The sequence below is a fragment of the Lygodium microphyllum genome, chromosome 28, assembly GCF_053477565.2.
Source record: "Lygodium microphyllum isolate KBCC chromosome 28, Lygodium_microphyllum_v1.1.10, whole genome shotgun sequence".
In the NCBI taxonomy this organism is placed as follows: Eukaryota; Viridiplantae; Streptophyta; class Polypodiopsida; order Schizaeales; family Lygodiaceae; genus Lygodium; species Lygodium microphyllum.
The window spans coordinates 51,274,168-51,346,256 of record NC_141162.1 but is presented as its reverse complement, the minus strand read 5'-3'; the positions used below and the strand labels follow the sequence as shown (position 1 = coordinate 51,346,256).

General features: G+C 38.6%; 1 protein-coding gene across 3 annotated transcripts; it reads left to right on the top strand.

The window, feature by feature from the left end:
* Nucleotides 1-16,215: 16,215 nt before the first annotated feature.
* LOC148011432 (zinc finger (MYND type) family protein / programmed cell death 2 C-terminal domain-containing protein) lies at nt 16,216-48,408 on the top strand. Of its 3 annotated transcripts, XM_087669908.1 has the most exons (10): nt 16,216-16,546; nt 18,754-18,837; nt 21,398-21,531; nt 21,607-21,704; nt 22,341-22,429; nt 45,667-45,909; nt 46,003-46,073; nt 46,198-46,312; nt 47,626-47,697; nt 47,825-48,408. In XM_087669908.1, exons 1-9 carry the CDS (start codon nt 16,337-16,339, stop codon nt 47,695-47,697), a joined length of 1,116 nt encoding a protein of 371 aa, XP_087526034.1. In that variant the 5' UTR covers nt 16,216-16,336; the 3' UTR covers nt 47,825-48,408. The 3 variants fall into 3 exon arrangements, with proteins under 3 accessions (XP_087526034.1, XP_087526033.1, XP_087526032.1); XM_087669907.1 differs by lacking the exon at nt 47,626-47,697 and having other exon boundaries at nt 16,217-16,546; nt 47,825-48,406; XM_087669906.1 differs by lacking the exons at nt 47,626-47,697; nt 47,825-48,408 and adding an exon at nt 47,025-47,615 and having other exon boundaries at nt 16,217-16,546.
* Nucleotides 48,409-72,089: the final 23,681 nt, after the last annotated feature.

Sequence of the window (72,089 nt, the reverse complement as noted above, 5' to 3'; positions counted from 1 at the left end):
TACCATCCAATGTCAATCCAAATCCTAAGCCTATTCCACAAGCAAATCCAAATGTACCTAGACTTCCAGCCATTGCAAATAATGTAACCAAAGCCAAGCCAATAGTATGCTATAAATGCCACCAGCCGGGACATCTCGCAGCAAATTGTCATTCAAAGAAGCCACCAGCTCATATCAACTATCTTGGAGCCATGGACGAAGACGAGCATGAGGATATGCTTGATTTCACTGAAGATGAGGATGACACTACTACTACTTCCGACACTTTACTAGGTATGCCTACTCCACATTCATTATTGACTATGAAATGTTTGGTGCATGGAAAGGAAAAGACTATCTTGCATGATGATGGTAGTACTCATGACTTTATTTCAGCAAAATTGGTAAAGGAATTGAAATTACAGACCGTACCTACGCATTATCGCATAAAAGCTGCATTTTTTGGCACTAGGTATAATGGTACACAAGAAGTACAAGATTTAGAGATTCAAATAGGTTCATACACTGAAAGAAGAAATTTCTTAGTTGTTCCATTACAGTCAAGTGACATTATTTTAGGAATGCCTTGGCGACACCAGCATAACCCAGATATAGATTATTCCACACACACTATGAATATTAATTTTCAAGGAAAATCTATTACATTATATGGTATGCATGCATCTAATATTTTTCCACTGCTTTCGCATACTTAAGCAAAACGTGCGCTACACAAGAGTAGTAAATCATATCTCATTTGGGTGAATGAATTGCAAGTAAAGGAAAATCATATGCACCCTAGGCATAAGGAATTTCTTGCATATTTTAAGGACTGTTTTGCAGAAAACCTACCACCAGGTTTACCACCTTCACGTCCAGAAGACCATAAGATTGATTTAATCCCTGGCACACAACCACCTTGCAAAGCACCATATAGGCACAATCAGATAGAGCAAAAAGAAATCTAGAGTCAAGTTGAAGAATTACTAAATAGAGGTTTAATTCGACCTAGCAGTTCTCCATTCGGTGCACCTGTACTCTTAGTCAAGAAAAAGAATAATACCTATCGTATGTGTATTGACTACCGAGCTTTAAATAAGATCATTGTAAAGAATAGGTATCCTATACCTAGAGTTGATGACCTTATGGACAAACTGCAAGGATCTTCTATATTTAGTAAAATTCACCTTAAGTCTGGATATCATCAGGTGAGGCTAGATAAATCTAACATATTTAAGACTGCATTCAGAACATAGTTTGGCCATTACGAATTCTTAGTCATGCCATTCGGATTGACTAATTCACCTGCCACCTTCAGTAGAATGATGAACCGTATCTTTTTGAAATATCAGTACTGTGTGATTGTTTTCTTTGATGATATTTTGGTGTTTAGTCAAAATGAGAAAGAGCATTATGAGCATTTGTCATTAGTTTTTCAATTATTGAAAGAAAATCAATTGTTTGCAAATCCTGAAAAGAGTGAATTCTTTAAGACAGAAATTGAATATTTAGGTCATATTGTATCATCTGAAGGAATTAAAGTTGATCCTAAGAAACTTGATGCAATATTGAATTGGCCTGTTCCTAAAAACGTGCATGAGTTACGCTCATTCCTTGGTCTTGCTAGTTTCTATAGGAAGTTTGTACGTAATTTTTCATTACTTGCTTTACCATTAACCAAACTTCTCAAGAAAGGAATTGTTTATCAATGGACCGAAAATCAACAGAAATCCTTTGACTTACTGAAACATACATTAACCAATGCCCCTGTTCTACAGTTGCCTGACTTTAATAGACCATTCTTTCTAGTTGTGACCGATGCTAGCGGATTAGGAATAGGAGCCGTACTAATGCAAGACAATCATCCAATAGCATATTCTAGTTGTAAGCTGAAACCCTCTGAGCTGAAATATTCCACTTATGACAAAGAACTATTAGCAGTTGTACAAGCATTAAGACAGTGGAAACACTACTTAATGGGTTCAAAATTTATGATAAAGACCGACCAGCAAAGCATTAGACATTTACTTAGCCAACCCCAAATTTCTGACCGTCATATCAAATGGGCTTCCTTTATTCAAAGTTTTCATCCTATCATTCAATACCAACCTGGAAAAGAAAATGTAGTTGCTGATGCATTGAGTAGAAGACCTACAATTCATAATATTTCTGTCATATCTTTTGATTCCTTGATTGCTATGAAATATACATATCACCAGGATATTACTTTTCATTCTGATTGGAATAAATTAGTTCAAAATAATTTCATGCCTGTTGATTCATTGTCATATAATGATGGATTTATGTTTTATGAAAAGAGACTGTGTGTTACTATTCCATTCCGATCTTTTGTTTTGACTGAAATTCATTGTCCCCCATATCAAGGTCATAGAGGTATCATATCTACATTACGTATGTTAACTGAAGATTTTTATTGGCTGCATATGGATGCAAATGTATCTAATTTCGTTTCTGAATGTTTGATTTGTCAAAGAGTAAAGAGACATCATGGTAAACAGTATGGATTACTAATGCCTTTGTCTATTCCATCTAAACCTTGGGAACAAATTTCTATGGATTTCATTACTGGTTTACCAAATACTAAATCTAACCATGATATGATTTGGACAGTTGTAGACAGATTTAGTAAGCAAGCATATTTCATTCCATGTAAGAAAACTTTAACAGCATCACAAGCAGCACAGTTATTTTTGAAAACTATTTTTACTAACCATGGATTGCCCAAAGTTATCATTTCAGATCGTGATTCTAGATTTTGTAACAATTTTTGGATTACCCTGTTTGCTAATCTAGGCACAAAGATTGATTTCTCATCTGCATTTCATCCAGAAACTAATGGACAAACAGAAGCCACAAACAGCACCATTCTAGATCTTTTACGTGCATATACTATCTCTAAACCTCAGACATGGAACACTCATTTGCATTTATTACAGTTTGCATATAACAATACACCGCACACATCTATAAAGAAAGCACCTTTTGAAGTCATTTATAGATATAGATTATCTACACCTGTTGCATCTTTGTCTAATAGAATTCAGAGTGCTGATGATATTGCTAGTATGCATAACAGTATTTTTGATGAGGTTAAGGATATGATTGCTAAAGCCCAACAATCATATACCAAACAAGCCAACAAGAAAAGACAAGCAATGAATTTCAAAGTTGATGATTATGTTTGGCTGAGAATAGAAAAACGTAGACTGCAAAGTGTAGATAGACATCCAGTTGTCAAATTAGCCCCTAGATTCTATGGACCATTTAGGACCATTCATAAAATTAATGACAATGCATTCAAGTTAGAATTACCACCTCATTGGAAAATTCACAACACATTTCACATTAGTTTATTAAGACCATTTAGAGGCCAATTACCTGTCCACCCTGTTTATGAAAACCCACCTTTATTAGAGGAAGAGACTGAAATACTTGAACCAGAAGCCATCATAGACACTGACTTTATGACCACTAGAACTGGCCAAAGGTATTCTAGATATCTAGTTAAATTTAAGAACCATCCTGTAGAGGAAGCACAATGGATGCACGCTAGAGACTTAAATGCTTTCCCCACTCTGTTAGCTCCACATTGAGCTAATAGCAATTGAGGTCAATTGCTATCCCACCCCGGGGGTATGATGCCAGGAGGCATATTCCACGGTGGATTCCGTGAGGTTTTATGGTGGATTCTGTAAACTTAGATGACCGGGGCTCATACACAAAGTGGATTCTTTGTGCGAGAAGTTGATGGGGACGCCTGTCCTTTTCGGGCGTTTCATTAATTTAGTGTATACATGGGTGATTCCATAGCGGGTGATTCCGCAAAATGCATATTAAATTAATAAACGTTTATGAGTTTAGAGTGCGCACTCCTAATAAATTAAGGTTAGGATTTATTTCTAACCAGTTGATTTATTTATGTAGCTGAAGACTGCTAGGTATTCACTTTCGTCGGTTTAATTGTATTATTTTACTAACGATTGTGAATGCTTCAGTTGATGTGTAGAGATAGCAGCAGTGGCGGAGGAAAGCATTGGAGTCTAGCGAGTATTCGACCTATGGATTATATTTTGATAGGCGCCACGCCTATATTTTGTCATGTCTATCGAGGCATTGATTATTGATTATTATTTTGTATGCGCCTATGCGCACGGATATGTTATTTCTATTTGGGACATTGTGTTGGGTGTGCCAGACTCTATGGGCACCGTCCATTAGCTTTATTTCCTATTTTTGTAAAAGGCAAACTCAAAAGCTAAAAGCTTGTCATATTTTTGTAAATTGGGCTATTATTGAGCATGAAGATGGAAATATACATAAAATACATGCTTTGTGAAGCGCTCACACAAGGCATGGGGGGAGATTGAACCCAATTGGTCTCTTGCTTCTTGTCGTTCATGCTTTTACATTGTTTTTTGTGCAAAAAAAGTAGAGTTCATTGTTCTTGGGGACCTTCCGGGATTCACTACGTGAGCATACAGCGACCGATCTGCGCACCACCTTTGTTAGAAGAAGAAACTGAAATCCTTGAACCTGAAACTATTCTAGATACAAACTTTATGACCATCAGAACTGGCCGTAGATCCTCTGGATATTTGGTTAAGATTAAAAATCATCCTGTTGAAGAGGCCCAATAGATACACGCCCGCGACCTAAGTGATTACCCCTCACTACTCGCTCCACATTGAGCTAATAGCAATTGAGGACAATTGCTATCCCACCACGGGGGGTATGATGCCAAGAAGCATATTCCATGATGGATTCCATGAGACCACAGTGGATTTCATGAGGTTTTTATTCCTCGGTGGATTTCGTGAGGTTTTGCAGTGGATTCGATGAGGTTTTGCAGTGGATTCTGTGAGGTTTTGCGATGGATTCCGTAAAACTTTATTTATTTGTCGAGGCTCGTACACAAGGTGGATTCATTGTGCAAGAAGTTGACAGGATGCCTATCCTTTTTGGATATCAAATTAATTTAATGTGCACGTGGGTGATTTTGCAAAATACATATTTAAATTAATGGACGTTTGAGTTTAGAGTGCACTCGTATTAAATTAAGGTTAAGATAGAGTTCCAACCTATTTATTTATTTTGTAGCTGAAGACTGCTAGATATTCACTTTTGTCAGTTTTATTATATTATTTTCTAACAATTGTGAATGCTTCAGTTGATGTGTAGAGCAAGCAGCAGTGGCGTTGGGAAGCACTGGCGGGCGATGGCGTGTATTCAAATTACCTAGAAGGAATTATTATTTTTTATGGGCGTGTACCTTATCATTAAAGGTGTGGCGCTAATATTTATTTAGGCACGCTTATTTATTGAAGTGCTTGACAAACATTTATTATTCTATATGCGCATATGCGCTCGATTTAAATATTTCATTATTAGACATTGTATTTGGGCACAACCCAAAATTTGGAGTGCCTAACCGCTTTATTCTTTATTTGGACAAAAGCAAACACAAAAGCCAAAGCATGCTAATTGTAAAATTGGGCTATTTTTTAGCTTGGAGATTAATAAATTTATAAATACATGCCTTGTGGAGCGCTCACACAAGACATAGGGGGAGATTGTATCCAATTTGTCTTTTTGCCTCATGTCGTGCAAACTCTCTTCTTGCTTTTATGAGTTTTAGTAGAGTTATTTGTTCTTGAGAACCTTCCGACGCTCACTACGCACACATCTAGCATTCGATTTGCACACAGTGGTATTAGAGCGAAGCTGAGATTAAGGGCTTCCAATCACTTATCATCTCACACGAAGGCAAATCTCCTGGAATGAATGGGCTCTACAGGCAGTCTCGCAACAAACCATCAATACCAACGTATTCCAGGCGATGAAGTACCCCCTATTGTGCTGTGAGATCGTGAAGGACCACTTTCCAAGCTCCTTTATCAAGACATTTTTCTTAGAGAAGCAGAGAAGCAAATTTTCATTAGTTTGGAGGTTATAAGCTTTATAAGCTCAAAAAGAAGCTAAAGCATCCAAATTTCAGTGTCTGCGAGACGGCGGTAGCATGAACTGAACGGCACCGAATCTGACTTCGACGTCCTCTTGTCCTAGTTGATTAGTCAAAACTTGATTAATATTTTATAAAGCTTAAAGCTAAAGCTTACTAAAGCTTTAAGATTCCAATTTTTCAACCTTTTCCGTAGTGGGAGTTCATACACAACCAATCTCGAACTTGTTTCCAACTTTCGGTAAGTCTCTGTTCACACCTCTGCTATGACAAAATTGATTTCCATCAAGCAAATTGTCATACACAAACTATACAGAAATCGTATACGCTTGGAAGAAGACTGACATCAATTACCGTATCCGCAAAAGAAGCAAGATCACAAAAAGTCATGTGTGTGTGTGTGTGTGTTAAAGCAAGCCTTGTAAACCCAAACTTGAGCTACGCTCATCCCTCTAACAATATTTCGAGTGTGTGAGATTGTTTGAGATTTTGCATGATGTCCAATCAAACCATGGAAGATTTTATGGCCAAAGGTGATTTAGCACAACCGACAATGGAGCAAAAATTGGACCTAATTATGATGCAACTTCAAGAGGAATAAAAAGCACGTCAAACTTTGCAAGCATAACTGGCAACACTTCAATGATCCACTATCGATCAAGATGGACCGTAACCCGAAGATATTATTCGACATACGATCAATGCGACACTCGAAGCACTATCTCTCAGGAAAGAAGCCAAGATAAGTAAAAGAAATTTCAAATTCTATACTTTTAATGAGTAACGTGACGGAAAAACAGTTCTCACTTTTATCAATCAGTTTGATGATTATTTCCATAAAGAGTAGTATGTCGAAAAAGATAAACTCAAATATGTTACTAACCATTTAGTGGACAGAGCATCGTTATGGTGGATTGTTGTCCACAAGAGTATTGATTGTCCTACTACTTGGGAGGCCTTTCAAAAGAAATTTTTGCAGAATTTTCTTCCACCTCAATCCCATGAAAAAGCAATCAAGTAGTGGAATCTTCTACAACAAAGAGATTGTGAATCTATACCGCAATACACTAAGCATTTCTGAAGTGCCTTACTACAACTTCGAATGCTTGAAGATGTTCCTGAGGTGATCCACAAGCCCAAGTATATGTTTGGTTTACTTGGTCACTTCTATGCGGAAGTGAACATGTTCAAGCCAAAGACTTTGGAAGATGTAATTTCTTTGGTCCATGATGCTAAAGACAAAATTTGTGGACGAGAAAAGCAACCGCAACAATTTCCAACTAACGGTAGCTTTGGTACAAAGCAATTCAATTCTAACTTTCGAAGATTCAATTAAAATCGCTTTGTTCCTTCTTCTTTCCGTAAATCCTAGATTAGACCCCCTACTTTAGCATCAAACACAAATTCAAACCCTAAGTCATCTCTTCAACCAAATCCCAACATATCCAAATTTCCAGCCATTACCAATAACATTTCCAAAGCAAAGTCTGTAGTTTGTTATAAGTGCCATCAACCTGGACACTTAGCGGTGAACTGTCAATCCAAGAAGCCAACTGTTCAAATCAATTACTTGGGAGCGACTGAAGATAAAGACTATCAAGAAATGCCAAATTTCACGGAAGATGATGAAGATATTGGTGATGCTTCAGATATTTTACTAGGTATGCCAAATCCTCATTCATTGTTAACAATGAAATGTCTTGTGTATGTTCACGAAAAGATTATTTTGCATGATGATAGGAGCACACATGATTTTATTTCTGCAAAGTTGGTAAAAGAATCGAACTTACATACTGTTCCAACTCATTATCGCATAAAAGCTGCATTCTTAGGCACTAGATACAATGGTACACAAGAAGTTCATGATTTAGAAATTAAAATTGGTGATTATGTTGAGCACATAAATTTATTGGTTATGCCTTTGCAATCTAGTAACATTATTTTAGGAATGTCTTGGCGTCATAAATATAATCCTAACATAGATTATTCCATACATTCAATGAAAATTCATTCTAATAGAAGACAAATCACATTACATGGAACGTACACCTTTGATAATTTTCCATTGCTTAGTCACACACAGGCTAAACGTGCATTGAGAAAAGGTAGCAAATCATACTTAGTGGGTGAATGAAATTGAAGCTAAGAAAAATCATATGCATCCTAGGCACGCACAATTTCTTTCACAATTTAAAGATTGTTTTGCTGTTGATTTACCCCCTGTTTACCACCTACACATCCTGAAGATCATAAAATAGATTTAATTACAGATTCTCAACCACCATGTAAAGCACCTTATAGACACAATAAAATTGAACAGAAAGAAATCCAAGCCCAAGTTGAAGAATTGTTAACCCAAGGACTTATTAGGCCAAGTAGTTCTCATTTTGTTGGTGCACCTGTCCTGTTAGTCAAGAAGAAAAATAATACCTACAGGATGTGTATTGACTATCATGCCCTAAACAAGATAATTGTTAAGAATAGATATCCAATCCGTAGGGTAGACGACCTCATGGATAAACTACAAGGAGCCACTATTTTTAGCAAAATAGATCTCAAATTTGGATATCATCCAAGTACAATTGGATACACAACCAGACATTTTCAAAACTGCATTTAGAACTCAATTTGGCCATTATGAATTCCTTGGTATGCCTTATAGTTTGACTAATGCACCAGCCACATTCAGTCGTAGGATGAATCGATTATTTTTGAAGTATCGACATTGTGTAATTGTTTTCTTTGATGACATATTGGTTTTCAGTAAAAATGAGAATGAGCATTATGAACATTTATATTTGGTTTTCAAATTATTGAAAGAGAATCAATTGTATGCTAACCCTGAAAAGAGTGAAATTTTCCAAACACAAATTAAATACTTAGGTCATATTGTTTCTTTTGATGGTATTCAAGTTGATCCTAAAAAGATAGAATCAATTTTGAATTGGCCAATCCCTAAAAATGTGCATGAGTTACGTTCTTTCTTAGGTCTTGCTAGCTTTTACAGAAAATTTGTGAGAAATTTTTCATTGCTTGCATTGCCTTTAACAAAATTATTAAAGAAATGTGTTGTATATCATTGGTCTAATAATCAACAAAAGTCTTTTGATTTACTGAAACATGCTTTAACACATGTACCTGTTTTGAAATTACTTGATTTTAATCGACCATTCTTTCTAGGAGTCACACTAATGCTAGCAGATCAAGAATAGGAGCTGTCCTTATGTGAGATTCACATCCTATAGCCTTTTCTAGTTGCAAACTTAAGCCTTCTGAGCTAAAGTATTCTACCTATGATAAGGAATTGTTAGCTGTAGTAAAAGCCTTACGTCAATGGAAACACTATCTAATGGGATTTGAATTCATGATCAAAACTAACCAACAAAGTATCAAACATCTCCTTAGTCAGCCACAAATCTCTAACCGTCATATTAAATGGGCTGCTTTTATTCAAAGTTTTCATCCACTTATCCAATATCAACCTGAAAAAGAGAATATTGTTGTCGATGCCTTAAGTAGAAGACCAAGTATCCATAATATTTCTGTTATATCTTTTGATTCCCTTATCCCTATGAAAGATACCTATGACCAAGACCTCAGTTTTCAAGCTGATTGGAATAAATTAGTTGCTAATAACTGGATTCCAATTGATTCTTTCTCTTATTTTGATGGATTTATGTTTTATGAGAAAAGATTATGTGTCATTGTTCCCTTTAGATCATTTGTGTTGCAAAAATTCATTGTCCCCCATATCAAGGCCATAGAGGTATTATTTCTACTTTAAGAACAATGATTGAAGATTTTTATTGGCCACAAATGCAATATGATGTTTCTAACTTTGTTTCTGAATGTTTAATTTGTCAACGAGTCAAGCGACACCATGGTAAGCAATATGGTTTGTTAATGCGTTGACCAATTTTTGAATGACCATGGGAACATATTTCAATGGATTTTATAACTAGTTTTCCTAACACACAAGCTAATCATGATATGATTTGGACTATCGTAGATCGATTTAGCAAACAAGCATATTTCCTTCCATGCAAGAAAACATTAACTACATCTCAAGCTGCACAATTGTTATTGAAGACTGTTTTCACTAACCATGGTTTGCCAAAAGTTATTTTTTTAAATCGTGATTCTAGATTTTGCAATAATTTTTGGACTATTTTGTTTGCTAATTTAGGTACTAAGTTTGATTTCTCATCTGCATTCCATCCTGAAACCAATGGGCAAATAGAAGCTACTAACAGTACAATTCTAGATCTTTTGCGTGCATACACAATTTCAAAACCACAAACATGGGATACACACTTGCATCTACTTTAATTTGCACGCAATAATATACCACATATAGCTACAAAAAAAGCACATTTTGAAATCATTTATGGACATAGATTGCCTACACTTGTTACATCATTGTCAAACAGAGTTAAAGCTGCTGATGATATTGCCAATACGCATGCTACTATTTTTACTGAAGTTAAAGATATGATTGCAAAAGGCCAGCAATCATACACTAAACAAGCTAATAAAAAAAGAAAAGCCATGAGTTTCAAAGTTGATGATTATATTTGGTTACATATTGAAAAGCGAAGATTGCAAAGTGTTAAGAAACACCCTGTTGCTAAATTAGCACCTAGATTTTATGGACCTTTCAAAATCATTCACAAAATCAATGACAATGCATTCAAATTAGAACTACCCTAACACTGGAAAATTCATAATACTTTTCATATCAGTTTGTTACGACCTTTTAGAGGCCAATTACCTGTCCACCCTATCTATGCAAGCCCTCCTTTGTTAGAAGAAGAAATTGAAATCCTTGAACCTGAAACTATTCTAGATACAGACTTTATAACCACCAGAACTGGTCGTAGATACTTTAGATATTTAGTTTAAGTTTAAAAATCATCATGTTGAAGAAGCCCAATGGGTGCACGCCCACGACCTAAGTGCTTACCCCTCACTACTCACTCCACATTGAGCTAATAGCAATTGAGGGCAATTGCTATCCCACCTCAGGGGTATGATGCCAGGAAGCATATTCCACAATGGATTCCAAGAGACCACAGTGGATTTCATGAGGTTTTTATTCCACAGTGGATTTTGTGAGGTTTTGCGATCGATTCTCTGAGGTTTTGCAGTGGATTCCGTGAGGTTTTGCGATGGATTCCGTAAAACTATATTTATTTGTCGGGGCTTGTACACAAGGCGGATTCCTTGTGCGAGAAGTTGACAAGACGCATGTCCTTTTTGGGTGTCAAATTAATTTAATGTGCACGTGGGTGATTCCACAACGGGTGATTTCGTAAAATACATATTTAAATTAATGGACGTTTATGAGTTTAGAGTGCACTCGTATTAAATTAAGGTTAAGACAGAGTTTCAACCTATTTATTTATTTTGTAGCCAAAGATTGCTAGATATTCACTTTTGTTGGTTTTATTTTATTATTTTCTAACAATTGTGAATGCTTCAGTTGATGTTTAAAGTAGGCAACGGTGGCATTGGGAAGCATTGGCGGCGGGCAATGGCGTGTATTCAAATTACCTAGAAGAAATTATTGTTTTTAATGGGCGTGCGCCTTATCATAAAAGGCATGTCGCTAATATTTATTTAGGCACGCTTATTTATTGAAGTGCTTGACAAACATTTATTATTATGTATGCACATGGACGCTCGGTTGAAATATTTCATTATTAGACATTGTATTTGGGCACAACGCGACTTTTGGGGCGTCCAACCACTTTATTCTTTATTTGAACAAAAGCAAACACAAAAGCAAAATCATGCTAATTGTAAAATTGGGCTATTTTTTGGCTTGGAGATTAATAAATTTTTAAATATATGCCTTGTGGAGCGCTCACACAAGGCATGGGGGGAGATTGTACCCAATTTGTATTTTTACCTCATGTCGTGCAAATTCTCTTCTTGCTTTTATGAGTTTTGGTAGAGTTCTTTGTTCTTGGGGACCTTCCGGCACTTACTACGCATGCATCTAGCATCCGATTTGCTCTCTAGTGACCCTCCCCCACTATTAAAGATCTCGAAGGGGTGTAACAAACCGACCTAGGGGGAACTTTGCCCACCTCCCAATGATTCAAAGCCCGTGTAGGGAGCTTCTCTTGCCATTTTATCCCTTACATAGGTATAACGAGTGGAGAATTGAATATTGAAGCACTCTCAAAGACTCGAGTACCTTGAAGATCAAAACAAGGTTAAAGATGGGATTTCACAAGACACTGCAAGGTATATACAAGTTATTACAAGTACCAACTTCATTACTGAAGTACAAATGCATATACTACAGGTTTCTCATAGGTCCTATCCAACTCCCCATAATAGGGTTTGGAAGCCATTAATAACTACCATTTTGCTTGCACGGGTGGAAACTGGGTACTTATAGGTTAAAATAGGATGCATGCCTAGATAGTTTAGTCTCAAAGATTGAATTGCATAATTTTCTATCCTATGCCTATTATGACAAGCTATAGCTCATCTTGAAGAGATCATTATGACTTTGTTTTAAATCAAAAATTTTGAAAATCAGATTTTTCTAGCTCAAGTTATAACCAATTTTTTAATAGGGGTACTGTAGGACTGCACTACTATGGCAAGTCATAAGGGAAATAGTAAGGCGCAACATGAACATGCTCATCAAATCAAAGATTCTATGTTGGAAAAATACACCTCAAGAGAGCCCTGAAGAGCCTCAAATGCAAGGGAAAATTAGTGCACTTAATAATGCCATGCGTGAGCATGAGAGTAGGCATGCTCAAAGGCATATGGAGCTATCATCTAGAGTTGAACAAATGGTATTGTCTACTAATCAAACGAAGTTTTCCATTGAGAAGTTGGTGGATTCCACTACCCAAATGAAGGCTTCGATTAACAAATTAGTAGAATTTAATACTCAAATAATGGCTCAATTCTCCCAATGGATGCAAATGCAAATGGAAACCAAGGAATCTAGGGAGAAAGCTCATTCAAACAGTGATCCCTCGGTTCCACTTCAGCCACCTAACCAAAATGGCCAAGGTCATGGAATCATTGGAAAAAGGGATATTCCCAATAGTCAATATGAAGTAGATGAGACTTCACAAAGGCACGATGACTCTTTGGGTAGTATGAATGGTGCTAATTTCCAAGCTTATGGACTAAATCCCCAAACCATAATGTTGAATCAAGTTTAATATCCCAATCCTTCCTGTAGTCTTCTGGTAATGGCGGATCTCACAAAGAGCCACTCTGCTTGGCTTCCATCGATGCTTGCGATGCTTGCGTGGTGGTGGAATTGGGGGAGGTAGTCTCTGCATAGGATTTCTAGGGGGTGTCTCCGGGCCGCTTGCTTGGTGCATGCCATGTCTTTTATGCCTGATAGTCAGTTCTCTAATCACTTGATTCAAAAAATGCTTTCCTCAATCACTAATTAGCTCAATAGGAAGAGCAAATTTGGACATAATATTAGAGTATAAAAACTTGGCCACACTTGCTGCTTTATTATCCTTTAATGCCTGAGCTTGCACCCACTTTGTAGCATAGTCAGTGCAAACCAAAATGTATCTATTACATGTCCATTTAGATGTTGGTTTGATGGGCCCAACAAAGTTAATTCCCCATTTTTGAAATGGTTCAAGTGGTAATATAGGATGATCAAGCATCCTATCCCTATCAAGTGGTTGACCTTCCTTCAGACACTGCAAACACTCTTTGGCATATTGATGAGCATCTTTCAACACACTAGGCCACCAAAGACCTACCTGCAAAACTTTGTAAAGTGAATCTTAGGAAAGCACAAGATCAAATGAAAATCTATGTTGATGTAAAGAGGTAGCTTATGGAGTTTCAAGAAGGAGAGTTTGTATTTCTAAAGGTGTCAAGTAAAGGTATTCTACTCTTAAAGATGGCTCTAACAACAAACTTGCATATATGTGTTATGGGCCATATAAGATCATCAAGCATATAGGTGATTTCCCTTTCTCCACACAGATTCATAATGTTTTTCATGGAGTCTACTGAAACTTTTTATTGAATCTCAACTGAACTATTTGGAAGAGCTACCACCTATGGATGAAGAGGGCATGATTCAATACATTTGAGAGAAAATCATAATATAGCATGAGCAAAAGCTTAGATATTGATCAATTTGGGAATATTTAGAAAGCTAGTGAGGTCTATCTCTTGAAGAAGCTTCTTGGAGACCAACAACTATTTTGAGTTTTCTTACATCAATGATGCTATTTTGGTTGAGGAATAACCAAACTTAGCCCTTGTTCTACTTGAACTATTGCTATTGACAACTCACTATTTTAAATTAGTTTGCATCCTTGAGTAATGATAGCAAGGCAAAACTTATATGGGCTGAAAGTGCATGGAATAAGCTTTCTTTTGACATATGATACGCTTGATTTAGATCAATTCGTAGAAAGTTCTTATAGATTTATTACAACACGATTTGTAGTAGACAACATGTGGTCTATCATTTGTAGGAGTCTATTTATGGAGGTTTTGTATATATGTTTACAGCTTTATGCTCCCAAATGGATGTATATATGGTCATTGACTTTGAATCCAATCCATCTCTTTCAAATTCCCCAAGATTTTTAACTTCTTGTAATGTTGAAATAGAGTAGTACTTTATCATCTTCACTGTTTGGAGCCATTTGTAATGAGTCACTTCTTTTGTTTTTTAGGACAAAAATCTTTGGGTTAGAACAAATAGTAAAGAAGGGGAAAAATGATATTACTTTTGGGGAAAATAAGTGATATACACTAGCCACATTGGCATGGGTATATACATATATTCCATTGTCTACTTCTAGTCTTCTCTCTCTTCTATAGTCTACTCTCTCCTCTCCAATCTCCCCCTTGATAACTATGGATGAAAACAATAAAGATGATAATCTTTCTTATTAATAAGAGAGGGATTTGTTATTTCTTTGTGGTTTTGATATTAATGGCTCAATCATACACATAGATTTGTGTGCTTTTTCTTGGTTTCACGTTCGTTTCCTATTGCAAGAGGGCTACTAAAACCTTCTCAAGAGCATGGTGTGCCTTCACGAGATATCTCTTAACCTCCCACACCATTGGGTCTTGATGATTTTTCTTCTCAATTTCTTGTTTTTGCTCCCTAGTTGGCACATCATCATTGACTTAGGTCTTTTTGGGCATGCCCACGTAGAGTGACCACTTTCTTTGCATAAGAAACAAGTGTTTGGGGAGGCCAATAAATGAATCTCCACACATAGCTCAAAGCCATGTGAGTAATAGTTCTAGAACCTCACATGGTTCCTTTTGATAATCCACAATATAAATGTGCTCCTCTCATGCTTGAGATTATTGAGTGGTGTTGTAAGGAAAGGCATGCAAAGCACCTTACTTCTTGCAACCAGGTTATGCACTTCTTCATGAAGTTATAATGTCAAATCAAAAAATGAAATCCACATAGGATATCCTTACTATAGTATTCCTTTGGGCGAAAATGATGAAGACTAGGGAAGCACATGAACCAAGTTCCCTTTGTAGCCAATAGTTGAGTTGAGAATCCAATCTCTTTCTCCATTCAATACCACATAGAATCCTTTGTTGATGAACTTGTATTGCATCAATGTAGCCCTTATCAGGTAGGTTACCTCGAACCACCTATGGAACTCCTCTTCCATAGGAGGACACCCTAGAAAGTAGAAGAATAGAACCACATTAAGAAAATCAACATAGTGCTAAGCCACCTTAGATAGTGAGATAGATATGAGTTCTCTGAAAATCTTATTCTTGGCTGTGACACTCCTTTGAGCCTGATTGCACTTTACCTAGTCAACCTCAAGACATTGCTCTACTTTAGCCATGTCAAGTTGTGGGTCCTTTGCAGCTCGAAGAAAGTCCATTGCCACGGGGGCCCCACTTTGATGTTACTTCTTTGCATTGCCATGGTTCTCCACCCATGGTGTCTTCCCAATTGCATGCATGCAAGAGGGGAGAGGCCACATGATGGCAATGGCTTTAATGTCCTTTAATGATCATTAATGGCATGGTCCCCTCACCGCCACATTTTTGTCCCCCTTGAGTCAAGGTTTGGCTCTAGCAAGGACCTCATGTGTGCGACCTATCATCGGTTTGCTGTCATTAGGCAGCATCCGTCCTTAGGAAGGGGATTGAAATTCTAAAGCCAACAATAATCTAATCTAAATAGCAGTAACAACGAACTTTAAATGAATAAAACCAAATGAAAGAAAGATGAAAGATTTGAACCTGGGCCCTTGGGGTGCATTGGGGATTCGTGTGTGGAGAAACGTCTGAATTACTTGTACGGCGGCGCGCGAGCTACTCAATTAAACGAATACGTATTGGCCTGTGTGCGAGGCTGCCATCGCCATGGCGGCGGAAGGGGGCGACGACATCGCAGATAGCATATCGCAGCTCGAGCTTTCTGTTACTGCTGCTTCGTCCTCAGTTGATGTGGACTCAGACGATGACGAGGAGGAGGGAGATGGGCCCCCCGTGGTCATTGGCTTCGTTCAGAAACCGTCGCGACCCTGGTCTCTTTCAAGACAGCTCTTCCCCAGTAAAGCGGGAGGTACCCCGGTATGTATCTTATCAAGCCGCGCTCTTGTCTTCTCTAGAAAATGACGCTGCTTAGATATGAAGTGCACGCGAATCCATTCCGCCCCTCAGACGGTCTGGCATTATAGCCCACCAGAATGGTTGTTCACACAACCCTTGTATTTGCAGGGGGGTTTTCTTCGAGGTGTTATCAATAGAATTTTCATAAATGCATAAAAACGAGTTGAACTTTCAGGAGGCCGCATTAGTGTTTTCAAATCATGTCCATGTCGATGCATCACAGGAAAAGACACTCATGTTTGGGACGGTTGAAGAAATAGGCACCCGCCTCTATTAGCTTTTACAAGCTGAACTACTCCATATAATTTAGCCACACTTTTAAAGCATATCTGCAAGTGTCTTACCTGTCATTACTCAAGACAGTTTGTAGTTGTCATACCCCTTAAGATGCACGAGGAGAAAGAAATGCAGCTATCGGCAAGTGTAGGATGATGACCCATAGCTTCTTATCCATGAAGAGAGTGATGAGATGAGGATCAAGGTGGAGCTTTGCTTGGCCACCCATATCAAGAGAAAAAGGGCATGCTTAGTTGAGTTCCAAGGTTGAGAAATACACGATGACCAAAACTAACAATCAACTTTGTAACCCATATTGGTAAAGCTCTAAAGGTCAAGTCACGGCTTTGAATGAATGTTAAGTGGTAAACTTTGCATGCATGCACGACTAACTACAATTTAAGTGCCTAGTGACTTATTGGGACCTCAAAATATAACCTTACACACTCTTAACTTGAGTATCAAGAAAAACATGGGTTGAAATAAGAAAAAGGTCATTTTTCATCTTAACTCTGTGACTTATTCATTTGAGTTAAACTATTGTATGTTATCATTTATGAGAATTTTGAAAGCTGATCTTGGCCCACAAGTTGACTAATTAAAAATTGATTTGAAAAAGAGGTTGGCCAGACAAGGCTGCATATCATTGGAGTAGCTTGAGGACAAGATAGTGGTGCACCCTTGATATACCTATCTTTCAGTGGCCAGGGTTGAGGTGCAGAAAGCATGAGGGGATGTCCAACATAGTAGCATTAGGAAGCAGAGGAGTACTTGTTTGCAGATAGATGGGAGGTGCGTAGTGCATGGGTGGCATTCCCGACAGCGGAGTACGAGGGTGCAAAGTGGTGTTAACCTCTGTATAAGAAGAAAAAGCCAAAGATATCTTGACATCTACAAGCCTGTCTAAGCTAGCCCAAGGGAAAGAAAAGGAACCTAGAGAAGTTGATGCAAAGGTAGGATCTTATTCTAAATTGTTGAGAGAAGGAGAGGGAGGGAAGGGCAGGATTTGAGAATGAAAAGCACCAAAATCTTACTCCTTGTGAGAATGTGCAGATGAATGCAAGTGAGAAAACAGAAAGCATAATTACTAACACAATGAATAGTGAAAGATGAACACAAAAACTTGTAATAAAACCATGAATGGGCCATGGAATCCATAGCTCAAAGCATGAGAATGGTTAGTACAAACCAGATGATTACTAGCAACAGTGATGACCAGAAGTTCCTCCAGTCTTCCTCTCTCGAGGTGATGTGATTTGGTACAATTGAGTACCTTTAACAACTCCATGACAGCCATGAACAAGGAAAAAATCAGTTCATAGAAAGACTTGTTCAGTTCTGTTGTAATGCCACCTATATTGGACATTGAAGTGTTCAACATACTTTAATGGATTACTTGGCTCACTTGAAGGGTTGTTTAGAGAATTGTGATGAAGTGGAGGGTTGTCAATTGCCTTGACAAGGTGGTTTACACCATGTATTAATGATCCTCAATTATAAGTGGAAATGCAGTCAAAAGTTTCTTTTATCAAATTACTGTGCATTGCACATGGTTAGGGTGCTATTTGGGTGGTCATCGATTGCCTCATTGGATTGGTACATCTTATTTGTAGGATAAGCCTAATATCAATCTGTCTTTTGTAGCATTCCAATTGTACAAGTGTACACAATGATTGGGTGCAGGTGACAGTTCATCTTCATACTGTTTGTCTACATTGTGGTGACAAAGCATGTTCATCCTCTTATTGGTGATGTCAGAATTGAACACTAGAAACAAGTTTCAGTCATGAATAGGCCATCTTTTTTCCTAGATGCTATTAAGCAATCCACAAGCCAGAAGAAAATATCTCAAAAATCATGGTCTTTTTTTTTTTTTGGTTTTCTTTGTGTAGGCTTGGCTAGATCCAGTCCATCTTCCTACAGGTTTGGATTTTTGTTGTGGCATTTGCAAGGCACCGTTGCAGTTCTTGATGCAGGTATCAATGAATCCAAGGTTGTGTAAACATTAGTCATGTATGAAATTGGTCAAATGTCAACATTCCTTTTGATGAATGCAAAAGTCAGTGGTAATAAACTATTCTCATGAAAGTTTAAATGTGCAGCACAATGGTTCACTCTTCTGTGAATTATTGCAACAAGTATATGGTTTTTCAATGTAGGAAAGATGCTGTCTAATTTTAGAGCTCTTATACAATTACATCTTGTACACATTGTTGGCATCTTTTGATCAAATTTGAAGAATCTGACTTAATGGTTGAAAATGAGAGCACGTTAGAAATGTGTGACAGAGAGAATTTGTGTTGATGCAACATGTAGGAAATTGGAATGGTAATATCATCCTTGAGTAAAGGAAAGATGTGTATGTGGAGTTGATATCCATGAATGGGTGGAACCTGCACTAATTTGGACGGGGTATAATTGCTTGCACTGTAAAAAAACAAAGGTGGCCACCCTGTGTAAGGGGCAAAATGGAGTGCACATATGAGGTGTTGCTAACATGTCAACACCTCTGTTTTAGCTTCATTTTGGACAGTGATCTGAACTTCTTAAAGTATATGTCTAATGAAACGGAAGGGGGAGGAATATGCAGAATGATGTGTAAACTGTTAGCAAGGAAGTACAATTATGATTAGTTGGTGAAGAAAGAGGCTCTGCTGCAGAGTGATAGTATTTCTTGGCATAAAATGGAGAATGGGAGATAGACATGTCAGAAGTTGGAAGGTACGTAATAGTTGATTTCTATTAGAATCTAGTAGATAGTCTTGGATGGAATCTGAACAAGGTAGTAAGGTGTAGGTGGCAATGCTCCTCTAGACCACAGAAATGCATCAGAAGCAGGAAATATCTGCAACAGTGGAATGACTGAAGTTAGAGATGTGTATAATCCCAGCACAAGGACTAGCAGTAGTGCTAGATTTAGTAGTAGAAGCAAAGTGCGAGTACATTCTGCAGAAGGAGAACATGACAAAGAGTTGAAGTGCATACATGTCCACCATGAATTGGTAGAAATTTGTTAGTGCCCTCACATAGATCAGATCTAGTTGTGCAAGTATCTCAACAAGATTGTGAATACAAAGTGGTTCAAAAAGAGCAGCAATAGAAGGTGCTTAAAATTTGTTGCTGCTTCAATGGAGTTGAGCATTACGAAAATAATAATTTTCTCTTGCTGTTTTCCTGCTGAGGAGAGAGAAAAATATGCTGAAAATAATAAATGTTCTGAAATAAAATATTACATGAACAAGGCAGCAATCAGCAATATGCTGACATCAGAGATTAATGGCTGAAATATGCCGATAATGTGGACAGCAGCAAAATCTGAGAGGATTCGCCCAGTAAATGTGCTCAAAATAATAGAATTGGGCATCAACATTGGGAAAATACAGGACCGGCAGCCAAATAATACGATTTTTGAGCACGTTGAGCCCAAAAAAAGTTATTTAAGGCAAAAGCCCCAAATTTCACCTGAAAATTGAAGAGAAATTGAAGAAATTGGATGAGATTATAACACAATTGATGTCAAATGGCATGCTTGAAGCAAGATGAAGCCTCGATTTTGATGAAATTTGATGAATTTCAAAGAATCCCCAAATTTTCCTAAGAAATTTGAGTGAAATTAAGCTTGAATGGCAAAAGCCCCAAATTTTGAGAAATTTAAGTAAAGTTTGAAGAGAATTTTAAAACTTTTACCTAGATGATGTCTAGTGTCATGTTTGTTGATGAATTGGGCCTCAATTTTGATGAAGGACACCAAATTTTGGGGCCTCAGATTTGGTGGCAAAATTGGAGTGAAATTGAAGATATGTGACGAAAAGCCCCAAACGATAATGATTGACGACAAATTTTTTCGATTTGATGATGAACTTGGGATAATTGATGGAAATCCCTAAATTTTTTTGAAGATTGGGAACAAATTGAGTGAAACATGAGAAAAGCCCCAAACTTGTGTTTGGGAAGGGGCTTGTGTGTGAATTGAGACCATAAATAAGGCCTACTTTAAGTCTCTCTGAACTTCCCAGTGAGTACAAGGGGGACAAATAAAGTTATAAACTCCTTGCTGGCTTGATGTGACATCTGGCCTAGCTTAGGTGCATCAAAGATCTTCTACCCATGTCTATTCTGTTTGGACATGTGAGAGACCTCTGGCACTTCTAACATGTTGAGAAATGTCCAACATCAGAAAATCATCCTTCACATACAAAACAGTGTCTGTCTGCATGCTTTGTATCTAGAAGTTTTGCCTCACTCTTCATGGTAATTTGAGGAGCCTCTGGCCAATCGCTTGCAAGTGGAGGAAACACGATATCGCCTTTCAAAAAGCAGGAACAAGTAGTCTTTTTATGTTTTTTGTGTTCATGGATGCTTGTAATATGCGAGGCTATATGCAATGTACCTTGTTTGCAGAACTTGAAAATAACAAGAACCTGTATCAATTCTCATCATGTTATAAAGTCAGGTTTCAAAGCAAACAGGCTGATCAGCAGTCTCCTTTATCACCTTTTGCATTTGCATTCTCCTTATTTGTTCAAACTGAATCAGGTATATGCACCGATTGATGGGAACCAGGAGGCATTTCATCGGACCTTGTTTGTTTTTATGTGCCCTAGCATGGCATGCCTTCGACAAGATCAAAGAAATCAAATTTCAGGTTCTGGGGAACACTCTTTCTGCAGGTAGTAGTTACAAGTTGCTTATGTAGATGGTGTACCTGCAGGTTATTGTCTGCTCCTGACATGATTTTTGAAAAGTGTGAAGGTTTTTCGCTGTCAATTATATCGTGATAATGAGTACTACTCCGAAGACCCACCAAAACATGATGGCAGTGATGTTCCCACTGTAAAAGGAGGTACATTCAATTGCCCGTTCTTCCACTAAAAGCTAACTATCATCAACTTTGACTAAACAGCAAGTAATGACGTGGTCATTGGCTATTTTCGATTGTTTTGGCATTTTTTTGGTGTTGGTAGATGGTCCTAAGGCATGTTTCCTTGCTGTAATTACCTGTGCCAAAACAATATTGGTAGTTAATGTCTAATGAATGTATGTGGTGCTTTATGTCACATGCTAGCAACCAATGAGGTGCGAGGACACACATCATACTGCTTGTTGCCAGTTCTTACTTGGCACATATTTATCATGCATAAATACAACCTCGGGAGGGAGAATAGAAATTTCACTTGTTGATGATCCAATGAAGATTTGTATTTGTTATGAAAGAGGTGGTTGATTTTTACTTACTATCTTAAGGGAGTCTTATAGTGAAGAATCATGCAGTTACTTACAGGCTTATCTGGATTAACTTCACTCTCAAGATGCATAGCAACTTTACTGGGTGATCTGAGGCTACCTGAAAATAGAATGATAGGCAAAAGACTGTCACTGAGTCCTTATCATTAATAAAGTTTACACTGTTTACCTACTTCGACCTTCGTTTTTAAAATGTATTTGGTGCACACTAACAGCTATTGTTCTTGGGTTTTAGCTCCACTCTGTAGCTGGTGTGGTTCTTGGAAAGGTGAAAAAGTTTGTGGTGGCTGTAAACAACTCCGTTACTGCTCTCGCAATCATCAGGTGAGTTATAATTTATTGTGCACCATGTATGTTTGTATCCTTGATGATCAGAGCCTGTATTGGACTTCAAACTTATTGTTAATTTCAGTGCTGCTTTACTGCAGACAATATTAACTTATATAGATGTTTTATAAATTTCTTACAGTTAATGGCTCTAAGTTCCACACCTATAGGCTCTTGGTTGTGAACTTTGTGGAGAAAGAGTGGTGCACCCATTTATCTTGGCATCCAGAAATTCCTTTAAAAGGATATAGGAGAAAATTCAGCGCATGGTTTTATTATGGGGTGGTTCCTGTTAACGGGTAGCTGCCTAACATGTATGTCAAAGCCCCTTCAACAAATTTTACTTCCTATTGTCTATAATTGTGTAGCTCACATGAAGTGAAGCATTATGTTGCGGTTGTCCTTGCTAATGTTGTAACGTCTGTGATCTTTGAAGTTCATGCTAGTTGGGCACGAGAAATGAGTAAACCCCGAGACTCGTGCATGAGAGTCCTAAACCATTGTGGAACTCTGAAGACATCGTTACTAAATGAATATGCATTCAGTAGCTCCTCCTAATCACATGTATCTTGTAAATCTGTCTCTCTCCTCAATCTTGTTGGCCTGCTTTAGCTTTGGCATGACAAAATCTGGCTACTGTGGATATGGCGCATGTGCAATTGGCAGCTTTGGTGAGGGAGGGTGAACAGGAGCACCCTGTCCTTGGAGATCTAGGGGAGAGTTGGCTCCCGAGATAGTTTCTTTGGAGCCAGAGCCTCTTGATGGAGATTCTTCTTCTGATTTAGAGTCTTCCCTTCCATCGGCCACCCCAGTGGAGCTTCCGTCGGTGGATGTACCGGAGTCTTTAACAGATGGAGAGCAACGGGGAGAGATCTGGACTCCTCCTTGTTGGGCCTGTGATACATTCCGAGATTTAGGGATTGGGGGGGTCCTTGAGGAGTGGGAACCGCAGGATGGATCGTGGAGGTCATGGAGGAACCAAGCACATTCTACGGAGCTTGCTTGCTTTAACTATTGTTTGATGACTCATGTTATGCAGGATCGAGAGCCCACTTCAATGAAGGAGGCTTTGTAGTCTAACCATTGGCGGAAGGCTATGGAAGCCGAGTTGGAGGCTATTGAGAGGAATAGCACTTGGTATCTTGTGCCTCGTCCCTCTCACAAGAAGGTGATTGGTGTCATGTGGGTCTTTAAGACCAAGTACCTTAGTGATGGTTCTTTGGACAAACACAAGGTTCGCCTTGTTGCTAAAGGTTTTGCTCAGCGCCCAGGCATTGACTTCCATGATACTTTTGCCCCCACTGCTTGTATGGCGACTATTCGCGTTGTTCTTGCCTTGGCTGGCGTGTCTATCAGTTGGATGTGAAGTCAGCTTTTCTTAATGGTGACTTGCTAGAGGAGATCTATGTAGAGCAACCTCCTGGCTTTGGATCCTCGGATGGAAAAGTTTATAGGTTGAAGGAGGCCTTGTATGGCCTCAAGTAGGCTCTGCGTGCATGGAACGAGATGATTAACTTGTTTCTTCAGTCAAAGTTGGCCTATTGGCGCTCCAAAGCTGATCCGTAGCTTTATGTGCACACTTTCGAGGCTGGTCGTGTGTTGTTGTGTTGTACGTTGATGATTTGATTTTTACAGGTGACCATACACAGAAGATCCATGAGATCAAGACAACTTTAGATTAGATGTTCGAGATGACAGATTTGGGGCTTTTTCATTTCTTCTCCGGATACGAGATTTATTGGTCTAAGAGGGGGATTTTCATCTCTTAGCAGAGATACATTTAGGAGCTCTTGGTGAATTTTGAGATGGAGACTTGTCGGCCGGTTTCTACTTCTATGGATCCAAACTAGAAGGCCACTTCACACTTAGCTTCTCCCCTGACGGATGCTTCCCGCTACCATCAACTGATTGGCTCCTTGATATGGCTACTCAACACTCATGTTGATCTTTGTTTTGCTGTGGAACTTTTGGCGGGGTTCATGAGTGAACCCCAGCAAGTGCATTGGTAGGCTGCCCTGAGGATTCTTTGGTATTTGAGGGGGACTTTTGACTTGGGGATTTCTTATCCAGCAGGTACAAATGCCTTAGATCTTGTTCTTGCAGGTTGGAGCGACTCGGATTGGGCTGGCGATGTGGACCATCGGCGGTCTACTAGAGGCTATTGTTTTACCTTGGATACAAGTGTTATCTCATGGAGTAGCAAGAAGCATCCCACGGTAGTCCTTTCTTCTATTGAGGTGGAGTATCGGGCCGCATCTTCCACCACATGTGAGGTTGTGTGGCTTCGGAGATTGTTGGAGGAGCTTGGCTGCCCCTAGACTCGTTCTACTCTTTTGCGGTGCGACAATGAGAGTTACATTGCCTTGGTACGGAATCTTTTATTCTATACCCGGACGAAGCACATCGAGATCTAGCATCACTTCATTTGGGAGAAGCTTTTGGATGGGACCATTGATGTGGAGTACTGCAGGACGGAGGATAATCTTGCAGATTTGTTCACGAGGATGCTTCCCTAGGCTCTTCTTCGGAGACATGCTAGATCCCTCAGTCTTTTGACTTGTCCAGGATCTGAGAGGGGGTGTTAGAGATATCATTCCTTGGACAGTAGTGTTGCAGAGCAGTACGGCCAGAGTGCCACGTCAGCAGTTGCAAGAGCCACGTCAGCAGAATAGGAGCCATGTCAGTTGTCGCAGATGCCACGTGGCATCAAATTGTTTAGACAGACAGAGACTGAGCAGTTGGACAGGTTTTTGGCATTTTTTAATGCAGTCTGCAGCCGACCTATTGCTGGACACTATTTTTTCTTGGCTATTTATAGCCAGTCTTTTAGCACACTCTTAGTCATTTTATAGGTACTTTTAGCAGTTCGTGGAGATCAAATCGTGATCAAGCCTTGTTGTCCTCGAGGTTTGCGCGTGTGGCGACATCGTAGAGGACATATGCAGATATTCTCTATGCACCCGTATTTATTTCTGCATTGCTATACAACATTCTACACTACAGATTTTCTTTGTTTCATTGTCTCCTCTCTCTCTTTCTTCTCTCTGTGTTCACTCTCTTTCAGTCTTGGTCCCACGCTTCCGCATTGCTGCACTTTGACAATTTTTTCATGGTAACTGGCCAAGGACCTCGAGGATGTAGTGGGTGTCAAAAAAAGCAAAAGTTGTAAGAAGTTATTCTTGATAGGTACTAGATGATACCCGGTGTTAGATCTTGGCCTAGACCAATTTATTGGCCACTAATGTCAGTGGTAACATTAAAGACTAGGCATTAATTAATTAATTAATGCCAGTCTAAGGGTTAATAATTGCTTAGAGATACTTGGAAGACAAATTGGCCTGGCCAATTTAATTATTGGTTGGTGGGATTAATATTTTGAGCGCTAGAATAATAATTAGATTAATTTTTAGAATTAATATTCTGAAAATTAATTTAACAAGTTAGATAATGTTTGCTATATCAGTGTAAACTTTATTTTGATGTAGTAATGGAATGTCTACACTAATGAAATGCTTGTAGCCGTTGAATTGGCATGAAAATTTGCCGTATAAAGCTTTGATTACCTGTGTATTTGGGTTGTATTTATGTGTGCTCTAAGAAAGGAAGAATAGAAAGGATCTACAACTGGTTTTACACTGATTGATGCAACCACGCTTTGTGGGACAGTTTGCTGCGTGGGGTTGCCATCCCTTAAAAATAGGAGTTGTGTGAATCTGAAAGCTCGTGTTGTCAGAGTCTATGCCATGGTTGTTTCAGCATTAGATCTTCTCTAAAAGTGGTAAAATTTGAGCTTGAAGGTTGGAACTACTTAAGTGTTGAGTTGAAGTCTCAGTGAGGAGTAAGTGATCAGGAATTTTGGATCATGTGTTCAGTAGTGTTGTTTTGTGGGTTTTGTTGAGGGAAGATCTTTGGTCTTTATCCTTTGGTGTTGTCTTGGGAGTTGTTAGAAGCCGACTACCCAATCACTGACCAACATGCTCCACCAAGCATGACCATGATATCCACCACATGAAGTAGCAACAAGTCTTTCTTATTTCCCTTCCCTTCATATGTGACATTGCACCACACCATTTTCTCTCTTTATCTTCATGTCCATGACCACCATGCTACCACATCATGATGGAAGCAGAGACTCCTCCAAAGAGTGGAGCAATCCAACATGTTTGAAAAGCAATAGTGAGAACCATAGCACTTAACCAAAGCCTCATGGGATATGTTAGAATAATGAAACTCCAATCACAAGGACATTGATAAGATCATAATGAAGTGAAATGAGAAAGGAAATTACTTGCATGTTACCTTAGTCAAGAGAGAGTAGAAAAGGGAGTATGATTAGCTTATAAAAAGTGAAGTCATCACATATGATCACAAACTCAAAAGATATAGAATACATGAAAAAGATCAACTGACCAAGAATAGGCATTTGACCATTGCAAATAGATGGTATATGAACTGGCCTTTAAAGAATGCAAAGGGCTCCAAGAGAACAAGGCTCTAATCTCAAATAGTCCACTATGGGCCACTAATAAGTAGATTTACATGTGCTGGTTAGAAATACAATGGAGCCAGAGAATGATACATCACATAAGGAAGGTCAACGAGTAACATGTCAACACAAGATCACAATGATGATAGAAAATGCATCACAAGCATCAATAGACATCAACAACAGCACACAATTGACACAGGAGTAGCCATCAACAATGACATCAACAATGCCACGCAGCCAATCTCGCTAGCGTGTGAACAACAACGCTGATGTGTGAACAACAAACACTTTGTAATGTCCACACACCCACCAATTGGGGGAGTGTAAGGATGTTAATGTTTGTGCAAGCGTTGAGAAACCACATCTTCAGTCCTACCCTACTGGCAAGCTCTTCTATCCATCAGGTGGCAGCCTACACCTTGCATTTGGTTGCTTGATAGAGTTTTCTTGTAGCTAGTGGCCTCTCTCCATCTTGGTGTTAGCATTCTCCGATCATCTTCCTCATCTTTGATGGCATTATAGGACCGCGGTTCGCTTCCTTGACAACAGTCCTTCACTGGATTGTGTTTTACTCCCTTCACTTTGTAGATTCCCATAGGTGTTGCCACATGATTTAGACAAGACAATGCGGTCATCTTTTGAGCTTTGGCTCCGTTGTATCAGCTTTCTTCTCATAGCATGATTTAGTGCATCATCATCATGTTCTTGTGTTTCTCAGTTTCTCTTTTCTCTCAGTGTTTGCAAGTTGTGTTTCTCCTTGCAAACCCTACTGTCTCTCTAGTCTCTTAGTTATATTTTGACATGGTATCAGAGCCAGAGGCGCCTAGTGAGCCATGAAGATCCTCTATATCAGAGAAGGCAAAGATAGATTGCAGGTTCAGCATCATCTATTGATTTCCCCCTTCTGTCACATCATCAGGAGACACAGAAACCTTTCTCTTTCTCTCCCTTCCATACTTCCTTTTACAAGTTGCATAGAAAGAGGGGGTGGCCATCGTGGGCCCTTGGGATGCCAAAATGCAATCCCAAAATATGCTTGCATGTCGGAATGGGGGATGGGGGGATGTCGTGTTTCACATCCCCAATAGGGGGACGCCGTCCCTTGCGTCCCCGAAACGGACTGGTTGTCGGGGATGACTGCAATGGGAATAAACTCTCATTTTGACGAGTTGGGAGCATATTTGATTCATCTCCCGCTTTGTCCCAAATTGTCTGCCGTATCCTCTATCCGATATTCCTTGTCTCCTTGCGTGATCCTGCCCTGATCTCCCTATTGTCTTGCACGATTCTACCTTGAGGTGCCATGAGCTCGCTAGCTCTTTCACCTCTTCTTCCTTCCACTGTCCATGTTTCCCTCCTTTTGCCTCTTCCATCTCTTCTTTGTGCTTGCTCATTTGGGAGGTTGGGCCTTGTAGGGTACTGTCTAACTCTATAGCAACCTGCCCTATGCTTGTCCTTCGGCCTCCTTAGCCACTTTGTCCAATGCCTATCTATTCCAATATTTACCTAGCTGTTAGTTTTCAATGGCTTCTTTACAACTAAGTTATCGTGCCGGAAGGAGAGGCAGACGCTTCTACACATGGTCATGGTGGGATGAAGTAAATGTTGAGCGCTCCTCAACTGGAGGTGGATTACGAGCTTGGTCATGCAAGCTGTGTCCTTATCGGTGTATGAGCAGTGCAAATAAAGTAAGAGCTTATCTATTTGTATGAGCTAAGATTGGAGGTGCAAATTCGCCCCAATATCACACTGGAGAAAAGAAGGGAGCTCCTAGAGTGTGTGTTTGGTCAAGAGGCTCTGGTTGCATTAAGGTTTACTTGAGTGGCGATTGATCCAACCATGCTTGTGGCGGTAGTAGTAGCTATTGCTAATGGGTCTAGACCTTCATTTACAGTAGGGAGTGTGGCATCCATACCATGTGGATTTAGTTCATCTATCCCATTAGTGCCTTTGTCCTTGGCCACCATACGCCAAATTACTCTCGAGGGAAATTGGGATTTGATGAAAAAAAAGGAGATAGATTTAGTTGTGGCCCATTATTTCTACCACAACCACATTGCCTTTCATACAGCCAGGTTCTGACAAATTGACATGCTCTCGAGTCTTTGTTGTTTACACTTTTTTCCCTTGAATAACTTTTAAGTTTTAACTTGGTTATTAGAACTTACAACTGAAAAGTTAATTTAATTCTAAAATTATGAGTTAATGTACATTATAAAATATTTTTCATCATGACACTTGTCATATTTTTCATTGTATGTCCCTAGGTTCGAGTACTTTAGGGCCATGTTGAAGAAGGTTGGAAAGTATGGTACGTAGAGTTGGAGTTGGAAAGTATGGCCTAACTACGTACCTCTCTCTTTTGAGACTTACGTACTACCTTGCTTGAGAAGGAGAAGCATATTGTGGAGCAAGTTGTAGCAAACATAAAGAGAGACTGACAGAAGAATGGTGTCACACCCATCACTGATGGGTGGAGTGATATAAGGAAGAGGTCAATCCATGGCATTGTAGCTTACTCACGAGAGATGTATTTCATGTCATCGCATGATGCTTCACGGATTGGGAAGTTTGTAGATCAGCTTGCAGTAGAGTGGATCTTTGCCACTGAGATTATTGGGCCACATCTTGCAGTTGGTTTTGTGGTTGATGGTGAGCCCACAAATAGGGCAGTAGGCACCATTGTTCAGGGAGTATACAACTTCAGTTGTCGCCTCCTGTAAAGGCATTGTCAGGCATTTAAAGATCTATTTGAGAGTAGTCCTTAGTGACCTTGTTTTGCTAGCTTGCTAGGCAATTGTTTCTAAGAGTTTTTGTTAGTTGTAAGGCAGATAAGGAAGCTTGCAAAAAATAGAGATAGAAAATGATGACAATAGACTATAGTATACAGAGATTTGTAAGAAGGGGTTCTAACCCCTGGAAAATGAAGGAAAAAAAAAAACAAATACTAAGAGTAGATGATCATTGCCTTGCGAAGGCCTGGTGGGATCTTGGGGATGAGTCAAGACCTAGGGCCGATGCCTTATCTTCCTAGGAGTGACATTTAGCTGGAAAGAAAAATTACTAAATAAGAATGGTTGAAGTGAAAATTAAAGCACATTTTCTTATTGCATGGCACATTGCTTGAACAATCTTTTGAACGATATTGGTGAGTTAGATTTGGTTCAACCAGTGATACAAGATGCAAATCAAATGGTGACTTTCATTTTGAATCATCAATTCCTTCGTTATGAATTTACAAAAAGATCAAGAAATATGCTAAAGCATTTAGAAACATGCTTTGCCTATAACTTTTTGATGTTGGAACGCCTTAGAGAGTGCATGGGTGCAATGAGACAATTGATTGTCAGCGATGAGTTTAGTGATTCTCCATTAACAATCACTCTCATGGGCACACTGTGCAAGGAAAAGGTAGAGAGCAATGACTTCTGGGAGGATGTAAAAAGAATTGATGCAATGATACGTCCTATTGTATACTTGTTGTGACTTGTTGATGGTATCCAGTCATGTATTGGCAAAGTGTACGAGGCAATGGATAGGATGATTGAGAAGTTAAAAGATTTAGTACTTGATGATGAGAAATATGAGGAGATACATAATCTGTGTATTGGGAGGTGGAATGCCTACAGTTCACCTTTGTATTCAACTGCCCTTGTTGTGGACCTTGAGTATCAGGGTAAGGATCAAGAAAATGATGTCGAGGTGAATTTACATTGGAGGCTTATTCTATAACGCATGGTACTTGATGTAGATACTAGGTGTAAGATTAGAGATTAGCTTGCGATGTACAGGAGAAGACCAGGCTCTTATGGTTGTGATGATGCTCAATTTGACCGTTGTAGGATTGGGGCATCTTTGTGGTGGAGGACTTTGGATCAGATGAGCTTGAGTTGCAGAAGTTGGCTATTCGCATGTTGAGTTAGGTAGTGAGCTTCCCTTGCTTGGAGTAATTATGGAGCAACTAAAGTCACATTGCCTCAAAGACGATGAATCACCTTGGAGTGGAAAAGGCAAATGATTTGGTCTTTGTCAGTGCTAAGTTAAGGATGCTTTGCAAAAGTGTTACATCATAGGACAATCCACTTACCTAGTGGAGCAGGAGGAGTATGATTGTCTTATGGAGACTCATCTTGGCACACACGATCATGAAGTTAGCACGTCGAGAGCTATATATGCTCATTTTCTTGCAGATGATGCCCTCTAGATTTAGGCTTGTCAATTGATCCTTGTTGGACTTTTCTTTTATATGTTGCTTTATGCCATATGGGCCATGGCTGGTTACAGCCTCATAGTTAGTTGCTTTATCGTTGGTTACTGTCTATAGTTTAGTCTTTTTGACATTTGTCCTCAACTCCTTTGACATTTGTCTTTAGTTTAGACTCTTGAATTTTCATGTCACATGAATCATGAGAGTGGACAGAGGCTCCTTTGTAATACATCGACCGTTAAAGTTTATCCATATGGTTCATCATGTCACTTGCTTGTCTCATGTTCATTATGTGACATGCTAATAAATAGAATAAAAATTGATGTTTTTAAAGCTTTAAATGTGCTTTTGTATGCATTTCATTGTTGTGAAGTCCAATGTGATGAGCTGAAAACTGTTTTATATGTAAAAATGCATTTTTAAAATGTGGCTCCCCACCCACACCCACACCCATCCACATCCCCCCCTCCCCCCCCCCCCCCCCCCCCCCCCTTTGGGGGGTCCCCCCCCCCCTTTGGGGGGTCCCTGTTCCTTGGGTTTGGCTGTTCCCTGTCCCATGCTACTATGACAGGTTGACACTGTGATGCTATGACTTCGCCATAGGCAAATGGACAGACCATTGGGTGCTCCTCTTTTCGCATCGTCGACCTCCCATTGATGAATACTGATATGGAACTTTTCTCTCTACACCGCTGGAGTATATATGTCTACTTGGAAGCATTCGTTGTGCCACCTCTCCCTTTTGGACCATGGAGTTTATTTTGCATCGGCTTTCAGATTTTAATACTCAAGGCAATAGGACGCATTTGATGCACACTAAGTTCTCTAAAGCACCAAGAGGATTGTTAGGCACCACAGCCTCCTCGTGACCGGTCGCAATGTGCTTCGAAGATTGCTTCTACTTCTTCTAGGATTTTAGGAATGCCATCTCAACAACTTGCGGTTCTACAATTTGCTCCTTCGAGAGATGATGATTGTTGGATACCATCCCCTCGGTAGTCCGCTCCTTCGAGAGACAGTGGTTGTTCGACACCTTCCATTACCTTGGCTCCGTAGTGCACTCCATTGAGAGACATTGATTGTTGCCCACCCTTGGCTCAACATGAGCCTCACCTTTCATCACCCTTGACTACTTAGGTCGAGAGGCCACCTTTGGGAGTTCTTCAACATCTTCGTCACTCCGAATACCTTTGGCACACAATTGGCGGCACTTTCTTCGTTATTAGATGATTCGAAGTCTGGATCAGAGGGGGCCTTTGCATCTCCATCTTGAGGGCGGGCACCTACTCATCATGAAGTTATTCCCCATCATTTACTCTTTGGGGATGGTTGTCTTTGAGTAGTCTTTTCTCCTATCGATACCCAGGATATTTAGGTACCACTTAGATCGGGGCCTTGGAGTTTCAGCTATGACTTGGTGATGAGGCCTTTGAATTCCTTCTAGCATGGAGTTATGATGCTAGTGGTTTCTCTCACGAGGCGGAGTCAGGCTCTATTGTTCATCTTCTCTACCGTTCCTTACTATAGGTTACCTTTCAGGTGGAAATCTTTGTCACTTCATTCATTCTTCACTCTCTCTTCAGTCATTCTTCACCTTTCTTCTTCCATCACTTCGACACTCTTTCCTTCTCCCTCCTGCCTCTCCACTACCCTCACACCCCTTCAGGCAGACATTTTGGTTCGTGGTGGGCATTCATCTCTCTCCTCTATCATGGCAACCTTCTCTCTCACCTTGGTGTCATCTTAGGCCAGCCTTCACTTTGCATTTGGTTGCTTGGAGGACTCCTCACATCTTGGTGTCAGTCCCACCCTATTGGTGACCTCTTCTATCCATTAGGCAGCAACCTACACCTTGCATTTGGCTGCTTGGTGGAGTTTTCTTGGAGCTGGTGGCCTCCATCTTGTTGTCAGTATTTTCCATTGTCAGAGTGAGTTGGTGGCTTCATTTGACATGGTGGTTGCCTTCTTCTGTTGGTGACCACCTTTGACATTTGCGTTTTCAGCATTTAGGCCTCAAGCATTTGCATTTTGCTGCCCAGGTCATCTCCTCAACATTTGAGGACTACGGTTTACTCCCTCGACAGTTGTCCTTCACCTTTTACTAATTACTTTGATAGCCCATTGTCCAGAGGACTTCGTTTCTCTTCCTTCATTGGTGTTTGATCAGATTGGACAATGCAATCATCTTTTGAGCTTCGGCTCTGTTGTATCAGCTTTCTTGTCATATCATGATTTTGTGCATTGTCATTTGATACCATGTTAGAAGAGCAAAACGCGCAGCAGAATAATGAAAGACACAAGATAGATGAAAGAGGCAATGCACAAGATGAAATTGGGAATAGGAATCCATTATGACAAGAGTACAATGGTTGAGCACTAGCTCACACACTCCACAAGCTTTGTCTCTCTACGCTAAGAATTTGCAAGTACTTGAATGGATAATAGATTGTGGTTACACTCTCTTTTTTTATAGACAAAAATAAAGGAATCGTCCTCCTACAAAATAGGTTGGCCAATTACCAAATAAAGAATAAAGAGATTGCCCATAAATTAGGCCGTGGGCACTTGTGAACTTGTGATTTGACCACTTCTAATAGCGGGACCACCTAATGCGTTGCCATCCATGGCTTGGAACACTGAACCACCTTTGAAATAACCTAGATGTGTAGATGGTTGTTGCATAGTTGGCTGCCCAAATGCATACTAAAAATTATTCCCTTGTGCATGCATACTAGCACTTTGTCCATATATAGGCTATTGCGCATGTGCTCTTCTAGCGTGTCTAGAATGCAAATGCCTCTTCTTGTGCTTTGACTTTTGAGGTCCAAGTATTAAATCAGAAAATTTTTGCTTGTTGAGAAACCTCTATTAATGCATTCACTACATTCATTAATTGCACCCAAAGCATTGCATTTGTGTCATCTTTCTTCGGTGACTCAAAAGTTTCACTAGAAGGAGATATATTTACTTGTGTAGTATTGGTTGCATTAGTCTACTGCTATCCAACATTGACATAACCTTCGATTGAACTTGTACTATCCAATGGCTAATCCTCAATAGAGGAAAATGAGTTGTCATCACTTCATCTCATTCCCTGTAAGACATCTTTGCTGAATTTCTAGAAATTCACTACTGTACAATAAGCTACAACAAGTCAAAACTTATATTTGACTCTCAAGGCAACTAGAGCTCGTCCCCTTAGGAAAGATGTTGATATCTCGGCAACGGAACTATGAAACTAGCTTTTAGATTTGATCTATAGGGTAGTGAACATAAACTTAGAGCACACACACTATTCAATTCCGCAAAGGAAAGACACAAAGGACTTGAGAGCTAGAGTACTCTTGCATAGTAGGCAACACCAAATTGGTTCCCAAGGTGAGCGTCCCTTGTGATATTTGTTTAAATATTGAAGATGAGCCTTTACACTAACCACTTGTGACCTGCTTGTGTGATCTACATGGTTGTGACAAACCAACACTCTTTTTGGTAATGATTTTTCACGTGCTTGGCTCTTCAATGGACCAAATTCGCTCCAACTCTATGTCCCCAATTGCTCTTGCCAACCTTAACCAACGAGCTTTGAATTTGTGTCAATTACATACTCAAACTAGTGTGTCTTCAGCATATAGAGTTACAATCACTCCAATATTTACCAACATGACATTGAGAGATGCATCCATGGTCTCTCACTATTGCCACATTGCAATCAATGACGAATTTACATGAATCTCATCTCAAACCTAGACTGATCTAATTCATTAAATGAGGCCTCACCCTTGATTGTCCAACAATTTTAGAGCTTTGCTCTAACAAATGCCTAGAGAGATAGGGGCTGAATTTAATGCTTTGAGTGGGTGGAAAGTTAGACTTGCATGTTTGAATACACTTTCTTTGATGTTTGCCTTGAGTATTTAATGATTTGATGACACAAAACAAGGAGGAAATTGGGGTTTTGGTTGGAATTTCTTAAGCAATTAGCTATTGGTCTACTATAAATAGCAAACTCTAATTTTGATATGCTCTCTAAAACAAAGCTTGCACAGCCCGAGAGAGAGAGAGATGAGAAGAAAGAGATTGATTCTTGGCTGTCGAACACCTCAGGATGGCTACATAACACTCCTTTGTTGTTTCATCGTGAAAAATCAGCGAGCATGTAGAGAGCCTCAAATAGCCGAGGTCAAGTTTCTAAATGAATAACTAGTTGCTCCTTAATTAGATCATGTTTTTGATTATGACTAATGAACGACTTGATGATAAGTGAGCTGCTCATTGAAGGAAACTTCTAGCAATCGGTGCATAGTGGAGATGCGATGTCTAGCAATGGCAATGGTGCGGAGAGAGAGAGAGAGAGAGAGAGAGAGAGAGCAGTAGTAGAGAGTGAGAGTAAGTGAGATGCGCAATGTGTGGGTACAATGAGTTGTACCTCTTTTAGGTTTACTTCATCTGTCGGCAATGGGCAAACCACTTTGGTGGAAGACCCTTTGTGAGAAGATTTGCAGGATTATCATTTGTATGTACCTTGACAAGCTCAATACTTTTGCTGTCAAGTACATTCTTGATAAAGTAATACTTCACCTATATGTGCTTTGTCTTTGCATGAAAGATGGGATTTTGTACCAGCATGATAGCACTTTGGCTATAGCAATGAAGGACAGAAGTCTTGGTAATGTCAAGGTCTCCCACCAGATATGAAAGCCATAAAGCCTCCTTGCATGCCTCAGTGGCAGCCACACTCTGCCTGTGTAGTAGATAATGCGACATAGTTCTGTAGTATGGAGATCCAGGAAACTACTCCCCTTGTTCAGGTGAATTCATACCCTTCCATTGGGATTTGCCTCTAGTATGGAGTGCATTGGAAGACTTGTTTGCTGAAATATTTTGCCTATTGAGCTCTTCCATGAGTAAAGAGCTTTCCATGTCTAAATATAACATCATAGCATTGGAGTTACTCATTGCTATCTAAAAGTCTCCCAACTTTCAGGCAAGTGCATAGCAAAAATGTTGCCTTGAACTCCTTACCAATGTGAAACTCCAAAGCAATCAGCTAGCTGAAAATAGAGTTAAACTCATTCAAATGTACAGACATGACTATACCTTCCTTCATACGAAGGCCCATCAAAAATTTCAACCAATAAACCTTACTTGCTGTACTTTTTTGAGCATAGAACTCTTCAAATCTTTGCCACATATCATAGGCATATTTCAATTTCTCTATGTTGAAGAGCAAAGTGTCTAACACTGAAAGTTCTATGGTAGAGCGTGCAAGCTCATCTAACTCATCCCACTCATCTTGATCCATGGTTGTTGGTGTTACTCCTTTTGTCTTTATGAGCTTCACCTGTTTCTTTTGCACCAAGACATTATAGCAGTGCTTTTGCCATATAGCAAAGTTGTGTGTATCCTCAAGCTTCTTGGAGGTGTGAAAGATTGCTGCTATCACTACTGCCAACCATGATTTACAGCTCAAAAGTGACTCAAAAGTCAACAAATGTGAGCTCAATTGTCACACAAACGACCAAGGTACAAAGCAAGTACCAACCGCAATGCAAAAACAAGTAATTGTAGAAATTTCAGATCTGCATATCAAATTTTTGAGGCATAAAATGTGTGCTACAGTACACCACAAGCAATTGCAGCGGTGCCATGGGCTAATACATCAATTTCATGAAAAAGGCCCAAAATTTAGCTGCAATTTTTGCTCCAAATGCATCCATGGGCAAAAAATTGACTCACACGGTCAAAAGGCCCAAAATTGCTGTACTCAAATTACATCAAACATAACTCCTGAGAAGATTACACAAGCCAATTTTCCCAAAAGTTCATAAATTTTGCAAAAGCCTCAAATTTGTATAGGGTCCAATGTGCTAAATTTGCATAGAAATTGCGCTACAAGTACATACCAAGACCAAAATTTTGCAAATTTTGCGAAAACCCCAAAATTTTTGGGATCCAACGTGTCAAAAATTCAAGAAATTGTACTTGTCCCACTGTAATTTCCACAATTACATAAAAGGCCCCAATTTTTGAGTCTTGAGAGTGTGCAAATTCCACAAAGTTTACTCAATCGAGTAAAATCATCAAGCATATGCCAAAAGCCCCAACATTTAGATTGTCAAACTATGCTTTTACACGTATGGCAGGCTGCAAACTTTAACGAAGGATAAAACCCTTTTGAAAAAATGTGATTTCCTTTAAAAGAAAAAGAAAAGTTGACTATTGATGGGCCGATCGTTGCACACGACCTGTGCTGACCCGGCCTGCTGACTGCCTCACAACTTGCGTCGAACTGCATCGTAGCTTAAAGATTGCTGCTTGCATGCCTTGTAACTTGACACTTGTTGTGACCTGTGCTTGCACCTTGCAAGCTTGACTCAGATTGATGACCTGTTGTTGGTAGGGCTTGGATTGGCTCCGGGAAGTGCGGTTGGGATGGCCTTTGTCTCTGATACTAGTTTATAGTGATGGGTGTGTAGTGGAGATGTGATGTTTAGCAATGGCAATGGTGGAGAGAGAGAGAGAGCGTGTGTGTGTATGCAACAACAGTAGAGAGCGAGAGTAAGTGAAATGCACAATGTGTGGGTACAATGAATCCTACCTCTTTTAGGTTTTTGCGATAGTTATATGTAAAGTACAAGTGCTAAGGGTGTGTTGACACCGAGCACATATAAAAGGCACGGTGGCTCTTTATTCCCAAGAAAACTTTAGCTCAATGCTTGCTTAATAACTTAAATACCCTAAGTGAGTTGGTCACTAGGCAAAACTGTCAATGTAACTCAATTCTAAGGTGCAAACTTTCAATTTAATGAAAGTTTCATGTTGTACCTTGTTTCTTTTGCCTTGGCCTTGTACCACATAGCTTGCCCACTTGTCTATCACATGCTTGGTGTCAAATCCTTCATTGCCGGCGCAATGGTCACCGCGTTAAGAGCTAGGAATATTAGAATTAGAGTTCATTTAAGTTAAATTATTAACCCCATTTCTCATTTTGGTGATAGGACCTCACAAGTCCATGTGTGGACAAGCTGAAAGAGGAGCATGTAGCTCTATGACTAGCCTCGTGTGGGAAAGTCTCTATGATAGTTGGCTTCTCTACAATTTAGATAAGGTGCTAGTAAGTGTGTCCCAAGGCTTTAACTTCGCAGCCAGATGTGCTCAATTGGCTTATCCCAAGGCCTCACTATATTGGGCATTACTATAGATGGCATACAATAGGATATTGTCATTGCAAGGGCCATGAGACAATTTTGGTGACTATTTGTACCTTACCATAGACAAAACGAGATCAAAACTCAATTTCAGATATATAGGACCTTGAAAAAATTGGCATGTGGCCTTGATGGTCTAGCTGTTTAGGAACGGTGCCCACATTGAGAATTGATAATCTAGGCTTGTCAACTGTGTTGATAGATCGCCCTTTGTCTTGCATATCATGAGATCAATCCTTGTGTTCACTTATATTAACTTGGCTAGTGGCTTCACATAGTGTAACAAAAGAAAAGGAGTACCGGTATAGGTTTATGGTCTTATCTAAAAGCTTAACCCATCAAACAAAAAAGATATTGAGTTTGGACTTCATGTTGCACAACTTCATATGAGAGCCTCAAAGTCTACTATCATAAAGTAATATTTCCCATAATTTAAGATCAACATCAACTTCAACAAGAAAAATCTTAGTTTTTTCATACTTAATATGCCAATAACATTTTCTTCCCTTCTCACTTGCTTCTAGATTTGTGAAAGGTGGCGGTACATCTTCCGTCTCTTCCAAACTTGCAATATATCAATGTGAGAGCGGCCTTTTATTTAAAAGGGAATAGTTTGCTACTGTATTTATAGCCAAGTTGGAAAAACGCAACTCCTCCTATAATCTTAGCTAACATCTCAACATAGCTAACTAGTAGAGCACACTGATGCAATCAGCACTACCACACCAAAAGCTTCAAAAGAGTTGCCATTATTTTGCAAGCTCATCATCCCCTCTTATGATAATAGATTGCCACCTCCATACATGTTTCGCTGATGAACACTTCGTCATAAGAAACCCACAATCTCACAAAGCAAGTGGCCTTACCTCCTCCTCAATTGGAAAAAAATTTACGTTGTTGGGTTGACTCTCACACATGTAGTATGTCGTGGTCAAGTCAATTCTCTATCCGTCTAGCTCCTTTCCATTCATCGACTCAATAGCATCCATTGCTCCTTAACAAATGTCACAATGCCAAAACCACGAGATCTACTTGTCTCTCGATCGTTGATAAGGTTCGATCACTTTGCCGAAAACACTGAAGGCTTGTTTGAGGTTATGATCATTTGGGGACCAAGTGAGTTTGATCAGTTCCCATACCCTTCTCTGTCTTCATAACGAGATCCTCCATAACCACCACCTAGATACACATCACCTCTCTTCGATCTTTCTTCAATAGCTTGCCGCCCAGACACACAACCCGACCTCTCTCCTCAACATGATGAGCCGCCTCTCTTTTATCTACCCCATACAGATCCATCTTTTTTTAAAAAACTTCTACGTTTTCAAGGCTTTTTAAGCTTTTCTCCTTCGATTCTTTTTTGCATGAATCAACCCTTCTAAAGCTTTTAGAAACCACTACTATTTAAGGCTCCAAGCCTTAGTTTAAATGTACATCTTTTTTTATGCATTGTGAGTTTTTCATTCTCATTAGTCAATGTATTTTGCTTCCACATTCTCTTCACGACTTCATGGTCACCCTTGTGCCCAATAAGCTTTGTGATCTTCGAGTATATCTTGGTCAGGATCAATTCAACATTTAGTACTTTTCGTGTAATTCCCACCGTAGTCTGAAATTCAACCTCATGCTTAGTAGGACTTTGAGGCCATGCCAAAACAAACTATCATAATTCTCTACTTGCTAAACCTTTGGAAAATGTATTCCTTATGTCCAACTTGCACGCTAGTCTGTGCTTGCTCCACTTCATTTGGATGTAGTTTCCAACTTATGTGAGATTGATCGAGCTATTGCGAAAAGGCTCGACACATTTAGCCCTTCCCCTAGTCCACAAACATTATGTGTAGCAATTTACCTGGATAAAAAATAAAAATAATTTGACTCTCATCATGATGACCAACAAAGAAGATTTTTTGAGTACTTGGATCAAATACAAAGATAATTCCACTCTCATCAATCTGCCCTATTAAGCAAACTTCTTGAATCCTTGAATCAAACACAGATTATATCCTCTTCATCCCATGTGAGATACTTCTCTAGGCCTAAAGACAACATAGAGTAACCATATAATTCATATTCATGTGAATCTCCAAATTGCTATCCCAAATACTATGCTCCATAGGAAACATGTTTGCATAAACTACTCTATCAACTTGCTGAATCTGATAACTATCTCCAAGATCTCCCACATCCCTCTTATAACTTGCCAACCATGAAAGAACCTGTATACACCCAAGTAAGAAAACCAAGAAGTTTTGAACGAACTTTTGCATCCCCGTATGCATGTATATACCAATAGGCACAATTGCTTCCCTTCACCTGGTCTCCACAAAGCAATAGATATGATCCCTCCTCAAATCCTATACTACTTTCTTATCAAGAAGCAATCCCACTAGCTTCTCCATGTAGTCTTCCTTGATACCTTGGATACTACACATTGCTGTATACATCTAAGAAATACTTTGCCAGATACTAGGAATAGCATCCTCTATCAAGGTCTTCTTTGATAAACACATCATGCGCTGCCTTTTCCAACAAGAACATAGTACTAGCATCTCTCTAAACATACTCTTAAGCATACTCCAATAGATGAGAGCATCCACAAGAAACATCCATATCAAGTTCTTTTCCAAAACTACCATCACCTGAAAACATACCGTGCAAGCACAAGTCATAAAACATATCTTCATCAAAAGTAGAGGAAAAGATAACAAGTGGACATTCTGATCCTGCACATCACTTTGCATTAGCTCTTGATATACATCAAGCTCATCATCATTATCACTTTCCAAGTTATCCAACAACATATTCTCAATACTAGAAGCATCATCCAACTCTAAGGAGTGCTCATCAAGAATTCCCTCATCCTCTAGCATACATGACAGGTGCTCTATTCTACTTCCTTCAACAACCATCAATACCAGAAACATCACCATAATCATCATGGATATCTTCATCATGATGACTAACAGCATCACTCAACATATTACCAAATCGAGAAGAAACATCAAGATCCTCCTTGTAAACCGAGGAGTCCAAACCAACATTAGTAGAGACAACACCTTCTGTATCACCACAAGATATAGAGGACTCATGGAAGCCCTTCCCCTCTTCTCTGTCATTGTCAAAGACAATAATACTTGTAAAAAAACGAGCTTTCTCCAAGGCAAAAGAATAATCCACTGATGTACATCTTTTCCTCTTATCTGTATACATGCATGCCTTCTCTTCAACATATCGATCATTGCTTTGTTGATATACCCCATATGCCAAATCCTGTATTTTTTGCCAAATCAGATCTAACATATCCCTTTAATCCTCATAGTAGCATCTTATCTCTCTAATGTCATTGAGTTGAAGCTGGTACAATCCCTGAAACTTTCTATATGTTTGATCACTCATGCTAGAACCTGCAGGATGAACAAAGAAAAAACTCTGTTTAAATAATGAGAGGCTTTTCCAATTGCTGATAATATAATTCAGGACACAATTGATGACTTTCAAGGCATAATTTTCAAATCCTTGTAAAGAAAAATACACCATATCTTCATCATCCACAAACATGTGCATATGTTACTCCACATAATCAACCCAAGCATTAACATCATCGTCCAATGTCTCGTGGAAAGTCGCTATCCCTGTGAACAATAAAATAACACCAAACCACTATCAACACTCGTCAGTGGGGGACACCAAAAAGCGATGTTTCACGAGCGGTGTTTGGAGACAAGTGTCTCACACAACCTGAAAACAAGATGAGGAGGAGTGTCGGTAAAGTAATTGACTTTGTCTGAATACTAAACTTGATGAGAAACTTTGACAATTTACGGCCAGAACACCAACATATCCAATCCACAATCCAACTACGAAGCCTTTTATTACCACAAACACATTGAGATCACACAAAGACGTAGAGCACTTACAACCTAAAAAAAAATACGCAGAGAGTTTTTTGAAGAAATTCTCACCAAAATCTTCTTAGCTCTTCTTTGGTTGTGGTGATACACCAAGCCTTAAGCATCAAGCTTGTAGAAGTTTGAAAAAATACACGAATTGCTCCAATAGCTTGCTTGTGACCCTCCTCTTCTCTCAATTAAGTCTTTAGCAAAAACCAAGAGAAGGGTCCCCTCCTACTTATTCTTCCTTGCTTATATAGTTTCCAACTCCTTCATACACGACATGTGTTTTTAAAAACCTTTATTGCTTTTTCCTTTTCATTTTGCTTTTGGTAAAAACCTTGAAGCTTTTTTGTTTTTCGTTTTTCTCAAATAAGCCGTCACTCTTCTATTTCCTTGGTAATTGCAATAGTTCATTCGTTTTTTTCCACCTAGCACTGTTTGCATGAGGGTGCCTATTACAATTATGGTTGTCTTGTGGTGATATAGAGTGGGAAAAAAGCCTTGAAGGCTAATGACTCTCTCCTTGTCTCCCAGGTTATGGCGTTAGCTCAGTTGTCTGTGCATTGATTCTGCAGTCCTAACCAGAGGTCTTGATTATTTCCACCTTGTTGATCACGAGCAATCTTTGCACAAAACCCACAGGAAACAACGATCCAAACTACGTGCTATGTTTGTCTTCTACATACCCCCGTGGTTCGTGATCTCCTTCTATCCCCTATCTCGGTATCCACTACACTTGATGTCATTCTGTTCGCCAAGAAGAAGCCCAAGGAGATTATATGACCACGGTTGCTCTCATGGAGTACTCTCCTCGATCAATATCCCATGCATTAGCTTCACAATAATGTTCAAGACTTCAAAAGTCGCCCTTCAGCTTCTAGGTGGATAGTATTGCATTAGAATTGAGAGAAGATGCATTCGTTGAACCTTAATCAGCATAGCAATCTTTGATTAAAACTTATTGAGTCCTTTGTTGCTACAATAAAAGCTTCCATCATGTTCATTGCTCTTTTTGTGCTATTATCCAACTCCCTTTTGTATACCATTCCAATTCCCTAACACCTTCTCGAAATGGGAATTATCGATCACAATCCTTAACACTCGAATTAAGATAAGCAGATTTTCTTTCTTCTACCCCTTGTACATCACTTGTGGCACTTTCTACATTACTATGCTACAACCCTATTCCTTAAGGAAACTCTTCTCCAAATAAGAGGAAATATCCGTCCCCCTCCCTTCATCTCCCAAATGTTCTTTATGTCTTCGAAAGAGAAATAGTTTAAAGATGTACTTGCTTTTTGTCTCAATGCATTGTGTCTCAATTGAAGATATGCTTTGAGGATGAACTCCGTGTTCCATTATACATGATTTGAGAAGTGCTGCAAAGTCCAAACCATGCCATGCAATCATACAAACAATGCCATATACAAAGATATGGATGCACTAAAGAATTAGTGCCTAGCCTATCTATATGTGCTTGTGTGTTATGCGAAATGCAAACACAATTTCTTGGTTTTATTACGATCCTTAACCTCACCTCTCATCTCTTAGTAAAGAAGAAATGTTTTACTTCACTCCACCCACCCAAAATCTCACAATCACTCAACAATAATATGGTCCTCATGATGTTGACCAAGTAGACAATCCTTCTCACAATTGTAGGCGTCCTTCATGATCCTCAAACTCACCCAACCACCTTTTCCACTCATCCTGAGGTTCCTAATTGGATGATGAATATCCCAACTCTTGTGCGTGCAAGGAATAGTGCGTGCACAATGAAGGTGCTCTCTCAAGTGCTCGTGCATCTAAGATTTGCTGCATATAGCTGTAGTGGGCATCACACTATGCTAGTGCTCAATGATGGTGCAAAAAGTGCATCAACCCAACCCATTGCATGGAAATAATTGATAAATTCGGGAGACAACCCTTGAGTGCACTGTATCTGACAAGTGCAATTTGAAGTGTTCGTGAATCCAAAATCCTTGTGATACGCAAAGATATCAAAAAGAAAATATAGATGTTTTAAGATGTTTAGTAAGGTCTTGCTCTAATCTATCTAGAAAAACACCAATCTCAACCAAGGCTATTAAGTTTTCATGCTCAAAAAATCCAAATAAAATGACAAAAACAATTCTGATCTAGACAAATACAAAAAATCCAGCTACAAAACAACAAAATAAATAGTTACACAAACAAGTAAGCTACAAAAATCCTACCTACCTAATGTTTTTTCTTGGGTTTTCAGTTTACGCGAAAGCACTTGACACCGTCATGAGATGAATCCTTGTGTTCAATCATATTGACTTGGCTAATTGCTTCCATAGTGTAATGACCAAACAACCTTGTCTGCATTGCATAATTTAACAAATACTAGGGCTTCACTTGCTTTGGCTATGGAGTAGCCAAATCAACCTCCTCCTATGCATTATGTAGGGTAAGAAAACATCATGATTTGTGGCTTGTACTCTTGAAAGGATCTCCTTCATGGTAGTATCAGACATCTTTGTTGGATTTTTTTTTTGGGGGTTAAAGAAAAACGAAAAGAAAACTTGGGGTTGTTTTTTGGGTGGGGAGGGGGGGATCTACTTCCACCAACAGTACTTGTCATATGATAAATAGAATGTTTATCATGGACATGGTTATTAAAGGTACTCTTATATATAATCATCTATTGTGTTGAATGCTGGTGATCATCTGCATTCTTGGTCCTCTTGCAATTAGGGAGCTTTTTGGAAGATCCATCGTACTCTCTCTTTCCCTTTCCATCTTTCTCCTCCTCTTCTTCCCGTTCTACTTCCTTTGCCCAAGTTATAGTACCAGCTATAAAAGCCTTCGTGTTTGTACCATATGAACCAAATGCCTTTGTATCTTGGGCCTCTTGCTCCATCATCCAAAGGGACAAACTTTGTCCATATCAAATGCTTCCATGAGTTAAAGATGTTGTATTTGGGGATAGTAAGATGAGTAAGCAGTGTGATGGCCATGCCCTCTGGTGCTTCCACCTTTCTACAAGCAGCTGGCTGACTCCATAGCCTCCATTTTGTAGATGTGCTCTTTCATGGCACTGCAGTAATTGCATTTCCTGAAGTGAGCCTAGGTCCTATGAGGCACCCTGAAGGGAATCTCTTAGACATCTAGTAACCATTTCTCCCCAAGGCTTTTCTCTCTCTTTTCCTTGTCTAAAGCACACTCCTGTGAGCAATGCATGGATGGCAATCAAATAGGGGCTGGCTTGCTTGCTTGGCAGTTGCATCAGACCCACAACCTTTCAAGAAAACAGAGACGTGTCTAGAGACAGATCCTTCATGTGTCTCTAGACAGATGCTGTACAAGAGGGAAGCACATGCTAATATAAGATCATGAGTTATATCATTGTACTTTTGGCAGGAAATTTGAAGAGTAGGATATTTACTAACCTGATCACATGGTTTCAGCTGGAGCATTGGAGAGCAAATCATGCAGCAGTTTGCAAGGCTCAAGCCAATCCTAATGGGAATCAAGAGAGAATTTTGATGGAGGATTGCTTAGCAAGATCAGCATGTAATAAGCTATGGCAGGAGTTTGAGATTGTGGATGAAGAGGAGGCTCCATGTGAGAATGAATCAACGCAACAAAACTCATTGATTTTACATAATGTAAAGGAAGATGAGATTTCAAGGCAGTTTCTGGAAGTAGAGGTTGGTGGTCAAGATCCAGTGGTATTCAAGAGCAATTATTTTTAGCTAATACAGGAGCGGTCGATCTAATCTTGTCTTTATCTTGTTATTCAGCCAACGGAGGAACAAAAACACTGGGCACATTTCCAAGAACGTATATCTCGAGCCCCAGAGCAGATTCTTAGGTAATGTGTGGAGATTTTGCAGAAACAAACACCTTGGACATTTGGTGTTAATTTGAAATGTGGCATGCTCAGTATCAGCTGTTGTCTAAACAGGCATGCTCAGTATCAGCTGTTTTTTAAACAGGTACTGTAGGTCAAGAGATGCCAAGCCATTGTGGCCAAAGCTAGATGGGAGACTGGATGAAAGTAGTATTCCTGTGTGTCTAGTGTGCAAGGGTCCTCGAATCTTTGAATTCCAGGTACAACTCTTCTGTTTAGTGATTCATAACATTCAATAAGTCTGTTTGAATGCTTTAGATTTGAATAATGCAACTTCATAGGTGATTCTTTGGCCATTCAAGCAGTCTTTTGTGTAACATTGGGATTTTAATGTTTAAGAAAGGTGTACAGTTGGCCACATAGCCAGCTCATAAGCTCTATCTTCTGTTGACCTTCAGACTAGTGTCACCTAACTATTCTAATGTATCTGACTGCCCTTATTCAAGTCACTGCCTTATCCTTGTCTATCCTGTGTGTGCATGACAGGCAACAATTCTGGTGGCAGTTTTTTTTCTTCACATGTGGTTCTAGCTTTCCATTATTAAGTTTTAGGACCAACCATCTTTTTGAAGACATTAATATGACTGCACGTGCGGGCACTTGTGCACGTGCGTCTCTTGCTCTGTGCACGTGTGTATGTAGGTGCCTGCATGCATGCATGTGCGTGTGCACATCTCTGTGTGTGTCTGTGCAATGCTTTCTCTGCTTGTGCATGTGCGCGTGTTGTGCACTTGTGTGTGTGTCTCTCTCGCTCCAGGTGTGGCCAGAGTGTAGGGTGTTTGGTGCATATCTTCAGGGCTTTTGGCAGAATGATCTGTGTTGGACTTCAGGTCAATAGCAGGAACCAAAATTGAGCATGCTGATCTTCTCTCATTAACTCACGTATATCTTGTTGGGGCTTCTTTCCACCAGATTCTACCACAGCTGCTGTACTACTTCAAAACCTCGAATGAACCTGATTCACTTGACTGGGCCACAATAGTGGTTTATTCATGTGAGTCATCTTGCAGATCTGCAAAAGCCTACGTGGAGGAGTTTGTTTGGGTGCAATTACCCTGATAAGAACAAGTCATGACTGCAATGACCCTGATATGAACAAGTCACGACTGACATCTTTAAGGCGTACGTGGAAAAGTTTGCAAGCACTTTCAAATTGGATTAGAGAAACCTGCTTATGGTTGCTGTCAAGTTGGCAATGGAGCAGTGTTTAAGCTTGCTGCTGTGAGGACAAAAAAGATGCGCAGTACAGATGTCACAACTGTTTGCAGTCTTCCATGATCTAGTAGTATTGGGAATGCCCATGCATATAGCTGCTTTCAAGCTATGAAATTAGGCTCTCTACTGAGTTATTTTGTACAAAAACAGTTGAGGTTTTGAGTTTTGAAGCATATACTGATTATAAACCTTTTGAGGTTTGAGACAACCTTTCTTTATGTTTTTCTTGGGTTTTTTGGGCAGGGTTTTGGGTGTTAAAATGATCTTACGAGTGAAAATGATAATGCTGTAATCACAGGGCCCGTCTAGACTGACATATATCGAATCCCTTGCTTTAAGAGGAGAGAGTTTTCACACAAAAAAAAGATAGGTTTGAACTGTTGATTTCTAGGTTGGACTGCACTTGTGTGCAGCTTTTCACTGATGGCCAGACACGGCCAAAAAGGTCATCCTTATGCGCATGCTAATTTTCATTTGCTCTGTAAATAACACTGCAGAAATGGACTCTCTGGAAGAGTTTTGGGCTGGATAGGCCAGACGTGCAGCTGACAACTGTGAAGAGTGAGGATGATGGGACTTGAACCAATGATGATGAGTTCTCCATCCAACTTCACAGCCAAAAAGCCATCCTTGCACGCGTGTTTAGTTTTCATTTGCTCTGCCAATAACACCGCAGAAATTGGTCCTCTGGAAGAGTTCTGGGCTAGATAGGCATGGAGGTGCAGTGGACAGCTGTGTAAAAGTGCAGATGATGCGACAAACGGCTGAGCATGAGTTCTTTCTGAAATTAATTGCTTCCATGGTAACCACTAAGGCAAGAGGAAACTGTTGACAGCATATTCACTTCTGTTGTGTACGAATGTTATATCGGTGAAAGCAAAAGCATTATGACTTATACTGACTGTACCGAAGTGTCATCTATGTGTTTACATAAGTGAGGGAGGATTTCTGAATGAGAGAAACTGCACGCACATACACAAGCCTGGCTCGGCTGCGGTCGTGGGTACCCAGCACTTTGTAAAGGTTATTCGACTAGCTAATTTATAAGCTGTTTGAAGTGCTCTTGTTAAACATCTTTAAGAAATAATCTCTGCTATAGGATCTCTTCATTAATTGTGGCAAGCATCTACTCAATCTTATGCAACTGCCTAGTTTTGAGTTGAAGAAAGTAGTACTATATTCAAGGAATTGTTTTCATATGATGCACTAGTCTTTTGGACAGATTCTAGAAAAAGCAGAAGTGGTAACATTGTACAATTGATTGTATGGTTCTATAGCTGCAACTAGATTTTCAGTGTACTCTAGATGTGAAATGATCAGAATATATTATGTTGAAAGCAAAAGTGAGGGTTGCTAATTAAGCAAAGTACCTAACTTGCTAACTCCCTACTAATATAATCCAGCAAGCCTTTTGTTTTCTTAATCCTTGCAATTATCTCATCTTTAGAGCTGTCCTATTTATAGGGTTTCATGTGACCTTTTGTGGCACGACTCTTCAACCTTGACATGTTTGCATGTTCCACAATTAGTATTAGTTCAACAAGTGGATAAAATCAATTGGTTTGTAATCCATCATTAAACCTTGTTAACTTCTTATTTATGTTAATTTTATTTCTATAAGAGCACAAAAGTAATTGGTTGTAATCCATTAATAATCCTTGTTAACATCTTGCTTCATAGATAAGTAAAAGAGCATTATAGAATGTATACAATGCTTATAGATACATCTACTATTATTGACTATAGGCTTAAAAGGATGGTTGCTAAGGTCAGATAAATCCAATCAAATGAGAGGTTAACTTGGAGTTTCTCTTGGAGATTATTTGATCAATGTATGCATAGCAATTTATTTTTGTGCTCCTTGAGCATGCTTCAAGTAAAAGGATGTGGGCTTGAATGCATTGTGCATAAGGAAGTCAGAAGTTATGTTGATTGAATGGTTAATTTGGAGGCTAGCTTGACTTATGACTTATGATTGTATTGCAATATCTATTTGGGCTCCTTGAGCATGTTTGAAATATGAGGACTCAGGGTTGGATGTATTGCATGCAAACAAGTAAAACATGAGTCAAATATGATAAAAAGCTAGTCAACATCTTGGGCAATAAGTTCTCTTTGGAACAATCAATGGGAGTAATTCAAATTGTTTGGTGATTTTTACTCCTTAAGGATAGGGTTTTTGCTTGCGGTCTTGCAAGTATTAGTGGTGATCGAAAAATTGAAGAAGAGGTTTATTTGATGGGAATTGTTGTCATAGTAGTGAGGAATTTGTAAGATTTCTTTCGAGATGGTTGTATTAATGTCAAGGTATCAGATGAAGTCCTACTTTACATGGGTTTCTCAAGGAAAAATCAAGAAAGCATAAGATGAAGTCCTACTTTACATGAGCCAAGATTGAAAAGGATGTATGAGGGCTTAGCTTGAAATGAACTCAATCAATGACAAATAAAGGTAAAAGGTTTAGTATAACTTGCATGTTGGGTAAAATGGTAAAGTAGGATTTGGCGAAAGTGGTAAGGTCTTTTGGCTAACTATTTTCTCAACTTTTGTAGTGTCAAGGGGAGGTTTGAGAGATGTTGAGGAGACTAGAAAGAAAGGAAAGAAGAGAGAAGCTATGAAAGTTGTGAACAAGGATGTGAGATGAGAGAGAGCAATTGCATTATTGCAAAAAGATATCAAAGTTCACATGTCTTATACCTTTTATATCTATATTAGTGTGACAAGGTATTATTCTCTCAAAGTTTACATATCTTATATCTTTTATATCTATATTAGTGTGACAATGTATTATTAATTCTCTCACTAAAACATACTTTTTCCTAGCTTCTTACAATCTATTATTTTCCAAAGGTTTTTGTCCACAAAAATAAATTTATAATGGTAAAGAATGAATGAAACAAAATACTTCGATTTCAGTTATACAAAATATGGAGAATGAATGAAAAAATTGAGATTTATTGATTGAAATGAAGATGTAAAGGACAATCTTTGTTATATATATAATTTGGATGTCTAAAAAAAATTGAAGCCTTTAGATTCTCCAGAAATAGACTCTATAATGAATAGACAACTTGATGTAAAAAATAGGCCTTATTGAATAAAAGCTGTCATATCTTTTGGCAGAAGTATCCAAATGAGGCATGTTACATGTCAAAACGTAGCTAATGAAGAGTCCTTTGATTTCATGCAGGTGGCATGCTTCTAAAAATTAGCTAGAGTAAAAAATGTTCTAAAATAGATTATTGTCTAGATCTTGTTTATGCCACAACTAGCTTCCTTGTTGTCAATGCCTCTGCTACTGAAGTATCTCGTAGGTAGCAAAACTCATCTAATATAGAATTTGGCTGCCAAGAAGCTTTCTCAAGTGGCAAACCTTTCTACTTGATCAAATACTCAATGATAGAATAAGAGTGAAGCTTCTTTTTATACTGATCTATGATCTCCTTAGGGATGTACTAAATAAGACCCTCTTCATCCATAGGAGGCAACTCATCAACTATTTTCACTTGAGTACCATAAAAGAGTTTAATCTGACTAGCATAAAATACATTATGAATCTTAGTGGAGTTTCAATCTACATGCCAAGTCTCCAATATGCTTTAAGATCTTGTAGGGTCCATAAAACATGTGAGCAAGTTTGTTATTAGACCTATTATTCAAAGTAGAGTAACGAGACTTGGGTACTTTCAACAAAATCAACTCTCCCTCCTAGAACTCTAAAGGCTATCTCTTCTCATCAACATACATCTTCATTTGACCTTGAGCTTTTCTAAGGTTCATCTTACACTATTGAAGAAGGGGTTGTATTCTTTTCAATTCCTCTTTCCCATGAGGGTTAATCTGCTCACAAAAAATGAGTGTGGGTAAGGGCACATTATGACCATATGTAGTTTTAAAGGGCGAAACTCCAGTACAAGCATGAGTGGAGTTAGTGTAGGCAAACTTAGCCAAATACAACCATGAATCCCATGTATACTACACATCATGATATAAATGGCAAATATAAGTCTCCAACCACTTATTTACCCTTTCTGTCAGGCCATCAGTCTGTGGATAATAGGGTGTAGAAGGAGCCAACTTAATACCCACGGAGTTGAATTATGCTTGTTTGAAGTTGCTCATGAACTTGGTATTTGTAACATACCTGCCTTGATTATGTGACAAGTAACGTTTTAGTAGTTGCCCAGAGTTTACATTCCTGTTGTTGCTATCAGTACTCTAAGAGATTGATCGCAGCTAGTTAATCCTAGGTCTACCCCCGACAGGGGAAGCATCCTACCATTACCCACGGAGGAATGGCTTGAAGGTTCCTAATTGACCTAACAGCCACCTATCAACAACTAGCTCACATTCGGAGGTGTCCTTCGAGAGGCTTCTTGTCATCTGGAAGGAGCGACTGCCATTACCCTTGGTTCATGGAGTACAATACTTTTTTTCTAATGTAGCAGACTAAGGATTTATGAAATCCCTCACACTGCTCTGGCACAACCGCCGTGCCTTTTCCTAAGATAATTTACAATTCGGGTTCTAAGACCAAATCCTAGGTAAGTTAGCAAATCGGCCCTTCCTAGAGTTTCTTCATAGCGTTTGTTTTTAGAAAAACCTCTCGGCTAACCAAGACCACCCTGCCATAGGATTGGATTCATCGAGAATCCATCCACCCGCTTCCCTCTATGGAAGTTCTTAGTTATCTAATTACCTACCATATTACGTGAAACATATAAAAATAACTTCATTAATTAAAAAAATCCTTTTATGCACAATTATTCATTTGCGTAATTTACTCATGGACATATAATCAGAATAAAACAAATTCATTGATTATGTTCCATAATGTGTTTTCTCCCGCGTCCATACAAGATAAAAATTACAATTTCATGTGCTGCATCATCCAACGCATCTGCACATCACCAAGATCAAATCCACCTATAGCTAGCGTTTTTGGATGTCCCAAGTAGAACTTGGGCCATACAGGGGACCAAGTAGTTCCTAGGTGCGTAAAGGATTTACTAGCTAGAGCCCCCCTAGCACCCTATTGTCACCTACTTAATACGATCCCTGCTGGGAGACCTCTCGCCATAGGAGCTGGTCCATGCTTTCATGCCAGTAAAAACATCCCCTCTTGGTATGGGGATTTAACATTTATCCTTGGGGGAGGTATAGGGCTCCTCAATTTTTATATGTTCCAATACTTAATTAAATCAGGATCTAATCTAGAAAATCACAACCAAGATTGATGTCTTCAAGCAGTTATGACTTCAATCAATCATGCAACTTTCAAGTGATGATTAATCTAGTAGCAATTGACACTTGAATTTCACATAATGAACTCTTCCCCTTGGAATTTAACTAAGGATATCTAGATTTTGGAGTCTCTAACTTCCCACTTTAAGGTTTATTCTTGTAACCAAGTTTCTTGGCCTTAAGTCAGTTTCTTTAACTTAGAGTTATTTTTGATTTTTAAAATATTTTATCAAAGCTTCTAAATTAAAACTATATCCTTGGCTAGTTTCTTCAGGGTTTCGTTCTTAGTAAATTCGTCTTGAATTCACTAGTCTTCTTTTCTATGGAATTAACATTAAAATTCCTCATGATTTCTCTTGAATTCTAGGTTTTCATAGTTTCCCTAACAATTTCTTGCTTATAAGATGTTCTAATAATTTACTAAGTGAATGCCCTAAGATTGCAATATTTCTTAAGAAACTTATCTTATTCTTATTGAATTTGAATAGTTTTTTTTTTTTGAAAAACCTGTGGTATCACGATTGGTAAAGGGTTATTATCTATGCCCGTGATTGTGTTAGTGACTCCTGTGCTTGCAACTCCAATAGTTGCTTCCATGTTAGTAGGGTCATTCGTGATTTCCACTTTTGAATTCTTTTTCTTCAGGGCCATGATGAAAATATGATTCGTAGAAGAAGAAGAAGAAGAATACGACAGTAATACCGGCTAGCAAAGGTATAGCACTTACGATGATGATGATGGCTATTGTGGGATTCGATGATGTAGGCCTCGTGGATGGTTGTTCTTGCTTCACGGAGAGCAATACTCTCTTTCTCACCTTGGCAAGCAAGGGTAAGAACAAGGGTAGCTCTTTCTGTAAGAGAAAGAGCGAGAGAATATGTATGATCTCTCTCTCTCTAGTAGACGAAATAGGGATGAGAGTAGAGGTATGACTTCTAATCGGATTGATAGAATAGGATAAAGTTCTTCAGTGTCTTCTCTTCTCGGATTAGAGTAGAAGAGGATGAGAGACCTTTAGTATACCCCCTTCCTTGGGTTGAATGGAATGATGTCTCTTTGTCTCGCAACGGAATAGAGTCTCCTTCTTCTCGATCAATGTCTTGTCCTCGTCAAGATTGCTCTTTCCCTCTCCCTGGTCATCCCCAATCCCTCAATTTATAGTTTTGTAGAGGGGGGGGGGGGGGGGGGGGGGAGGGGAAAGAGAGGATGCTTGCTTTTGAGCATTTTTTGATGACATCATCGATGTCAAAGAGAACACTTTCTTTTAGTGCTTCTGATGACATAATTGATGATGTTAGAGAGGGGGCTTCATTTTTGTAGTGCGAAGATAAAAATTTACGAATATATGGGCGAGCACTGCGTGGCGCGTTGTTGGGCGGCCGTCGCTCCAAGGCTTACGACCAAGGCAGCGACTATGGCATAGACTTTGGTATCTTGGCCTTGGCATACTTGGCAACGGGCTACGAAGGCTTCATTGGCGCCATTGGTTGTGGACGAGAAGCTCCCACTAGCTTGTAGAAAAATCTTCCCAGGACACCCATCTTGGCGGTGTCATCACCCAAGTGCACTTAACTGCCAAGTGACTATCTACTAGGCTAGTTCTTTTTGTTGTTATATACTACAAACATAGTTTTGATAAGCTAGTCTTGGGAGGGTCTCCCAAGTCTTTCTTCCATGAATTGGCATATAATACCTCATTAATAATAATACTTATCTTCATAATGAGAGTCAGTTTCATAACTAGAGCTAGTTTTTTAAAAAAATGTGCAACATAAATCAATTTTCTTTGGAATGTATACTCACATTAAAATAAACTAAGTAATGGGGACATTACAGTATCCCTATCACGCACAATCACTTGTGGTAATCCATGTAATCTAAAGATGTGCTCCATGAACTGACTAGCCAAATGTGAGGCAGTAAATTGAGACTTGGTAGGAATAAAATAGATTGTCTTAGTGAGTTTGTTCACTACTACATAAATTCTATTCAATTTGTTTTTTGGTACTAGATAAGCTAATAATGAAATCTATGGTCATACATATCTATTTTTCTTCAAGGATAGGCAACGGCTGCAACAAAACACCCAGCTTATGGTTGCTATCCTTATTCTATTGACAATGCGTATACTTCATGACATAATCCTTAACATCTCTCCACAATCCTTTCTAATAGAAACTTTTGCTAATCTTATCATTGGTCTTAAATACTTCAAAATGTCAAGCTATAGGCAAAGAATACAACTCCTCAATAATTTTTAGCTTGAAAAAAGAGGTACATGGAATAACAATCTTGCTATTAAGCCAAATTAGGCCATTTTTAAGCTGATAATGTGAGTTTTTCTTCATGAGACATTGCCGTAGTTTCTAAAATACAAGATTGAGCTCATCATCCAAAAGATAGGCCTCTTATAACTCCTCAGTCACACTATATGTAGCTCTGTCTAGTTGAAACTTGACATGCCCACATATTGAAAAGGGAATTGACTACCATATTATCCTTATCCCTTGTAAGAGTGATGTTAAAATCATAGTTTTGCAAAGTAGCTATCCACCTACATTGATTAGAAATGTTTGATTAAGGAAGTACTTTATGACCCTATGATTACTCTGAACTCTAAATCGGGTGCTATACAAATAATGGTGCCACTTCTTCATCACATAAAGAATAGCCAACATCTCTTGGTCATAGATATTCATAGCCATTTCTTGTGACTTTCAAAGGCAGTAACTCCATGCTTCTGTATAGTAATATAGTCTCTACACCATGGCCACTAGGAGCAAATTGTATGATAAACTCTTTAGATAAATCCGAGCATACCAAAATAAGAGAAAAAGTAAGAAGTTCATTTAACTGATTGAAGCTGGAATATATAAGTGCATCCCAAAAGAAGGCTTATTTTTTCAACTTGTTAGTCAAAGGAGTTGCTATAGTCGCATAATACTTAATAAGTTTATGATAAAATGACAATAGACCAAGAAATCCCCTAAGTGAAATAGTGGTAATAGATGTTAGCCAATCTTTGACATACTACAACTTCTTAAGATCAATTTGTATTCCTTTCTTACTAACAATATGGCCTAATTAATCCACTTCTATCTGCATAAAAGAACACTTCTCCTCCTCAACAAAGAGTCTGCCATGTCTCAATACATAAAAAACCTTCCTCATATGTAACAAATGATCATGTAGTGTCTTGCTATAAGGAGTTTGTGATGTCTCAATATATAAAAAATCTTCCTCATATGTAACAAATGACCCTGTAATGTCTTGCTATAATTAGCATATCATTGAAGAAAACAAGTACAAACTGAAAGAGGAAAGGTTGTAAGGTATGATTCATTCGACCCTAGAAGGTAGCTAGAGCATTGGTAAGCCCAAATGGCATCATTAAGAAATGGTATAACCCATGATCAATTCTAAAGGCTGTTTTAACTTCATCACCATCTTGAATATACACATCTGATAATATCTTGATCTCAAGTCAAATTTGGTAAAGAATCTAGCCCCTTTGAGCTTATCAAGAAAATCATCAACTTTGGGAATTGAATACTTGTTCTTCACTATGATCATGTTTAGATCCCTATAGTTAATACACATCTTGAAGAATCCATCCTTCTTCTTCACTGTGACAAGACAAGATATGCATAAGTTTAAGAACTAGGCTTAATGAGCTTCATCTCTAGAAGCCCCTTGATTTGCTTGGCCACTTCTTCATGCTCACATTTAGACAATTTGTAGTGTGGTTTATTGATTGGCTTTGAATGTGGCTCCAAATCTATAGGGTGATCCACTGCTCTTGTGGGAACTGAAATCTTGGATTGATCCTCAACCTCTTTATTTAGGTGTAAAACAAAAATTTGAGAACACATATTAAACTCTTTCTTGAGCTACTTTATGGTGTTAAGCTAAAAATCAGATTTAATAGGGATTCCCTTAGATGGATAGGTTGTCCACTAATGGCAAACTCTATGTATAATTGCGAGGAATTGATAGTAATACTCTCTAAAGTCATTAGTCAATCACACCCAAGTATAATGTCTATAGGTCTCATTTTCAAAGTAATTAGGTTCATTGTGCCTCATAATTTTCAATTAACTATATGAAAACTTGTGGGGACACACTTGAGTGTTGATTTCCTCTGCACTGTTAGCTACTTGTACTCTTATGGGTTGCTGTAAATCAGTAGAAAAACAATGTAACTTGTCCACAACTAGCTTATTTACAAAACTATGCATATTGCCACTATCTATCAAGATAAACATATCCTTTCCATGAATTCCATGAATGGTACCCTTCATATGAACTATATTAGAGCTCTTTGAATATGTCCAAGAATCAATGGAAATAGAACAAAGGATAGTGGCAGTAGTAGGTAACCTATCCCACTAGGATTAAAAGGAACATGCCCACCAGGATCAAATGGAAATCCATTTGCAACCTCATAAGACTGCAAGATCCTCATCATGCTCTTCAAATTCAGCTTGTGCATCACTCTTGGTTGTTTAATGGTCTCATCACCCACATCCTCAAGTACCATCATGTTGTAATTCTTGGCCTATTCTTCTAAGTGCACTTCAATGCATGATCACCTATATATTTTTTACGAAATTTGAAATATAGACCCTTCTCTTTACGCTTTTTAAAAAGATTTGTAGGTATAACTTGCCATTGCTTGTTGAATTATTTTGGGGTCTATTATCACCTTGCTTAGACTCTACTTAGTTGATTGATGACTTCAAAGCACTATGCTATCTTGAAGCATTAAAGGTAGGGTATGTAGAGACTTTGGGACTGCTAAATGAAGAATTGGATCCTCCATGATTGCTACCAAAGTTGCCCATCCATTTTTTGTCCAAAGAAGGTTGCATGGGAATATCCTTCTTATACCTGTGAGTATACCTCTTTGCTAGCTCAATAGCATGAAATAGTGTGGTGAGTTTTTGGGCCATAACATTAGTTGAAAAATTAGGCTCCAAATCATAGATACGCTTATGCAATTTTGTATCACTGCTCTCCACATATATGGTAATATTCAAAAACTAATTATTATACTCTCTAATTTATAGAATTCTTTGGTCCAACTGATACCATCTTCTAGCCAACTTTTCTTTCTCAATGGGAAAGACAAATACTTGAGCTATGTTAGCTTTGAATTCCTCCCAACCATTAGCCTGCTGATATTTCCTCTTTATGTACCTCCACCATGTATGAACAAAACCCTCAAGGTGAAGTGTAGCAAAGGGAATCTTTTGGTCATCTAACCTAGGGAAAATGTCAAAATAGGACTCTAACTTTGAAGTCCACTCCTCCAAATCAGGCGATGATGATGAATGGCTACTATATTTGGTCAATACAATCTTATCACAAAGTTCCCTCTCAACAAATCCTTGCTGTCCATTAGTTAGTTGGGGTTGCATATCCATATAAGTGCCAATGGAATTTGAAAGATTAGAGACACTCCTATGATAGTTAGTTTGAAACTCACTTGGAGGAATAGGTGGTTGACTTCTAGTTTCTTGAGGAGGATTTGACCCATGAAAGATCAAAATAGGCTCATTAATCCCAAAGGAAGTCTCCCCAATCTTGGAAGTGGTATGTGGCACACCCTTCTTTCCAATAATACCTGGTTGAGGATTATTATTTGTTGGCTGAAATGACTATTTGTCTCTACTATTTGTTTGCTATTTGTGCTATCATAAGCATAGATATTTGAGCACTAAGTTTGTCCAAAGAATATTTAGTAGTAGAAGAAAAATTCTCCAAGGAATCCTTCATAGATTGGGCCATCTCCTCTATGGCTTCCTTGGTTTGAATGTTGGATTGAACCATCAGTTCAACCACTTGATCCAGTTTAGAGACTAGTTCCATATGTCTGATAGATGGCCTAGTCTCATGGTTACAAAGAGTGGCATTAAGAGTACTATGTGCACCATATTCTTGAGAATTTCTTCATCATGATGTGCCTTATGTGCTTCCTTCATTTTTGGTAAACATTATCATTAGGCTCATTCTTTCCCTTCTTTCTAGCCATTTCTACTCAATGTTACAGTACACTTCTAATAGACTCTCTAACACAAAAACAGTTATAACAATTTGCACCAATATCGAAATCAAGAAAATTATGATGAAAAGTGAAGCTAACAAATAGCTCTTCAGGATGAGCTATAGCATTTTATAATTAAAATAGAATATTCTAAGAATATTCTTTTTCTATTATACAGAATAGTCGTGCAACCAATAAAAGCACTGTTTTGGTCTATCCACCTATCTTAGGTCCAAAGTAAGGTCTGCCAACCCTATGGTACCATGTATATGATAGGTAGAGATTGAGTATAACCTACAATACCTCTAGAGGCCTTGGAAAATTTTTGAATTACTTTGCAACACCTATAACCAAGTAGAAAGTTCCCCAAAAATGTACCAATTTACTGTTTGAGTGCAATACCCAATGTAAAACCTGTAATCAATTTGAAATAACCTGTAGCATGTCATAAAAGAAAATACTTTGATATTTTTGTACTTTGGAATCATGCTAATTCCATACCTTGTAATTTCCAGCCCTTGCCTATGTAAATGTGCCCTTAACTTTGGAGATGAGAGTTAGGATAAAGAAGGCAAGAGGCTAAGAGAAGACATCTTTTGGCTCATTCACAAAATTTTAATGTTCACTTTCTTGATGTTAGCTTCCTTCTTGCTAGATGAAGCATCAGCCATGGCTGTCATGTATTTTTAGAACTCTCATCATTAATACATGGCAAGATGTCTTGGTGCAATAGTTCTTTGTTATTTTATGTCTATTTTAGTTTCAGTTAGATTTCTTTTCCTGGTTGAATGCTTCATTACATTGGTATCAAAGCATTAGTTTAGATCCTGTCAGAAGTCATTTTCATGCAATAGATTTAGTTGCAGTGACTAGGGAGTGAAAACCACAGTTAACATTCAGTCACAAGAGCTAGTTCTTCCATAACCGTGGTTTGACATGGAGAACTCTTACAAACCATGAATAAGATGGAGGTTCTTGGCATGAACTAGTGGACAATGGCAGGCTCCAACCAATTTGGCAGGTCATGACCATAATTTCAAGAACAAGGGTTTCTTCACGTTTCCTACAAGCTTCTCTCATGGAAACCATGGAAATCTCTGATCTTACCTTCAAGCCATGAACTCTATCTTGCCATTTGACCTCACAAGCATCTCCCTGCCACTTGAGTTCTCTATGGAGTACCATATTTGAGAGTACTACTCATTTTTTTGGTCGTGGTATATGAGTGTGTAGGCTGCGTAATCTACTCATGATCATACTTCTGCCTCACGATTTGAAATTTGGAGCTAATAAGCTCTAGCTGGGCCATACCAAGCTCCTACTTCCTTTGGCAATTGGTCTCTTCCAATATTTGATGAGATTTCTTCCATCTTGAGTCTCTCCCTCTCTCATGAAACCCTAACAAGTACAATTTTGGACAACAAGCTTATTTTCTTAGATTTCTTATCAAGATCATGGGGCTTTTGGTCAATCTCACTTCTTGAAGCCTCTACACAAAGGATAGTACCAACATTGCATGGATTTTCCACCATTGTGGAAGAATGGAGTGGATTCTTGAAGGATTCATGGAAGGGGCATCCAATGTCAATTGAAGGAAGGGAATTATTGGATTCTCTTTCAAATTTTGAAGTTTCTTTGAAGCCTACTTTATACAATGAAAAGTAATAAGCATCTTCAACCAACTCAAGTGGTATCTCTATTTAAGCCTTCTTCATCAAATTTTAGGTCCATGGGAACACTCTTCATGAAGATTCTTGATCAAGAAGCTGGATATTAGCATTGGGAAGCTAAAATGTGGATGTCTTGGATTAATAGAAGAGCTGAAGTCAAGCTCTATTTGCTAAAGCCAAGTTCTATTTGTGGGAGATTCCTTCATCAACAACAATGCTCTTCTTCTACCAGCTTAAGAGGTACTCTAATCAATTTTAATCTCTCTTTAAATCCTCTTGTTGAGCTAAGTCCAATTGATGAAAGAGGGATTAAAATGATAAAGAATCCCATCCATTCTATCAAATGCATTTCATGAGAAAATCCATAGAGCTATGCTAGTGATTGATCATTGCATAATCAATCCCATTCACTGAAATAATCACTTCCAAGTGCCTCAAATTCTCATTTCATTTACCTAACCTCGATATTGAATTGTTTGCTCTTTTTGTTCATTGACATGAGTAAAATTTTACCCAATGGTAAGTGGAATAATAATTGTTAAGCAGTGAGCCATTGTTGAGGTTATCCCTTACCTATCCCCATTTCAATTTCAGCCTATTCCATTCAAGTTCTTGCATATCATAAAAGGGGAAATCAAATTCTTTTCATTCCATGCATTTCATGCTGATTTTTAGAGCCTGGCATTGAACTGCCATGTGTATACCCACGATGAAAAGTGGATGTCGCGGGCGAGTTGGTAGGACAAAAGAGAGGTGACCCTCCCCTACTGACAAGGACCCTGAAGGGGAGCACAAACCGGCTTGAGAGGGAAATTTGCACACCCCTCAAGTCTCAGATTCCACGCATTTAAAGTTCAAGTGCAGGTACCACTCAAGGGAACAAGAATTCAATTTTCAACATGGCATTTTTGACATTGGATCATCATTGAGGTTTTGGGATAGGGTATACAAACAGGGTCCCATTAATCTTGCAGTCTAGAATGGATTATTCAATCATTCTGGTTATTGCAGAGGGTATTTTCAGTTTTGGCAGATGTATGGAGTTCCCTTACAGGTCTACACGGTTGGTAGATACATGAAAATTGAAGGTACAAGTCACTATATGATCAAAACAGAGCATTCACAGGTTGCAGCAATTTCCAGATAGCTACAGTAAACTGTTTACAGTTTTTTTTGTATTCAACTACTTTCAACACTTGATAGTTCCTTAGAAAGGGGACTTCTCAAGCTTCAAGCAAAGCCAAAGAGCTTTTTATTCAGACCACGAGAACTCAAGATATTTGAGTTTTTCCTCTGCTGTATATATAGGATAGGAAGTTACTCATGGCAAGGAATATGAAAAAGGATCCTATTTTGGAGACCATCAATGAAGAGCTGAGAGAATACCAACATGAGCATGAACATGAAACCCCTCAAGAAGCTATATGCCACAGGCATTATGAGAATGAAGAGGTTGATGTAAGCTCCACTCATTCTCCTATCAATCAACCAATGAATGGAGTTGAGATGTCCCATGCTTCCATGAACTCTAACAGCCTACAACTCCTCTCAAATGATATTAAAGAGATGAAATCAGGTTCTGATGGTATGAGGATGGGTATTGACAAGTTAGTGGCTATCTTTAGTGAAAAGATGTTGCCTACAGCTAGTCCCAATGTTCCAAACCCTCCTTTGGATGAAGATCAACCCAAACCCTCTACTCCAAAGGTGGTAGGACAATTTGAGATTGGGGAATCGTCAAAGGCTAAAGATTTTATACATCCCACTTCATTTCAGCCTTAGCTCCATCAATCAAAGGCCTATTCTCAGCCATATGGGCAAGATCCACACGATAGGGTTCAAGCAAGCTCTAGGCATGAAGAGGACATCCATGGTTGCAATCCATTTTATAAACAATTCGATCCTCAACTAAATATTGGTGGGCATGAACAAGGGCATGTGAATTCAGCCCCAAACTTCTGTGGACAGCAACAACACAATCCTCATACTCAAGTTCAGCCTAATAGGCCGAGCCCTTTATCCAATCATGGTTGGCCTCAACAAAATAGTGGGCAGCAATTGCCATTTAATACTCCTATGCATGGACAACATCAAGGGTACCATGGAAAACCTTCCAATATGGGTAACACTCATTTTCAGCCTCAAGGACATTATTTTTAGCCACAAGGTTATGGTATGCAGTATGGACAGCAAACCCCATATGCACAAGGAACTTGGAATAATGAATTCCCTAGGCAAGGCTCATTTGGTAACTCTTTTGGACAGCAACACCATAATGGACAGCAGCACCACAATGGGCAACCACCTCAATATGAGAGAGAGTATAAAGAGAAATTTGTCATCTTAAATTTCAAAGGAGAGAATCCTTCACCCATGGAGTTGGAGGAGTGGTTTGACAAATTGGAGATGTACTTTTCCCTTTATCCAAGGCCCGAAAATGCCAAAGTGAAGTTTGTAGCCCTTCATTTAGAAGGCTATGCACATACTTGGTGGAGATATATTACAAGAATTGGGCATGACTTCTTATCTTGGGAAGCACTAAAGAATGCTATGATTGAAGTCTTCATCTCTCCCATTGAAAAAGAGCGCTTGGAAGAGAAATGGTACGGCCTTGAGCAACGCGGTCTTTCAGTTAGAGAGTATTCAAATCAATTTTTAAACCTCTCAATGTATGTTCATGGAGTCTCCGATAGTGCCAAATTAAACAAGTATATATTTGGTTGAGAGTCTACCTTATCATCCGAAGTTGGAGCCATGAAGCCTACATCTTTGCAAGTTGCCATTGCTGAGCGTTACGGGCAAAAATACAAGAGTTTCTAGCCAAAAACAGGGCATTTATTTCAGTCTACACAGTTCTCAAAGACATCAGGCCATTATGGGCATGTAAGGACTGATTTTCAGCATGGTGGGAAGCCAATAAATGTTCACAACAATACGTACAATAAGATACCAACTTTTCCTACTGTTTATGGACCAAAGCAGGGCAACAATTTCAGATCTAATGTTGAAATAAGTTTGATGGAGAAAGGACTGATATTAGTGCCAAATTTTAGCCCCTACCCAAGGCAAGCATGTGTCTAATGACAAGCTCAAATAAATGTATGCCAAAGGCCTATGCTTCAAGTGCGGGGAGAAATGGTCACTCGACCATAAGTCCAAGTGTAAGGCTAAGAATTTGAAGGTTACTATGATTTTTGAAGATGATGGTGAACCTATTGAGAGAAGTCTAGCACAGCTTGAAAGCTCTACTACTCAAGAAGAGATGCATGAAAATGAAGAGAGTATCCATGACGAGTTTTATGACCCAATGGATGGCTTTCCTTTGGATCCGGGGGCGGTCATTATATGGATGATTCTTGGACCGATTTACATCCGTCGCTATGTTTCATATCAAATGATGCATGGAGTGGTTCAAGAGGGGACAATACCCTATGCCTCAAAGGCCAAATCAATGGAAGGACCACTCACATACTCATTGATATGGGCAACACACATAGCTTTATTAATTCCAAATCACTCAATGGGTTGAAATTGAGTACACAGGATATGCCTTCTTCCCTAAAAATCCAAGTGGCCAATGGAGACTTTGAAAATAGTAATCATTGCTGCCCAAATATTCCTATCACTCTATCTCCATTGTGCACTACGTCAGTGAGTTTTATCGAATTAGAAATGGGTCCCATTGACATTATACTTGGCTGCAATTGGCTGAAATCTTTGGGCAGATTTACTATGGATCTTAACAAGCTGGAAATGAAATTTCAATGGTGTGGACAACAAGTAATCCTACATGGTGTTGAGAAGAAGAAAATAGAGGTGATCAGCCCCAAGAAGATAAAAAAAGAGATAAATGCAAAGGCATGCATGTTCATGATTCTTCTTTTGAAGATTGATGAGGATCAGCCCTCTTCTCCTACCAATGACATAGATCCATATCTTTGCAAGTTGCTGAAGGATTATGATGATATTTTTCAGCCACCTACTTCTCTTCCTCCCAAAAGAGAAGTGGATCATCCTATAGACTTGCTGCCCAACACCAAGCCTATTAACAAACCACCATATTGCCTCTCCAAAGTGGAAAGGGAAGAGGTAGAGCGCCAAGTGAAAGAGCTATTAGAAATGGGTCTCATCAAGGCAAGCCAATCGCCTTTTGCCTCTCCGGTCCTTCTTGTAAAGAAGAAAGATGGCTCTTTTCACATGTGTATCGACTAGTGCGATCTTAACAAGGTCACTATCAAGAATAGGTATCCAATACCTAGAATAAATGACCTCCTAGATGAATTGAAGGATGTTAAGGTGTTCTCCAAGATTGACTTGAGATCGGGGTATCATCAAATATGCATGAAGGAAGGGGATGAGTTTAAAACAGCCTTTAGAACGGAAATAGGCCTCTATCAATTCATGGTTATGCCTTTTGGTTTATCCAATGCTCTAGCCACATTCCAATCTCTTATGAATAAGATACTTTAGCCCTTGCTATTTCAGAAAGTTTTGGTGTTCTTTGATGACATTTTGATCTGTAGCAAGAGCAAAGAGGACCATTTACAGCATGTAAAAGAAGTCTTCGATAAATTGAGGAAGCACAAACTATTTGCCAAGGCAACTAAGTGTTCATTCATGACAAAGGAAGTTGAATACTTGGGTCATATAGTGGGAGAAGATGGAATCAAAGTGGATCCTAAGAAGGTACAATGCGTTAAAGAATGGCCTACCCCAACTAATGCTACTTCTTTAAGAGGTTTTCTTGGATTATCATCTTTTTATTGTAGGTTTATGAAGAATTATGCTCATGTTGTAGCTCCTCTTACCGATCGGCTAAAAAAAGAGGCCTTCTTTTGGGACGAAATCACCGATTAGAGCTTTAATGAGCTGAAGCAATTTCTTGTTTCAGCACCAATACTAGTTTGCCCTGATTTTTCCAAGACTTTTACCATCTACGCGGATGCTAGTGGTAGAGGTTTAGGGACTGTTTTGGTTCAAGAGCATGGTGTCATTGCATTTGAGAGCAGAAAATTCGATGATAAAGAGAGGGAGATGCATGTATACGAGCAAGACATGCTTGCTATTCTACATGCGATCAAGAAATGGCATCATTATCTCTATGGAACACATTTTAAAGTCAAAAGTGATCATAGGGTGTTGAGGTATTTTCTCTCACAACCCAACCTTTCTCCCAAGCAAAAGAGATGGCTGGCTACCTTGCAATCATATGATTTTGAAATAGCATATATGGCTGGAAAGGATAACGTTGTGGCTAATGCATTATCTAGAATGCGGACATGCATTTTATCTACAGTGTCTACAGTTTATAAGGATTGGATAAACGACATCCAAAAAGAATATGTGCTAGATGAGCATGCTGTCCAGATTTTACAGAAATTACAGTAAGGACATGATGAATAATTTTCAAATTTCAAAGTGCATAGTGGACTCTTATGGTTTAAGGGTAAAGTGTACTTGGTTCCTAACAGTAAATTCAAGCTGAAAGTGCTCCATGAGATGCACTCATCACCAATGGGTGGTCATTTGGGTATTTTCAAGACCTTTGACAACGTCCATAAATTTTTTTATTGGAAGGGTTTATGGAAGGACGTCAAGGAGTATGTATCCAAGTGTTTAGAGTGCCAACAAAATAAGGACTCCACTTTATTACCAGCCGAACTCCTTCAGCCTTTACCTATTCCTATGAGCAAATGGACCAACATTTCCATGGACTTTATAACGGGATTACCTACTATTAGTCATGAATGGAATAGTATCTATGTGGTTGTTGATAGATTGACTAAATCAGCTCACTTTATTCCAACCAAAATACAATATTCAGCAAGGCAAGTGGCTGAGCAATTTATGGTAGGTGTGTTCAAGCTGCATGGTATGCCAATGAGAATAGTATCGGATAGAGATACAAAATTCATGGGCAACTTTTGGAGAATTCTATTCTCTTATGGGTACTTTTCTCATTCCTAGTACAACCTATCATCCCCAAATCGATGGGCAAATGGAGAGAGTCAATCACTGGGTGGAAGTGTATCTTAGGCATTATTGTCATGACACACAAGCTTTATGGGATCATTGGATCCACCTTGCTGAATTTTGCTATAACAACACGCACCACATGAGCACAAGTATGTCCCCATTTGAAGCACTTTATGGGTACAAAGTCCAAATCCCATCAGTTTTGTTTTATGAAGATATCAACCCCCAAGCAAAAGAAGAGTTGGAAAGGATGGAGATGCTCATGAGACAATGCAAGGACAGCATAAGGAAAGCACAAGAAGTAATGAAAGCCTATGCCAATGAGAAGAGAAGACATTTGGACTTCAAAGTTGGAGATTGGGTGTTTCTTAAAGTGCCCAAGACACACACTATGCTTCATTGAAGGGTGGGAACAATAAGCTTTCTCACAGATTTTATGGACCATATTTGGTAGTGGAAAAAGTTGGAGAGCTTGCTTATAAGCTCCAACTACCTTCTTTCACTAGAATACATGATATATTTCATGTTTCATAGCTTAAGAAGTATGTTGGACCTGATGTGAAAGTATTGGAAGAGTTGCCACCAATGGATGAAGCAGGACTTGTCATATATGAACCCGAAAGTATTATTGGAAAGAGAGAAAAAGTGCTCAGAAATCATACTCTTACTGAGTACATCATTAAGTGGAGGAGCTTACCTATAGAGGAATCTTCTTGGAAACCATCCACTTATGTGAATGATTTTCCTTGGTTATTGTAGGATGATACATGATAGACTGTGCAGGGACAGCTTGTTGTGAGATATTTCTGTTGGAAATAAAATTGTCTTGACTTTATCAAAAATTTATTTTAATGTAATGGCATGATACTGGGGATTGTATCCTTCATTTCTATACTTCATATGTGTCATTTGGACCACTCTATCAAAAGTTATGACAGTTTTTGTAAATCAGCCCTGTTTGGACAGCAGCCAGTTTACTCACAGTTTGGTATACATAAAGGTCTCTCTTATATGGAAAGTGCTTTCCTATTGTATCAGAGCTACATGGACATGATTACTATCATCCTTGGCTTGGATTTGGTTCATTTATCCTTGGTTTTGAGGACAAAACCATCTTAGGACGGGATGGTTTGTCATAAAAGAAAATACCTTGATATTTTTGTACTTTGGAATCATGCTAATTCCATACCTCGCAATTTCCAACCCTTGTAAATTCATCCCTTGCCTATATAAATGTGCCCTTAACTTTGGAGATGAGGAGTTAGGATAAAGAAGGCAAGAGGCTAAGAGAAGACATCTTTTGGCTCATTCACAAAATTTTACTATTCACTTTCTTGATGTTAGCTTCCTTCTTGCTAGATGAAGCATCAGCCATGGCTGTCATGTATTTTTGGAACTCTCATCATTAATACATGGCAAGATGTCTTGGTGCAATAGTTCTTTGTTATTTTATGTCTATTTTAGTTTCAGTTAGATTTCTTTTCTTGGTTGAATGCTTCATTACATAGCAGCTATAGATAATTGAAAAACAATGCAAATAAATATCCAAACGCTTTGTTACTCCTATATACATTTGTACCTTGCTAAGGGTGAAATAGGCTAAAATTTCATTTAGTAAACTTGTAATAGACCTATATAATCCTTATAACTAATCAATGAGGCTCTTTAGCTAGAATATTTAGATCTTCAATGACTCCACTCGCAGTGCTTGTGGTGATGGATATAACATCATGATAGGCTCCCTACATGGGCTTTGAATCACTAAGAGGTGGACAAAGTTCCCCTTGGGTCATTTAGTTGCACTCCTTCGGGATCTTTAATAGTGGGAGAGGATCACCTTTCTATTATACCACTATCTCCCTTGGCATATTCACCTTTTTCCTCGGTAGGAATACTAACATGGAAGGAGCATTCTACTTAAGCAAATAGGGATGAAATGCATAATTGAAAAATTCTTTTAGCCTTTAAAGATATGAAATATTTGATCGATAATAATTGGAATCAAGAAATGAAGATTTAGTTGAGGGTCTTACAATGCAATTCAATGAATCATTGAATGCAAGTACTTACTCTTTACAATATTTATTTCTTGGGTACAAGAGAATCATACAATCGAATCAGAGTTATGCATCAAGACAATGTAAATGGTAATCATGATAAAAGAAGACTAAAATGAATGGTGAAATTCAATTGATAGGCTCTAATTAATGAAAATAAGCACTAATCTTTGATCTATTAATCAATTCAAAGACTTAATTGATAAAAAAATCTCCCATCAAGAAGTGAAAAATCTTAGAACAAGTGGATGTTGAGAGGTTTCAGAGATTAAGTAAGTAAAATACCTCTATTAAGCTTGAAGAAGATGATTGATTAATTTAGAATCAAGCTTCAATCCAATGGTTGAAGAGATTTTCCCAAATCCATCATAAACCTTTGTACTTCCCATAATCCATTGAATTCAACCCATACATGCTTGAACATGATAAAATCCTTGAAGAATCAATGCCTTGAGCCCTCTTGAATACTTGAATACCAAAGATTCAAGCTCTTTAAGCAAAAGCTCCAAAATATAGCTCCATTATGTACTCCAAGATGATTAAATCCTTGAAGAATCAATGCATTGAGCCCTCTTGAATACTTGAATGCCAAAGATTCAAGCTCTCTAAGTAAAAGCCCCAAAATATAGTTCCATTATGTACTCCAGGAAGCTTGATGTGTTGAAATATTTAAAATGTCTTCAAACTTGAAGCCTATCTTGCTTAAAAATGGTAGTAGAGAAGACTTAGAAGTCAGGAAGAGTTAAATATTGAAGAAATCAAAGCTTTTAAACCTATGGCTATGGCTACCCTATTGGGTTTTAGGGTTTTCATAGGTAAGACTTAAATATGTGAATTTGTGCTGAGAATGATGTTGAACACCTGTTTAAGGAGTATACAAGCAATAAATGAGATATCAATGGTTGCCTTGAGTTGTAGGCGAAGAGCAGGGAATCATGACAATTTGTGGCACAAATTTCGGGCTTGAATTTGATGCCTCTTGAGTGTTATGCCTCAACATTAGTGGTTAGAATGATTAGTGGAAGATATGGAATCAATGCCCCATGCTCACAGAAAGAGATGAAGCTACTGATTAAGGGAAGATCTTTGCTATATGCTTCAACATTGGTGGTTAGAATGATTAGTGGAAGATATGGAATCAATGCCCCATGCTCACATAAAGAGATGAAGCTACTGATCAAGAGAAGAACTTTGCTATCCACCATTAAATCTTCAGTCAAAAGCTTGAAAGAAGGAGGAAAGAGAAACCTTTTTTGAAAAGTAACTAGACTTCTAACTGTGACTAACTCTATTTTTTCCTTCTTTTACTGTTTTACCTTCAAAATATCATGTATCTTGTGGAAGACTTGTCATTTTGTCCATGTTGTCTCCAACTTTATCTTCATGTACTCCAGTTAGCTTGCTAGGTTGTCCTTGGTCTCCTCGGTCTTTGTACATGTCCATTTCCAAGTTGGTACCTTGTCCTTGAGTAACCAAAATGTAACTAGTTTGAGAAGGAAATCTAAAGAAAGATTGAACCAAATGGATCAAAGACCAATGCTTTCATACCACTTGTCAAGGAGAGTGGTGAGAGATGAGAGAAAGGAGAGTAGAAGAGAGAGAAAAGAGGAGATAAAATTAGTGATGAGGAGAGAGAAGGACTAGAAAGATAGGAGAAGTCATGAAAGCTGTGAACAAGGAGGTGAGATGAGAGACAATAATTGTATTATTAGAAAAAGATGTTAAAAATTACATGTCTCACACCTTTTATACCTATGCCAGTGTGACAAGGCATTATTACTGATCTCTCACTAAAACATATGTCTTCCTAGCTTCTTACATGTAATATTGTGATATTTGGCAGTATCTATTTGTGTTTCAAATCTTGCTTGAAGTTTTGGTTATTTGTCATTTCTTGGCTATCTAATCTATTCAAATGTCATTTTTTGCCCCTTCTTATTTTCCCAACAAAACATCTAGTTGAACTAGCTAATTGATCACTTTGAACATTGTTTAATACAATATGTTTGCAATCTAATTCATAAGAGTGCATAACACAACATTGTGTTTCCACACTTGAGTACAAGCACTGCATAATTTATAAGATGGGGTTCACTTTGTTGAATATGAATTTGAAGACCTTTATTAAATGCTAAGCTAGGGTGAATGGAAAACATTTAACTATTTGGTATTTGTGAGCATGATTTTGCATGGTTCTTAAGTGCTTTCAATTTGCATTCCTATGGTAGGGTCACAATATGTTGGTGATATTAAGTTCATGGTTTGGTTGTAGAATGATAATCAAAAGTTCATCAAAGAATCAATGGTCAAAGAAAGCACGAAACTTTATTTATATGTATAGGGTAGTCTCCCTTAGGTTGACTATTCATGAGACTATTTGCCCAAAAGGTGTGGTACTATCTTTCATAGAAAGGGTTAACATTTGGAAAGTAAGGTTTGTTATCAAGGCTAACTCTAGCTCAATGGTGAAGGATGCATTTTTGTTCATGCATTCTCATGACTCATCTACCTCTAACATAGGTGACTTATGCTTGAGTTTTGAATCTTTTGCTATCTCTATTCTTATCCCTAGGAATACAAGAAAGAAAAAAAAGCCTAAACACGAACATGAGAACTCATCATTACTTCAATCTTAATCATTCTAGCTCAGCCTTGCAAGCAAAGCTTGGATGGTTCAATGGACTTGAATGCATAGACAATGGAAGCTCCTTAACAAATAGCTCACAATAGTTGGCTCTATGGTACCCTAAACAAGAGAAAACTTAAGAAATAAAAGTATTTTCTATGTGTGCACATGTCTCTAGTTTTCACATGAGATCTCTTATAAGCTTATGTCACTTTCCATTATGGTGCAAGGGAAACACCTATGGGAGAGGGTTGGTTTCCTAGTTGCAGGATGCACCCAAAGATCTTTTGGATGAACTTGGTAATATTGTCCAAAAAAACTTAGGAGCCAAGCCAATGAGAGGAGCACCTATACCAACAACTACAACTTGGAACTAGAGAATATGGTATTGAAGTAGACTTGGTCAATCTAGAAGAAAAATTGGCAGTTTTATTCATGCCATTATTGCTCTCTAAAGTGGATTGTAACCAAAATATCGATGTGTTATTTTGTGTCATGTCCTTGTGAGGCATTGTCAAGGGAATTAATATAATTTTCTTTCTCAAGCTGTGGCATCAATCATATCTCCACATTCATATGAGTAAGAGAAGAAGAAAGGGATATAAAGGATGGCTTAATAATAAAAGGGAGATATTGTTTCACTCTCAAATCCAAAATCTCTCACTCTTCACATCTATTCTCTTTCCCTCTATTTCTCAAGCTATGGAGGTGAAGGAAGGAGAATATAAGAGAAGAAGAGCTATCCAAAGTGTAGATTTAAGAATGAGCTATTTACTCATTATTTATACTTCAGATAGATAAGGTTGCACTATTGGTACCCATAGAAATTTTGTCCTATCTTGCCCATTACAATGCGTATAGGCCTTTATGGTTGACCGATAGATTTACACTATATGGCTATCTTGACATTTATACATGGATTTACATGATTTAGACTTTGTGGATTACATAAGAGAATTTCTTCTCATAGACAAGAAATAGATTTTAGTTCAAATTGAATGAAAATTGCACAAGAGTATGCTTAAGACTCTAACTTTACATGGAATATTATTTGTATGATGCAATGACATTAAAATATTTCTAGAGTTTACAAGACATGGAAATTAATTATGGAACTCTATTTATGGTTGTGCTAGAGTCTAA

What these genes read in the sequence shown, in the direction of transcription:
- LOC148011432 (XM_087669906.1), top strand. Translation starts at nt 16,337, where the DNA reads ATGGCGGCGGAAGGGGGCGACGACATCGCAGATAGCATATCGCAGCTC. An exon ending in GGGGAACACTCTTTCTGCAG is followed by an intron (nt 21,532 to 21,606) that starts GTAGTAGTTACA and finishes ATTTTTGAAAAG; the next exon opens with TGTGAAGGTTTTTCGCTGTC. An exon ending in ACTGCTCTCGCAATCATCAG is followed by an intron (nt 22,430 to 45,666) that starts GTGAGTTATAAT and finishes ACATGGTTTCAG; the next exon opens with CTGGAGCATTGGAGAGCAAA.